This window comes from Hippoglossus stenolepis, chromosome 11, assembly GCF_022539355.2.
Source record: "Hippoglossus stenolepis isolate QCI-W04-F060 chromosome 11, HSTE1.2, whole genome shotgun sequence".
NCBI classification, from domain to species: Eukaryota; Metazoa; Chordata; class Actinopteri; order Pleuronectiformes; family Pleuronectidae; genus Hippoglossus; species Hippoglossus stenolepis.
In genome coordinates this window covers 2,185,292-2,257,380 of record NC_061493.1, presented here as the reverse complement: position 1 = coordinate 2,257,380, position 72,089 = coordinate 2,185,292, and the positions used below count along the sequence as shown (strand labels likewise).

The 72,089-nt window shown below is 39.5% G+C and overlaps 1 long non-coding RNA gene across 2 annotated transcripts; it reads left to right on the top strand.

The window, feature by feature from the left end:
• The first annotated feature begins 25,525 nt into the window (after positions 1 to 25,525).
• Positions 25,526 to 56,843, top strand: LOC118117785. 2 transcript variants are annotated; one of them, XR_004697834.2, is made up of 4 exons: positions 25,526 to 33,491; positions 50,494 to 50,615; positions 50,778 to 50,852; positions 54,828 to 56,843. It is a non-coding gene; the product is annotated as an uncharacterized LOC118117785 (long non-coding RNA). The 2 variants fall into 2 exon arrangements; XR_004697833.2 differs by lacking the exon at positions 54,828 to 56,843 and adding an exon at positions 51,499 to 52,690.
• Positions 56,844 to 72,089: the final 15,246 nt, after the last annotated feature.

Sequence of the window (72,089 nt, the reverse complement as noted above, 5' to 3'; positions counted from 1 at the left end):
GGAAAATGCTTTCTGTCATGGGCAGCTTTGTAGTTGGCACCAGGACAAATTGGCTGCATTGCTGAACAGTGGTGTCATATCCATCCAAAATCTTTAATGATGACCTGTCAAGAATTGAAAGAATTTACCGTCTTTGAGTCAAATTCAAAGGAAAGCTCATTTGACTTTTGTTTGGGAAAGTTTACTGTTTGTTGTGGGAACGGCACCAAAACCCACTCCAAATCTAGAGACGTCACAAACATCAGTGTGAGTGGAAACTCAAACGTTCAGGGTAACATACAAATGTGGAAACACATGTTCTGTAAAGCGCTTTGAGTGGTCATCAGGACAAGAGGAGCGCATTATGAATACAGACTATTTACCATGTACATGAAAATGAATTGCTACATCATAAAGATTTCAAATTTGAGATTGGTTAATCCAAATGTCTCTTTTGATATTCACTCAAACATTCAGAGATGCGAGGAGTCGCCTGCCCAGTTAGATCAGTGCTCCTCTCAGCAGCTGGCAGTCGATCATAGACAGTTTCATCTTCCATTTTGATTTATGTCATCGTTAAATCCTATCTGAAGATAAAAGTACATGTATATGGGACTTTGTCTGAAGCTAAAGATGAACACACTGCTAACATGGTAGCCAACTACCAGGCTCCCAGCTGGTCTCTGTGATTTCTCCCAATACAACTGAGAAGTTGCTCAACAGACCCGTGATGTTACAGTAAAACCCAGTTAACATGCTCAAACAATGTATCTTTACAAACGTGGACAAAAAAACTAAATCTTGGAGAGATACCACCAGGGGTTATTGGGGTTATAAGTCCCACATAATTCTCAAATTCCCAAATATATTGTATCGCCTGTGTTGTTAACAAAATCTTTTTTATTGGTGTAAGATTTTCTACACTTTGAATGTTACTGAATCTATGGAACTACACGTGGTACAATTCAATGTATGCACATTTTAATACATTATATTTAGATATTTATTTTTATAAGAGCAGTCGAAAACCGTCACTTATGCAGAAACTGAGACCCAATGTCTGCCCTGCGTGCACAAATGCTGTCCCTGTGACATGCACATTCTCGCCATACATTACAATCGCTCGCTGGGGACAGGCATCTCTTTCGATTGGTCACATGGAATACTGACCATGACCTGTGATTGGCTGTTTGGTTTTACTGACATGCATAATCTCTCATTCCACACTCCAGTTGGTGTTGGTTATGGCATTTCAACATTTAATTGAACCAGTCTCCTCTCTGTAATTACATTGTACACTTTTATCCTAACATTTCAACTTGACAAAAGTATAGTCTCCCTAATAAGAATGTTAATTAAAATATGCAAAGTAATTTTTATAATAGTAATGTGTATTTCAAGATATCTACAACTTTGATTAATTAATCGAAATCCTATAAGTACAAGTTGATGTTTAAAAATGTTATATTTAGACTAGATATACATAATATTGTATTATTGTATTGATATTGTATGATTGTTAGATTATTGTAGATATAATTAAACTCTTCAAAGGACAAAGGGCATCACGTTTGCCAGTCATGTGTATTTAATTTCACTTATTCAAAAATTGTATTTTTGTTACAAAGGATTAACATTCTTGATATCTAAATTCCTACAAGGAAACATTCCCATTTTAAATATCTGCAATCTAGCGGTTGTATAATTATCCAATAATGTGACAAAGAATATCCACAAATTTGTTGTGACTTGTAATAATTATGTTAAAAATATTATCTATAGCTGAACAATGATTGGAATATTGGCTTCTCTCCAGACCAAAGACTGTGGGTGTTGAAAGTGACCAATACGAAGAGGAGACTTCAGCCTCTGTCCACCTCCAGTGTCCCAACAGTCAACTCGATGAGCACGAAAGTGTTGAACAGTTGTGACGATCACAGCCGAGTGCTCGCAGGGCCAAATTTGTGCAAACAAATCAGAAATGCTCTCTCACATGGATGGTTGTCTGCTTACAGATCCTGGATTGTGTTTGTTCTTATGTGTGTGTGTGTGTGGGTTTTGAGACTGAAGAAACGCCAAATATTTGGATCAGTATATGGGTTCAGTATCTTGCCCATGGACACTTCGGCATGCAGATGGGGAAGATTGGGATAGCGTGCCAACCTTCTGGTTAGAGGACGGCGCTCTATCCCCTCAGCCACAGCCGCCCCATTGGTGAGGTTTTCAGAATAAAAGTTGGATTTTTGTAATGGACATTTTCTTTGCAATACGTCTGAATTGTAGAGTGCAGTGAATGAGGCAAAAGTCTGCATACTGTAAAGCTGCTTTGTGATTCTGAGGAGGTTTGTGTCTGTGCGACTCCATCAACCCCCCTGTCAGCACATAAGCCCGTGTCTTTCACACTCTCCTTGACCAGTATTGTGCCAAAATGTGGAAGTTTGATGAAGGTCTGATGTCTAGACTTTGTCCTGTATGCAAAAGCCAGTCTATTTATAACTGGGCTGAATTGGCTTTTAGGCTTCTTCTTATGTGCAGTTTAGGCACCATGCGAGCATGAGAAAGACAGACGACCACGTGCTCTTTTCTATTTTAAATATTTATTACATTTTACTATGATTATTTTTTACCATATGTATTAGGATCATTTTATATTATGAATTAAAGATATTCTCCTAACTATTTAACAGATTATACCTCAAACAGTCACGCACCCCCTAAATGAATGCTGGAGGAGATGTAAGCTACAGATTAATGTTGCATCACTAAAGTGTTAAGTAGAGCATCAATACGTTTTTCAAAGGTTTAAAAACAAATCTGATTAGTTACACACACATAATTGCATTTTAGAAAAGTAGGCAGGGAAAACAGTTGGCTAGTATCAACCAGTTAGTAGCCAGCTTTCAATCTGGTAGGTTTTCAATTTGGCCCCCTAGCTAATTTTTTATATTGATAAAAGGGAGCTACAGACATCTTTTATGGCCGTAAGTGGAGATATTTTATTAGTATGCCCAATATTTGCATTGTGGATTTAATCTTTTCATGTCAGTTTTTTTGCCGCTGAAAATGTTTGATTTAAGCAGAACAGATTTAGCTCTTTAGCAGCTTTGTCGGAGCTGGTGTTGAAGTGACAGACAGTATCAGAGTAAATATAAAAGTATCAAGTGGGGTGTTACTGAGCTACAGAAACTAATTTAGTTAAGTTTTTAAATTATCCAAAAAGTCATCTAATGTATAAATTGTTGAATGTATGAATTAGTAAATGTATGAATTGCACTTTTGTTTTCTTCTCTTTTTTTTTCAAGGGAAGGACCTCCATATAGCCCCTACTGTAATTGTCCCCGGCCCCGAATTTTGAATAATGCTGATTGGAAAATTGTTGTATCTTTTTTTGTTGGTGTCAAACTGACCTGCTGAGATGACTTGGCGGCCTAGTAATATCTCACTAAACTTTCAAAAAGCATTATTTGGACAAACTGACCACATAATTGAAATCTAAACAGATCTAAACATCTAATCTAAACTGCCTGAGAGCACTGTATGACCCTATGACTCTTTGTATTTGCTGTTAAACTTATATCAATTATCAGCTTCCTTATAAAATCCATCTATCACAGTAGCATTTAGTGTCTGTGCTTTTGCTCTTATATGTGCTTTGTCGTGAGGGGCACTGTACAGATCACCAGCCGAAACATTAAGCCTTTGGAACAATAAATATAGATTGAAGCTGAAATCAACCCTCAAACTGACTTTCTACTGCTGCCGCTGTTTGTGTGTGCAGCGCGTGCGATAGCTGCATCCCTGATCTGTTGCCCGAGCTGCAGAAGAACAGCTACATGGGTTTCTGGTATGACTACTGTCTTTCCTTGAACAGAAGTAGCCTATGTACTTAACTAAATGCCGGGACTCTGCAGTATGAAAACGTGCATCGTCTGATCCTGCAATAACAATAAAAAACTTGTTAAAACAAATGTAAGGATTGAGTCACCAGAAACACTAGAGTTCTTTTACTTTGAAACGGGTACAGGAATGCTTTCTAATAGTGATGTTTGATTTCAATATTAGACATTATCGGGGAACACGCTGGCTTTGTGAATGGCATTTTTCATTAGGTATACATATTTTAGATGATTTGGACTGAGTTTGATTTGATTTATGCACATCAGCTGTCTTCAGTCACTTTTAGATGGGCACAAAATGAGACATTAAGATATAATTGTTTACTGCTATCAGTGAAGATTAGTTCCCAAAGTGAGGGTATGTGACAGTTAATGGAGGATGTATTCATAGTGATTTCAGTTATACACAAAGCATCTGTATGCAGGTAGAGTCTGCAGCCACACAGATCTGAGCTGATTCATTATGTTTATGCTGCTCTGTTCTTGCTTTTTATACTTGCATAAAATGACTCACAGCTTATGATCCTCTTGACGGGGGATGTTACTGTGCTTCACGCATCATTTGACAGCTGTTTACTCCTGCGGTCTCAAAAGGCATCTTCTCAAATAGCTGCACATCCTCACAATTTTCCACTTGCCAGTCTGAACTGTGGCTCATGAAACGAAATCACACTCGCAGGGAAACAAGGGAGTATGTAAATCTGTTTAGCTTTTGATGGTCATGCCAATTCAGCTGAGGCTGCTTTCTCTCAGCCAGCAGTCGTGTGCAGCAGTGCGGAGATGTAAAAGCTGGTGATGCTGTGTGTCACTCTTAGTGTAGGGACAAATGTTAAATCTGAGTGGTACGTCTCCACACCTTCAGATGCCCATTCTTATACAAATAGTGTATGTACAGTGGCCATGATATTTCAGAAAATGAAACATTTCACATAACAACAACATATTTCAGTGACATTTATTTGCTGGCGTTTATTAATGCTGACTTTGGTATGTCACTGCTGTGTGTCAAATGGAACCATGTCACTACTGATTCATTGTTAAGGACCAGGGCAAGCATAAAAACGAGGAGAGCAGGGAGTAATGGAAGAAATGGGGTTTTATTCACTTTCATTCACATTCAATATATAGAAAACTTAAGATGGGTAACAACACCAAGCAAAAGTGACAGAAAAACATAACTCTAAATAAAAACCCTGCCCTATAGCTTAAACATAAGTCAACTAAACAGAACTTAACATAGTGACTGCTTCTCTGACCAAGAGACACCATCATTGGACCTAACTACAGGGTTATATAGTCTATGCTGACCAGTCCATAGATTATTGCAGGGGAGAAAAGACAGTCCTCTTCTTAGCAACTGATTGACAACTGCGAGAAGCCGACTTTTCAGTGACTCGTTTCTAACTTCTGATTATTATCTGCTCAGTCACGTTCAAAACAGCAAAAATGTCTCTGCAGGATTTAGGTGCGGGGTGTCGCAGAGGCAGGATGTGACGTATTAATTCCGCTGCAAATATCACATAAATACAATTTTCATGTGTCACAGGTGAAACAGCAGCCACATACCATAGGCCAAAGTGGAATATTTCACAGGATCAGGATATGTTATTAAACAGGAGTGGCACATCACTGGGATGCTGGACACAAGTGGAATCTGCCAATAAAAAGCCCAATATGCTGGTGGATGATGTTGAATGACAGTGGAGTCACATAAAGATTAATAGAGCCATATAACACCAAAACATAGCACTCAGAATTGGCAAAGACATTTTTCAGTCTTGGCATCACTCAGTGTGTTAGAGCAGGCATCGGTTAAGTTGTTAGTGTATTTCATTTGGCAAAATATCAGATTTTGTGTCTATATATTTTAACCTCTACTAAATATAAATGAATCAGAATGAATAAAAAATGGCAGATTTGGAGGACTGCAGGATATTGAATTCTCAAATACTTAATGCTTCTCTCACACAACTTGTGTTAACTGACTAGGCAAAGCACCATGTTCAGTCCCTCCATTGTCTAGTCTTCAATACACTAACAACATAGTAACACTAGCGCTGCTGTAAAAGCAGAATTTCCACTCAAATTTGTTGAAAAAGTCACTGAAAGAATAGAAAGCCTGCTATTATGCTTTTGTTGTGTGTAAAAATCCTGTGCTGCCTCCCTAATTGTCATGAGCTAACATAATGGCAGGGAGGATATGAAGTGACAAATGCTCATTGATGAGGGAGAGGCTCTGTGTGTGATATTTAAACCAGCAAAACAAGAGCACAACGCTGCTCATAAAGCATGAAAATCCCTTTTGCTTTCCTAAATAATATGTTGTTTAACATTAAATGGGTGTAAACATGTTGTGTTTACTGTTTACCAAATGTAGTATTGTAATGATAATAAAAGAAAGATGTTGAATCTTTTCCATTAGCACCATGATGGCACCTAGGTTTTCATTCGTGCAAAACCCAAATGTAGAAAAACATGAGCACAGAAATCTCATGTTTTCAGCTTATGGTCTCCACTGAGGCAGAAATGAATGATTCTTTTTATATTTAAGTGAATTTTTCAGAAAATTATGTAATATGGCCGCCTTGGCACCAGCTGGGAGCAGAATCTCACAAATACTCAGAACAAGGGAACACATTTGCAGATTTAAGTAAATCAAACCTTGACGTCCATTTAGCAGCTGTTAGCGACTTTCAATCATTTTAAAAGATTCTCATCAGCTGATGACTATTCCCGAGAGATTGTTTTCACATCTGCTGTTGCCAAGGTCAACAATGAACCTTGAAACCCCAAATCCGCCTTGTAAGGCTTACATGGGCGAGATGTTCTACAAGTGCTGAGAACAATTGTAAATGCTCTGTATTTATATAGCCCTTTTCTAGTCTTGATGACCACTCAAAGCTCTTCACAGTAAAGTCCTTGCCATTCACCCATTAACACACCCATTCATACAGGGCATCCATGTGTGTCTCTTTCTCCATGAGAAGGGGCAGTCTGGGGTTCAGTATCTTGTTTTTTGAAAACATGGCGGCTGAAGGCTACCACAGGTTCTCTTTCATGTTTGGAAGGGGGTGGCGAGGTGGGGGGGTATTCAGCTGCCACATGCAACTTCACCACTACACTCTACACACTGAACCCTTAAGCTTTTATGAGTGTCATGATGTAGAGACGTCCCAAACGTTCGACTCTACATAAACATTTACTCCAAGACACTAAAACAAGACACTACACTGAAACTAGGTGGCGTTTTCAGCCATGTTCAACTCATGAATGTAGATTTTAAATACATTTGGTGATAAATGTGTTATTAAAACAAGCATTAATGTATTTCATCAAAGAACAGTCATAATTTAGTTTACAGCTCAAAAACACTTAAGTGCAGTAAATACAATTTGTAGGAAATGTAATAACAACCCGATCATTAACTTGAAAAATGTTCCCGGAAAATACTTTACTTATAAGTTTGGTATTGATTTTTTATACTAAATATGTTAATCATCATTTCCTCATTATTTGTTTTCCCATCTGAATATCAGCAGCACTCTGTAAGGTTATAGGGGAACGTCAATACTAAAACAGTACATTTTGTTTTTCAGGTATGACTAAATGTGTCTTTGTTTAGTTTTTTGTCCTCTGCACCATACTGAGAATCACAGCAACATCATACTAGAGACACAGTCCAACAAATCTCTTTCACATTCACCTAATCCTGCCTTTACCACTGCGTGTAGTCCACTTTCTAAAGCACCACTGCCATTATGCCACACTAAACAATGGCTTTCTATCAGCCCTCGAGACCCACTGCACTCAAAATCCATTTTCTGTCACACACTGACATTACTTGACCACCTTTTTGTTCCAGCCAGTACAATACACTCACAATGCAGTCACTCTGCAACAAAGCCCGGCTCTTACTTGAACTTAAGTACAACACTATGCATTAAAAGGTACTGGCTGTAATGAGTCCAAATAGGTGCCATTATAAAACAGCACTCTTGAGAGGACTCTCAATGGGTGAGCTGTGTGAGTGTCTCTATTAAAACCTCTAAAGCCATTCATTCAAGAGCACTGAGGCAGAGTGTAGAGCGGCCCAGTGAGGGAAACTCAGCCCCTCAGCTAATGAGCTCACTTGCATTACTTATAGGACCCATAATTGGTCGAAGCACACCTCTCTTAATTTCTCATCTTGCTATGAGTAAATTGAGTCGGTCTTTGTTCCTCTTTTCAATTACTCACACTCTCTCCCTCCTCGTGTTCTCCCCTCCCTGTCAGTTCCCCTCCCCCTCCACTTCTAAATCCCTTATTTTTCACATTCTTCGGAAAATGAATGATTGAAAAGCCTTGGTTTGCCTCACGCAGTGTGAAGTGTCAATAAAAGTGAACCATCACAGCACCGTCTGAACTATTGAGGTTAAGACACGCTGTGTTTCAGTGTTCTCCTCTTTTACTGATGTGTGGTACTTCTGCAGTACTCCATCAAAAACTCGCACACACTAATGAGTTTTACTTTTGTGATATGGCTCCTTGTTTTGAGCTGTTCAATCGTGTTATCAACATATCTCTGAAATTAGTATGTGCAACATTTTTATAGCAGAAGGTAAAACCACCGGATCAAGAGTCAGTTTGATGTTTCTCATGTTGACCGGCATTAATAAACATGTTCACGCATCACCATGATTGAACATTACCTTTAATATATTATATATTATTAAATACTGCATTTTTTATTTTACCACGAGAGAGAGTCTTCCTTGAGAGACTCAAACAAAAATGTTGACGAAAGGCCCACGAGAGAAATAATTAGAGTCCCACCCCCCTGCAGATCTGCCTGTGTCTACAGTATTTTATAGGGATTGTCTAACTGAGCAGTGATGTAGTTGTGTAACACATGTACTGCCATGTATTTTGGACTCTTGCCTCTTTTAGCTTTGGGAGACTTGGAGAGACAAGGGCCGACAAATGAAGGGCGTTTTTCACTCCCCCATCGTACACATTAAGAGGAGCAAGAGGAGGACGGACAGCGATTGGCTGGTCCAGTGTGGGCCTGCTGACTGGAGGACGTCAGCGCTGCGGGGAATCTGCCGTTCGACTGCCTGCAGGGCTGTCAGCTGTCACTCTGACTTGTCTCTGCCTCTGTCTCTCTCACACACACACACACACACACACACACACACACACACACACACACACACACACACACACACACACACACACACACACACACACACACACATACCTCAAGGTCGGATGTCAAAGCACATCAGGGGGCTGTTGCAGACGTGTGGACTAACTAACATTTACTGCTGTGCACTGGGATGGCTGAATACACCAAGAGCTCTTCAGACATGTGCCAGTTTTTTATCTTAATTAGTGGGTCCTTTATCATGTGATATTTACTGGCTAAAGAATGGATTTAATGAACGAATAAGTGTAAGGGTATTTTAGTTAATTTCCTGCAAAGCTTTAAAGACATTTTATGGAACTGAATATCTGGCAAATGCATACAAAAAAATGTTAACAGTCTTGGTTTGCCTTAAGGGTTTGAAATACTACAGATGCACATTTCTAATGATATTTCAAGTCTAACTTAGTATTTTGAGAACTTTGCAGGAGTAGTTCCTAAGAGGTGAGCTTGTATTGAGCCCTTCTTGTACTGAGTCAATGCAAATTCAAGTCAAATCCTTACGTCTTCCTTTTCACATTTCTGTCTGCCACGTGTTAGCTGAGTTGGAAAAGCCATCTGTCCAGGCCTAGAGGAAAGGAACATAGCTTTTTCTTTGGCAGATCCTCGACACGATATTGACCCCAGTGATGTTTCCAATTAGACGCTAGTTTGCTTTAAAAAGGAACGTCTCTCTTGGGAGTCAGAGTGGTTTCTTTCAGCCTTCAGGCAGCAACTTCTCTCCACACAGCGACTATTGTCAAACACAGCTTTTTTCAAACCATGTCTTTCCCCCCTTTTTTTCTTTTTCAATTGCCAAACTGCGTCACCCTTCAAAATGAAAGAGTGGCCTGAGCGGGCCATTCATAGGAGTGGCCACACACTGTGTTTGCATGTGTGTGTGTGTGTGTGTGTGCGCGCGTGCACGCCTAGAACAGCTTATCTTGCTGACATCATAAAGTGCTGGCAGCTGTAAGAGTTACATTCTCTACCAAAGAGGCATATTGTTAACCTAAAGCACTCAACATCAGGATCTGTCGTTCTACATTAGTCTTTACCAGCTTACAGGCAATGTGACAGAATCCAAACTTTAGTATGAATAAAAGCACAAACACACAAACACACATGCATAATAATTGACTTTTGTTGTCAGAGCAAACAAGCCTGAAGATCACAACAGAGGTTTTGCAGTCACAACTCTCAAAGAAACAACAGTGGGTTAGGAGCACGATCAGACACATCAAATTTCATACCTAACGTCCAGAGTTAGAGGGATGACCCCACACAAATGTAAAAACAGGTAGTTATATCAAAATAAATATACTATACTTACTTTTATTCAGGTTCTCACAGTAGTTATGAGGATAACACATGTCAAATTTAAATAAAATTAAATATTAAAATTTGTTGGATATTTGATACCTTTTTATGGGATAGGTGACAAGAAAGATGACATAAAATTAGAGGAAAAACAGAAAAGGAATGTCACCACATTTATCATTTATTATATCTCAGAGTAAATAAGGTAGTCTATGTGCTAATAACGGTCTGTTTTAGTCCATTACTTATAAATGCAATACAATCTGTGTTTTTCCATTAATCCACACATAATTGCCCGTTGTCAACATGCCTGTTTGGAATGGTTTCTCTGTGAAACTGTAAAAGTGACAGTAGTAATTGAGCTGCAGCAAGTAAAGACCTACTGCAGCACTGAAGCCACCACTGCTGCAGAAAGAGCCATTCATCTGTTTATTTAATGTTCGGTGATGGCACTGTTGTGTATGCAGCTGCCACTGCCACTGTGCTCTGGTTACCTGTTTATGCAAAGTTTATGAATATTTAACGTATCGTGTGTCCAAATCGCACCAAATTCAACACTGCACTTCCTTGGGCCCTTGAAAAAACCATTGCCAAGTGTGAGACCAATTAGATTAAAGATTCTTGACATATTCATTACAAGAGATTCCTGGAATTATTTTAGATAGACATGTAAATGTTACAGAAGTATTTGTTTCGAGTATTAATCTGTGTGGATGAGTGAGCTGTGGGAGAAATCACAAAGTGATCGTCTTGCTTGTAATTTATCAATAAAATCATCTGTGATTTTGTTAGTTTACAGAAAGCAAGCTAGTCTGTTGTAAGTAAACAGCCTAGGTGCAGAAGTTATTATTCCTGTGGTTTTCTGGCAGTGAGACGGCTCTATGAGGGATGAGAAGAAAGTTATCTCTTACAATCACATCTGGATCCAAGACAACAGAAGGACAAATATAAATGGAACCACTCTCATGGCTCAGTGAGATACTTAAATCGAAATGAGCCACTGTATCTTACACTGGGTGCAAAGTGGAACCAAGAATAATGCAGCTGTCTTCGCTTATTTTAGCAAAGAAGCATGGACGCTGGACAATGTTAGCAATCAAATAACATACTGCAGGAAATGCAAAGGCACTGAAATGGTTTTCATAATTTCTGAAAACGTCAGACAATATATTACAACTCATTGACTCTGAGCTTCCAGAAAATTCTGAGGTCCAATCTTGCCCCTTAAAATGGAGTCTTAAATAAACCAATGCTATTGTTTGCAGTTGCTAAAGTGACAAACCTATAATATCCAATAACATCTATGCTAATGTAGGTTAATCAATGACAATTGAAATTGAAAAGCTTGGCTGCTCTGCATTATTTCACGTATGTATCAAAAGCACACAGGCTGCTAGCAGTGGTCTGTGTGCAACCCTGCCAGGATGCTTTGTAATAAGAGGAGAAGCTAAGTTCAGTAACATCGCTGCTATACGCGGGTTCAATCAAGTGAATTGTGTGTCTTCAAAGAGGGGGTGGGTACGACATGAAATTATGTGAAAATACGGGATTATCATGCAAAAAAAAGATTAACATCATCTTTTTTTAAGGTTGTTGTGAAAAAAGTGGCATTGAATAATACAATGAACTGATATTAAACTAAGATATTTCAATCAATATCGTAATTTTTAAATCATTACTAATGGAGAAAGTACTACATTTGTGGATCTCTCTCCCAGCTTGCCGGTGATTTGCAAGGCATTCTGGGTACCCCTAGGTTTGAAGTGAGGGTCCGAAAAATCTCAGTTTCCCCGGTTAGCCCGACCCCTCCGTCCCAACAGGTATTGGGACAGCCTACCAAGGGGTGAAAGGGGATTGGGCCCAAATGTCTCCTGTTAAATAAGGCCTTTTGTTTCAGCAAGTCTTTGCACAAACATGTTAAACCCACACATGTAATCTTAGTTGTTGTATCTGTTCTCAGGACTGCATGGGTGTGCAATATTTATCATTCTTGTTACATGGACTTTGGGCCTCTAGATTTTCCCATTGTTTCTTCAGAATATGCTTTTATTTCTGTGGTTATAAGAATTATTGTGTTGTTGGTTCAAATGAGCCAGTGCAAGAAACAATCGTCTTCTTTGTTAAGGTCTGATCTTTTGGTTGATTAAACCATCACCTTGAGCTACTCCCCAACACTTTATAGTAACTGCCTAGAAACAGAAAGGAAAACAGTCCCTAGCTGTTACTCATCACTAACAGCACAGAAATAACAGAAATCAAGCTGGAGATTTAAGAGCACAGAGGAACACTCTCAGCCACTGTTCGCCATGAGCTGAATGAGCTGAGGACTTTGATTATGGCTGTGTGAGTATTCACACATGAATAATGCAGACATGCTTGTTGACATCTCATTAATTGATAGGATCCGCCTGGCTTGCCACCTTCAACCGTCTTGGCATAGATAAATGGGAGAATGAAGTGCTGTGTGTTGAAGATGAAACTGCATTCACAGACATACACATGCACCACGGCTTCAGGGGGCATTTCATTGATTCTATTATAGCCTTAACCAATTCTACGACTTGCATAACCCTAACCGTAGCTTTAGCAAAATGTAATAAATTGCTATATTGGGACTTGCATTTTGTCCTCAAAAAGTCTCAGATTCCCTTCAAAATGACCAATACCTGGACCGTACAAACACACACCTACACACACACACACACGCACACACAGTTGTAATCTCCTTCTGATGGATTGTTCCTAATGCAGTGCTACTTTCTGGTTATGGCACAGATGTACCAAATGTATTAATCGTGTTATGGTGGGCTGGCAGGTAGATCAGTTTGCTGAATGATTTACTGCTCCAGTGGTAAAATAAACCATTTACTCTGTCTGGCTTTTACCAGTTGGATAATGTGAGTGCCTGATATGGGGGGAAATATCTACTTCATATAATAAATTAATTTTTGTATCAGATGATGGAGTTCATCGTCATGGCTAAAACACACAATGCTCATTCACCCAGAGGTTCCCGCATACATTGGGAAGGCAGATGATTTCAGATGCCAAAAATGCAAATCAATCAATTCACCCACCCCTCCATCGGCATAGGGGTGAGTAGATAATGAGTGAATTTTCATTTCTGGGTGAACTTTCCCTTTAAGAATGGATTTTGGCTTTGTGAAACCAGTTTTCCACCGAGAGAGTCAGTCAAGCATTAACGAATAGTGAAACGTTTGTGTTAAAGTTCAAATCCTTATGTATTGGTTAAAGAAATTTATAAAAGACATTCTCAATCTCAGCCAAATGTATTGTAGACACTACAGGATCTGTTCAAACTACAGAGGTCTAGAAAAAAAATATATAACAGTGTTATTGAGAACCATGTGCACAATGTGAACACAGTAATTCATCACCTCACATTTTGCCAGATGAGTCCGCACAAAGTAAATCGAAAGAACTATTTGATTAAGAAGTTGCACCATAAGCGTCAGTTTCTGCGACTGAATTCTACAACATGGCAGGAGACACTTTACACAAGGATTTGGAAACAAACTGTTGTGATCTCCTAAGCTCTCAATGTGCAGTGGGTAGATGTGTCTCATTATGGGATCCAAGACTACGGCCTGATAGGACGCCTGAGGGCAAGGATTAGTTTTGGCCTGTTGTGTAATTTGGTCATTTGGGATCCAGTTTTTTTTCATTTCAAGAATGTCATTGATGGATAAAATGTTATGTCATGTTAGTGCATTTCCATGTAAGCAGTGGTGTAGTGGTGCCTCAAGTAGTGTGTGTGTGTGTGTATACATATATATATATATATACACAGGATGACATGTAAAACTACTCTTGCATATTTAGTTCACCCAAAAATGTGCAAATTGTAACTTTTCTGATGCAGATTTTGCATCAATACTGGCCCACAGACTTCAGGGTGATGCAACTACCTGATGATATATTCTGAGTATATTCACTTTAAATTGTTGTACAAGAGGTAGAATCTCTGTCATCATCAGCATCCTCTCTGACGGGGGTGGGGGACGTGGGGGACGGAGCATGTGTAGGTGCGAATGCTGAACTACCATCTCTACCTGAGCTGCTGGCAAACAGCATGCGGCCATTTCTGCTGACAGTTTTGTTTGGGTAGTTCACTTCATGTTTGAATTTCATTATAGAGCCCAATTTAGTTGCGTTTTTAATGAGTTTGGTTAATCAGGAGTTCAGGTAAAGGGTCAGGAGATATTTGTTTACCCCTACTCTCCCTCTGATTGGCTTACTCTGCTATTCTTATCCTAACCAACCAATGAGTAGCAGAGTGTGCTACACTCACTCTTGCAGGTTTAAAAAAAACACACATTTAGTAACCAAAGCTTCTCACAACGAGGCTCAGACATTGACAAGCAAACCAGGGGCAACTTTCACTGATCTTTGTAACACCCATAAACTGTATTGGCAACAACCTACCTTCCACAAGGAGGAAGTGTGGCTGATGAAGCGTAGGTTTGGTCTGATATTCTGGTGCTAGCGTGACATCTAGTTGAGTATTTTATGTATGACATTTAAGTAAATCAGATAAATAAAATGTTTACACAGACTGCTCAGTGACGTACGTACAAAATTATACATGTATGTTAAAGGAAATATGCATTCACATTTACATCATCTAGCTGAATCCTGTCTCTAACCCCCTTGGACGTGGTTAGAACAAAGAGATTCCAGTCCTCCTTGAATGCTTCTTGGATACATTTGCAATGTGCATTTTGAGATCTGATACTTATCCAGTCAGCCTTAGATGCATGGAGTGGCAATGTGATGGGTGATGAAATTGCAATCAGATAGAGCTTGACCACATGAAGACATGCGTAGCAGTCGTCTCCTCAATCCTTACACTCATGGATGTAATGAAGACTTGAGCCATCCAAAAACAAGCAAACACAGTGACGCAGCTTCATGGATCGCTACTTTCTTCTTTTATTCCTCTGCTTATGTCTTTTTCTTTTCATGCATGTAACTGAGTGGATTGCAATTGGATCATCACTCAACATGTGTGCCTAGAGGCTTAGGTATAATTTTAATCATGTAGAAATCATATACAACATAGATATGAAAAGCACATTCAAACCAGGTTTAAAATGTCCCATCTAATATTAGTTGATATCTGCCTTTAGTGGTGCAAATTCCAACAACAAAGTGGCAATTAATCAATGTACCACAAACCAACAAATGGGGCCCCACTGCAGTTGTCTGGTTAGTAACACATGCCTGTTCAGGACCATTGTTTTGAAGATTGAAGATTTTACAAAGTCTGTTTTTAACGCCATGATAATACAATTTCCACCGCTGTTTCACATATGTTAATAATTCATCCTTCTCTCCAAACAAGATGGAGGAAAACTCTTCCCAGTGTGTTCACACTGTAAAACATGCTGGTAAAAATCCCCCAAGACTGTAATACTGATTCTGTTTTCATGCTTCAGTTCAGAAAGAGACTGAATTTTCATCAGTCTGAAATCACCAAATCAAGTACATATCTCCATCCTGGCAGTCATGTGTACTAATCTGATTGTATTAAGTCTAAAGACGCAGATGAGGTACACACAGTCATCATGACATCAACAATCTGAGACTTAATTTACAGGCATAGGAACCTCGCCACCTTCTCAGCCAAGCAGGTTCACATAGAATAAGTTGATGGAAATGAATGTGGGAGTCGACAAAAAGCTCCAGCAGTGCGGTGTGTTAATACACAGAAGAGGAGAAGGCTGAAGGAGTGAGGCAACTCAACATCTCATCCCATCACAGCAAGCAGCTGACAGCTGTCAGTGTGCGGGAGGTGGCACTCATCTCCGTCTCTCAGATAAAAGCTCTCCCAACATCTTCTTTGAATATTTAATCCCGTATATAACAGCCAGGCCAGGCTTACTGCACAGTCTTAAATTGAAGTCAATGTTTTTTTTTCTTCTTTCTAGCATGTAACTTGTTACTTCAGCTGTTTCTCACAGAGATCAAGATGGCAAATCATGCAAAGGGAAAGCAGCTGGAAAGAGGCCAGTGGTACATTTAAAACAAATCTTATTACTTATATTCATAGTAGATATTATGTGCATAGAAAATACAAAAACTATCAGTTGTTATGCATACATTTTAATGCATTTAAATGAGATATATGGTTGTTTTTATTATTTTTATTGTAGAAAAAGTGTCAGTGGCATGTGCATATGCTTAAAGAATCTGTTGTACAGAAAAAGGAGCTATTTCTAATAAGAACATTTAAAGCAGTTAATAAAGGTAGTGGGGTTACCAATGGCCTTTTTTTATCATTATTTTCTGTCATGCAGGCATATACAATATATGAGGATGGAGACTCACCTACTCTTTCTCCCATATTATATTATATTATATTCCCCTTCTGACTAATAATACCCAATGATAAGTACACTGGCTTTAGAAAGTATTCTGACCCCTCTACTTTTTGTGCACTTGACTTTAATATGTATAACATTACAATTTTTACACATTAATCTACACCATGGGTAACCAAACCCGTTTTCACTTTGTCATTATTGGTTTATTCATTAAAAACGAAAACAAATTATTTAATTTACAAAAAGTCAACAATCCAGTGCGTTGTAGAAGTCTTGTTGGCAGCAGTTGCAGAGTCTTCGTGGGTAAGTCTCTACAAGCTTTGCACCTTTGAAGTTTATCCCATTCTTCCTGGCAGATCCTCTCGAGCTCATATAAGATGGGAAGTATCTAAACTCTTATCATAAGGTATTTCGACAGATGTTTTATCAGATTAGAGTCAGGGATTTGTCTGGGTCTCTTAAGGACAGTCACAGACTTCCTGAAGCCAACACATCATTGACTGTTTACTTTGAGTCATTGTTGTGCTGAAAGGTGATTAATTGGCCCAGTTTCAGAATGTTCACTGTGGTGCACAACATGATGCTGACATCACCATGCGTCGCTGTAGGGATGGTATTAGATGGTTGACGACGAGAGTCTGGTGACATAGCATTTGGAGTTCTGCTGAAAGTGTTGTTGTGTTTGTTTCTGATCCATCAGAACAGAGACATGTTCCCCTCTGCCAGCTTCTCGGAAGCTTTCCTAAAGTGACCATTGGGTATTTGATCACTTCACCAGACCTCAGGCCTGCTTGACCTCAACTCGAGGAAGAGTCCCGGTGGTTTCTAAATATCTTCCATGCCTCAGTTATTGAGGCCACTGAGCGCTTCGGAACACCCTGAGATTTGAAAAAATTAAAAAATGCCACAATGTTATCACAACTTTATTGCGTTATTTTTGTCTTGACAGATCTGAACACTTTTGTGAATTAGGGATCTCTGCTAAGACATTAAAAACTTTGTCGGAGTGGGATATTGAGTTTAGAGTTAAAAAAACTCAATTAACTGTACTTAATATACAACTACATCAAGCATCATCATGTGTCTTAGGTGATCCGATCACAGGTTGACTCTGTAAGTAAAGGTGTGAATGCACCCGAGACACATTGAGGATGTGTTTCTGATCCGGTCACTTAGACCAAAACAACAATATCAACATTGATCACCACATATTGGTTTTCAGTTTGTCATTACAATTTCGAATGAGTGAAATGAAGAGCAGTGCAAAGAGATACAAACACTCAGCCTGCTCTCTCTCACTCTCTCCCTCTTTCTCCGGGTCGTCCGCTAATTGGCAGGTCAGTGGTTCAATTCCCGTCTACATCAAAGTGTCTTTGGAAAGAAACTTAGTCTAAGACTAGAGAAGCTTTACAAATTTGGAATAATTACATTTGATCCCTATCTCTTAATTGAACAATTTTGAAAAAACAGCCTTGTCTTTATATAGTTATTTCTACTTTATTGGATATAGTTTTTACTTTATTTTTCCCCTTGCTGTGCTAGTACCTTGTGCTGCTGGAAAGTGAGATCCGGCCACTGTCTCAACAAGATGCTAAACCAGAGAAGACATCAACCCGACTGACGCCACTCTGCTCACTTGCTCAATAATTTGGTACATTTTGGACTGTAAGGCTGTGCAAAATAATTGCTAACAGTAGAAATAAAGCCCGTTCTTCCTCTCTTACAACTTCCCAGACTGCTGGAGCTCCATGTTTCAAACCACTTGTGTTCAGTACTGCTGCAGGCCGCTGCTCCTGTTGACTCTAAGACTTTATCAGCTCGACCTAAACTGCACAGAACTCTGCTGCCTTTATCCTGGTCACACTATAAAGAGCTCAGTCACACCAGCTAATACAACATTGAAATGTCATGTCAGTGACCATGAGGCCTGCCAGAGGGAAACTTTGTTTTCTGCCCTTCTTCATGAGGTTGTAAGTGTGACGACCCTGAGATCTCAACTGAAGAAAACATACGCAAATAAACCAAACCCAAGCAAATTCACACATCTTTTTCAATCATGCACTGCAAATATACACAACACAACTGGACGAGTGCAAAGAAACACAACACAAACAAGTAGACAAACCCTCTGCAGATACACACAGTGGAACCAAATGGACAAACACTCTGCAAATACACCCAACACAACCAAATAGAGGCGCAATATGCGAGTACACACAACACAGCCAAATAGACAACTGCACTGCAAATACACAACCAGACGAGTGCAAATAAATAGAACATAAAAAAGTAGACAAAAACTTATCACACATACACACAATGCAACCAAAGGGAGAAACGCACTGCAAATACACACAACACAACCAATAAGACAGCAGCACTGGAAATAAACACAATACAACCAAATTTACATATGCACTGCAAACACTACCAAATAAAGGAACCCACTGCACATACACCCACTATAACCGAATAGACAGATGCATTGCAAATAGTCAGAATACAACTAAATGGACAAATTAACTGAAAATACGCACAATGCAACCAAATAGATGAGCACATTGCAAATACACGAAATGCAAGCAAAAAGACAAAAAAAACTGCCAACATGGTATGTTTGTCTATTGTGTTGTGTGTATTAGCAGCATGATGTCTCTAGCTATATGTGTTGTCTTTAGTTGCATTGTGTTGAGATCTCAGGGCCGCTGTAACTTAGCTACCCGACTGAACAGAAATGTATGTCTGGTTATTGGATTGTATCCAACCCTTTATTGCTAAAGTGCATTGCAAGGAAAGGAAGCTTTGATCTGATACAGTAGCGCTGGAGTGTAAGGGGGCATAAAAGAGGAACATGATAAATGACGTGATTATGATGGGCCAGTGTTTCGAAGAGAGCAAAAATGCCAGCTACAAGTACAGAAAGAAGAAAATTTGCCTTATTTTATCCAGACAATTTTCCTTAATAACTGCTCAGCTGATTCTCCTCCTTGCTTGGAGCTTTTACAGGGAGTATTTTCAGAATGTGCGAGATTGTCACTCATGTTTTGCTTGTGTGATGGGGTTAGACACCTTTTGGCACATGTGGCCTGTCTTCAGGGCACAACAGTCTGGTTTTAGGCTAATTCACCCTGTGATAGCTGGGGGCTGAGGAAAAAAGCAGCTGCCACGGTGTCAGAATGGGAGTCCAGAAGATTCCACTCAAGTAGCTGTATTTTGTGCCATCTGCTCAGCCTGCTCCTGCCTTAGCTTGTAAATGACCATCTCTCTTTCTCTTTCTCATGATTGTTTCCTCTGAAACACAGAATACAGTGAGGCAGTCTACTAGTAGCAGAGCAAAAACAACCATCTACTCAAACTTATTTAGCATTTAGTATTTTGTAGACAGACCTTTTCCAAATGACCCTTGAAGGAATAGTTATTTGGTTTCCTGCCAAGAGTTAGTTGTGAAGCTCGGTACCCCTCTCTTGTTTTTATGCTAAATCGTATGAGCCAGTGGGTGATTGTCTTAGCCAAGCATGACGACTGGAAAAAGGGATAAAACTGGTCAAACAGACACTCTTTAAATTCCACTCAGTAATATGTCATACTCCATTTGTGTGTTGACAAAAAAAATATATCTATATCTATATCTATATATAGATAGATATAGATATAGATCTTGAATGTTGAATATATTTTTCAGATATAAAGTCGCTTTAGGAAACAGTCTTGTTTTTTGGTTTTGTTAATACAGGGGTGGAGAACATCCTGCCTTCAGGCCGTATACTTAATACCACCCAGCCAGACATTGCTGTGCTTGGATCACCATTAAGGAGGGATTTTCTGTCTTTACTTGAAAGGGGTAACATGCTCTGCAAGAACAAAAGTCTGCTATGACATCTTGATATGCTGGTGAATTTGCAAAAGTACCTCCTCTCGCCCCCATTTCTCTCTCATCAGTTTTTTTCTCTACTGTCACCAAGTGTTTGCTCATTGTGGAAACTCTTGGGTTTGTCTATAATATTGTACGGTCTCGACCCTACTATGTAAAGGGCCTTGGGATAATGTATGTTGTGATTTGGCGCGATACAAATAAAATTGAATTGAGCTGAACTTTGTGAAAGATAAGGTGTTAGTGCAAAGTGTGCCGTGATCTGTCATTGTCCACATCAGACACCCAGAGAAAGAGCTGAATACAAATTACTCTTTGTTATCATCAGCATTTGTACCAGTGTGTCCAAAATATTGTCTTTACATCTTAAAGAGCTGTTATATCATTCATGATATTCATGTGTATGCTCTCAGCTGACCATGATGGTGACTGACTCCAGTGATCATCTTCAACAGGCCCAAAAGCATGCGGCTTCAGAAACCTGAAAAACCTTGTTGACATATGTGCCCAGTGAGCAACTTTCACAGGAATAACACAGTGTCCAGTTCTCTTAATGCATCCATGTTTAAGCCACTGCTGATGTGCTGGCTCACAACAGAACAATTGTGCATTTGTTTTTACATGTTTCCTGTTCACAAACACAAATGAACCAATACATAATAGCATTAATTAGAGAGTGAGAAGAAGAAATAATGGCGCAGTCATCACAACAGTTCACACCCGTTCAGGGACAAGCTCACCATTCAGACTTTTATTTTTGCTACTATTATAACTGCTAGTATTACCATGCATTACTAACAACAGGTGAGAACACGTTGTCCAGAGTGTGAATACTGCAAATATGTCCATGTGTCCATATGTAAAAGATGCAAAATAGATATAAAATTGCATCAGTGATAGTCAGTCAGTCAGCTAAGTGTGGCTATCCTGCAGGAACTGTGGCCTTAGGAGCACAGAGTCCCTCCTTACATGACATAACCAGAATTATTTAAGGGAAGACACATTTTGCATATATTACAAGCAGGCAACACAATAGTGTGTAGAATAGAATTGCCACGGTTAGAAGCCACCAAAGGTTTTGACCTACATGAAACCCACATTCACCCCTTTAGTGATGATGATGATGTGTCTCCTGCGAATGTGTTCTAAATGCATTGATTTTCGCCTTTTCAAAACACAAAATTTATGCAAACATTATATACATGAGATTACTGATATATTCTGTCTTTTCAATGTGTAATGCTCTTTGAAATAAACATCCAGGACTATAAGAGGATCAAGTTAAAGCCTGTGGCAAAGGTGACAAAAGGGCTAACCCCACAAAGCATGTCTGGTTTGTGGTCTTTGTGCATGTGAGAGCGAGATCTGAATCTAAATCCACAGACATGGTGTGTGACTCCCCACCATGTCATTATACCCTGTACATCACAAATAAACATCTTGGAATCTCCTTGGAAAGTATTATCTCTAACCACGATGATGATACTTTAGTGAGAATTTGAAATGAAAAGTGAGACTGAGGATGGAGGAGACAGAGTTCACAGCAGACTGAGGAAGTGGAGAAACCATTGGTTATGCTGTGAAAATAAAAGCAGTCGGACAATGATGAGGGCTTTGCAGTGCAAGTCGATTTAAATGATGATGGTTCTTCTGACACACCTGTAGATTTTCTCTAAAATGTTCAGACAGCAATTGACAAAGATAATTATAATCTGTAGGTGGTCCTGCTTGCACTGTGATTTGATCTCAGCTCGGCGCAAACAACATTTTTGGCACTTTGGCTGAAGTCTTGAGACGTCTGTGAAGATTTTCAGTCATTAAGGTGAAGGTTATCCAAGAAGAGGTTAGTCGAGGGCAAATGGACTTGGTTGTAGATACCTCAAGGCTGTCTAACCTGATTTCTTTTGACCCGCTTATTTCATAATTCATATAGTGCATCTATGTGCTGCACACACTCACACACTGCACATACTCACAAGCTGCCAGGCAGCAGCAATGGATTTTAAAAGTAAAATAATAGTAGTGTGGATGTAGCCTTAGAGCTGTCCACTTGTGATCGGATCCCTCGAGACACATGTAAGGTTCAGGAGGCTTCCTCAGGTTGGCATTGCAGGTGGAAGGACAATTGGTGTCGTAGACCTTCTCCTCTGTTGAGGAAGTCTCTACTGTCTCTACTCTAACCTCATTCCCTCTTCTCTCTTTCAAAAAGCCTATCTTCCAACAGTACGTCCGTGTTGTCCTTGAACGAGTCTAACTTATCATTCAGGTGTGAACGGCTGAGTCTTGACCTGAGGAGTTGGCCCTCCTGTGTTGAGCTCTGCCTTTGTGCAAAGGGTTTTTAATTTCACTGATATATACGTCCTCACTGCATTGGTGATGGATGAAGACCTACATCATTTATTTTCAAATAAACCGACACATGATAGTAGTGAAATAATCTTGAATATTGCAATAAATATTGCTTTTGATAAGGTGTTAATCCAGCTCTTTGTGCACATATTTTGCCCAATTGCTCACTTTAAAGAGATTTTGCCACCTTTAATGAGATGCAGCATGAATTTTACTGAGAGCTGCAACTCAGCTCTTGAGCGCCAAGTCTGGGGCAGAGTGCTCGGCCGGAGGGAGTGTGAGCCTGACCAAGCACAGAGTCATGAGTAATCTGTGGGAAGTAGGAGCTGAGGTAGTGTTGGTGTTTGTAGTAGGGGCCTATGAGACGAGCAACAAAGAGAATGAGAGAACAGGTTGTTTTATGAATGGGAAGAGAAGTGAAAGTGGGCCAGGAACTCAGGCAGTGATTGGGTGGCTGAGATGAAGTGGGGGATGAGAGGCAAAATTCGGGGATCACAGACTGTGTAACACCTCTATGATCTCTAATGACCTCTGTCTGTCGATCTAGATGGGGAACACATATTTCGTGAACTGTTCATCTTATTGGCTTCTCGTGTGTATTGTAAATTGCCCGAGAATGTTTTGGCGTGAATGTGATACGTTAAATATAAAAAAATTGAACAAACAGGCAACCAGCGGGACACTGTGCCTTCAGTCTGTGGAGGGATCACATGATACAATTGCTACACAGCAGTTGGTCAGAGCAGGATGTTACAATGTTGTTTTCACACGTTGGCAAATATTGAAGAAAGAGCTTGACCCCTGTGACGGCTTTAATGTGCAACTATTTTATATTTATTTGTTTTGTTCTGGGTCGCCAGCCAGGAGTTTATCTGACAAAGTTATGGTCATAGTCACACAAAAAAGAAAACAGCCAACACAGAAGATGGATGCCTAAATGTAAGCAAAATGGCTCATACAACCTTAAAATCAAATGTTGGACAAACCAAACATCAGCACTCTCTTTCTAAATTGTGCAAAGACACCACCCCCGACTTTAATCCAAGATGTCTGCTCCTTGTATCAAAAGTAGTGAATGCTTGAGTTTTTTCAATTTATTAGCACTTCTGTCATTAAATGTGTCATACACATAGTACTGCCAAATTACTGTCTGTGGAAGTTTTACTATGGTGTTAATATGCGTGACATGTTGCGTGATGCGTTATTATGAACTGTTTTTGCTAACAATGGCTAGCTGGCTGACGTAAACATTGTGCCTGTGCAAATGGAACGCTATCAACTGGAGTTATTTGGGTGTGACGTCATCCCAGGGGCCGAGCTGCGAGGTGTAATGGAACGTGGCATAAGTCACAGCAACTGCAAATCACTCACGTCCAGCTCAATCCTTCCGGTTATCGTCCATCGCTTGTGGAGAATTGAGTTGAACGAGGGACTAGGCTAACTACATTTTTTCTCTCCCTCTACTCTCTCACTGTTTTGCCGGCACAACTCATGTCCTCCCACTCCGGTGACTCTTTGCAAGAAGGCGTCATGTGACGCTGTGATGTCTTTTACACAGACCGCTGTACGTTGCTATGGCGACGCTTCACAGGTGCGGTCGGTATGAAGAGCTGGAGTGAACGACATGGCTTGATGGCAGCGTAAAGACCAAGTGACATCTGACATGACAACACATGTTCTCTTAATGTGAAAGCAGGCTTTGTTAAAGGGAGGCCACTTTATCTATTAATGTTTCCTTTGTTTGCTCTTTACACCACTGAGACACGTGGCCGCATTCTTTGATCAGTGTGAACATGCACGTGTGTTGTGCCACAGTGAAGGACCACCTACCCAGCAGTGTTACACATACATTGATGTATTTCAGTACCAACATTGGTTGCCACATGTTTTTTTTATTTGTAAGGTATATGTTCCTGATACTTTGCCTTGTATCCGATAGAGACAGATAAGGAGAGACATAAAACAGGGTGAGAGACACTCAGCAAATGTCTCAACAAATGCCAAACAGGTGACCAGCTGCCCAAGGCGTACTGTATGTGCCCATGTGGTGCCCTCACCCTTTAACTATCAGGCAGCTCTATTGTTTATTTATTCCCTCGCTTTCTTTCTCACACACACACACACACACACACATACACACACACGTTGGCAGGATGCGTCTGCCACAGTCAGACTGGCTAAAAACCACATTGTTTGGCCTTTGTGAACAGAAATGTTTCTTTTACATGGAGAGCGGGGAAGTGAGATCTGATCACAGTGGTCTCTGGAGACACAAGTTGAAACACATTCTAATGGCAACTGAAAGTTAAGCAATCAGCTGTGGAGTGGAGACTGCAGCAGAGAGAAGTAGTAAAGAGAAAGAAAGAAAGAAAGAGACTGAGCAGTGACAGCAAGCACATGAATCCAGCCCAAAAGACAGAAAAAATGATGTGGTGAATCAATGTCTTCTCAGAGTGGTGTTATGTCGTTTGACCTTTTGCAACAGCAACTTTGATTTAAGTCTACAGCCAGTTAGCAGCTATGATATAAGAGGACTGTTACCTGATGCCAGCCATAATGTTCTGATTTAAAAATACACTCAGTAACAGCCGGAGCTGCAACTGCCGACTGCAGCACGGCTCTGCTCGGCTGCCAGCGAGGCATGATGATGGGCTGATAAAGCTCTCAGCTGCACAGACAAATAGAAAAGGAGACGCTAAGACGAAAAGGTAGATAATTTATCCCAGAGTGAGGGACCTGTGTGATGGGCGCTGGGACAGAAGAAGAGCGGCAGAGACTGTCTCCACTCAGATATACTCAGCCATGTTCAGCACTGTGCACCTTTACCTGCTTGTGAAATGCTGTCATCAACAACAACCCACATGCTCTACAAACCATGTGCTACAGTCCAGACACCACCTGCTGTATCCCTCTCCTGGAGATATGAGGAATAAAAATATACCTGCTCCCCGTCACAGCTGCACCTCCGAGATAAGTGGCACACACAACCCTGAGTGGAGGGAAGGGGGGAAAAAAGCCATATATTTAAATTTGAAATGTGGAGTTTCACAGGTGAGGAGACGCGACACGGTTTGAAGATGAGCGACGCAGCACATTTCACATTTCACTGAGCAGATAATTAAGCTTTCAGCATGAATGTTCAGAGTTAATTTAAGGGGACAAAACAAGAGCTCTCCACGTTTACATGAGTGAAGGGTTGGAAGTGTGGGGTTTTACAACTCTGAACTGTGATTAACCAGGAAAGCTTCTAAAATTAAAGGCGTCCTTCTTTGTTTTTCAATCATCATGTCATCCTGGGTCTAAGTCAGACTTTTTTAACATGCAAATCTGAATGATCCTCTGCTGTCAACTGTCATGTTATTAACCTGATTTGAGACATTTCGTCTCTTCAGAGGACTGTGTCACACTTAACTCGAGAACACTGTCATCTTTTATTTCTGAAGAAGCAATTACAGTATACTGTATATATTTGAATCACGCAGCATACTGAATATATCAGACACCACTTTAAGAGTGTGATGTCCGTATCCATAGACTGAAATAGGCCAAAAGGTTTCCTTTCTCATCACACTCCATATACAAATCCAAAAGACAGGTTTACGGATTTCTACACTCTCACATTAATATCACAGGTTCTGTTCTGTTCATTGTCTTTGCAGTCTGTTAAATTAAACAGTTTTTTTTTGTTTAGAATTGTGTGTGTTGCTACATTTTGACACAACACTGTTCTAAATGAGGCGTGGCCAATTGATTTACACTGCTGTCAGTTATTTTAATAACATTTTCTTTCCCTTCGAGTTACACTGCATGCTGGGTGGAGCGTGCTTAAATACAGAGGCTAAGTAAATGGACCAGATCAGCCACTGCATCCGGAGAGGGGAAATAATGTGTTGTACAGAGATTTCGTTTTCAAATTTAATTGGATAAAGCTGGTATATATATATATATATATATATATATCCTCTTGTCTCAGTTTGACAGGTCAGTTATTTGAGGTAATGTCCAGTTTGGTTTACAATATTGTTTTAATAGTATATGTACCAGTTAAAGAGTAACTTGCTGTACAATCAACAGTTTTTTTATTCAATCTAGTGTCTGACATTTGTCCATGTTTGTTTATTCTTGACTTTCCACTTTTCTTATTTGAGGATTAGAATTATGGATGTAAAGTTTGTGTAATCTTTATTAACCAAAAACACCAGAAGGAACTGTGATGATTTAGAATATAATGTTGACACAGACACATCACCTCAAATAATCACGTATATGCTTTTACATGGAACAGCAAGTACAGGAAACTCAGTGTAACAAAGTCAAAGGGTAAGACTGGTTTACATTGTTTTCATATACATTGTGTCCACAGTAGGCATAATGTAATGTAATGTATTCCATAGGCCAAGGATGCTTTAAGACGCCAGGGTGTCTACATTATCATGATCACATTTTCTCTAATAAATCTACATATTCTGTGTTGTTAAGGAAGATGTTGAAAAATGAGACACAGATTAGCTCTGATTTATTTAGCTTGGTATTGTTAGGATCAGATCAAATGTGATGTATTAGATTGGAAATTTTATCTTAGGCTGTTTTGATGTTGTTTTTCTCTCTCTCTTCCCAGCCCACCCACTGTCATAAATAACTGTATAATAAATCAATCCCTACCTATTCTTCTGGGCCACTCAATATGTATGTGGTGTGACAGGCTCGGCTGAGACTCGGATCATATATCTACTGAGATGATGGGAGAATAAATCACAGCTTTTACAGTAGCAGGCTGGCCAAGGCTAGAGAGGCCGTCACTCTTCAGTCCCCCCTCCCTCTCCCTCAGCAAGGATTTCTCCCCCTATCATTCTCTTTTTCAGGCTCTCTCCCCCAGGGTGGCCCATTTGTAACTCAGAAATGATGTCCTTTCAGGTGCATAGCCCCTATTTCTTCTTTGTCCTGCACCCAACTGGTTTAACTGTGCTCTTCAGAGCATTTTAACATCAATGTATGACTGTCACAGTCATTTTACAAATTAGCATAATTGCCATGGTGAACTCAGCCATTGTCCTTTCCATACGGAAGCACCAGGTCTAACTTGGCAGGAGCTCTGCTGGTTGGTTTTACTTCACAAAGATACAGAAGACTGTTTACACTTTACAGGGAATCCACAACTTTATTTGACCTCCATCTTGCCATCTCTATATTAGTCTCTACATCTGCACCAACCACAGGGCCAGTGCTTTTGTTAAGGAACCCGGAGAATTTGATGAGTTTATTCCTATTTTTTAAGTCTATCCTAAAACAATATCAATCAATATGTGTTCATATTGTAACGGACTGGTAGTTAGGATTATGTTCTGTTTGACTGCTATGTGGTCGTTATGACTTATGTTCAGCTAAGTACACTGTTAAATAAGTTCTGAGATGTCCTGAGGGTCAGTGAACAGGTCGGGGTGGGGCATGTGACAGTTCTAGACCAATGGCTGTGGGGTTGTGTGGGATGACAGGCTCTCATTGGCTGGGTTGTTGGCAGGTCAGGGGTGAAGGAGGAAGGGGAGTGAAGAAGACGAAGTTGTTGTTAAGAGTGTCGGGGTTAAGAACAAGAAGTGTGACATGTTCGGGTTGACTTTAATAAATTTACAAATAAGAGAAGAAGTTCTGTGTCGTCTGTGAGGCGGGGACGTTACAATATTATCAGCCAAACTCTTTATTGTCAGTGTAACAATTATCCCTGGCCATCAACAGATCCTCCCAAAAATAAGTTTAACCGTAAAAATAATTTTAGGCCGTTCGGACCATTTTCCTTCCCAAGCCCATGTACTTGCGTGAAACTGAATTAACAATACTAATATAGCTATCAATAACTTATCACAATTTATTTTTGTAGCCTATTAAAAAACAAACAAAAAAGTTGTTATGTCCAATTTTTGAGTGTGAAAGCAGTCTTTCCTGGAGTTCTAGTCCAAGAGCTTAAGTCCAAGTTGAATCGCGGGTTCTGAAAATTAGGACTCAAGTCAGACTCAAGACAATGTCCTGGACTCAAGTACTACAATACTAGAGACAGGTATATCATCCTGGCTGTAGTTACTCTTCAACCTGAATTAACCTGTAAGTCAGGTGGTATCAAACGTGGTTGTACCTCCTCAGGTGGTGGGGCAGTAGGGATGGCAAAGAATCAAGCGCAGGCTAATATTTTTTCAACCACTGAATGGACTTCCATTTTGAAGACATCCGTGGTCCTTTGAGGCAGAGAATGGAGCCATAGACATTTGAGTGACCTTTGGCACTTCATCTGGGGCCACCGGCAGGTCAAATCCTCCCATAGTTCACTTTAACATGAACTTGTGGACTGGTCAGACAAATTCATGGTTCCTATGCAATGAATCCTGATGACTTGGGCTAAACCTTGTTGCATCAGCTTCAGATGTTCACTGGCTTTAGCACTAATTGGTGAATGTTATATGGTGGAAATGTAAAGATTATACCTGCTGCATATCAACACATTGACACTGTCCCTGTAAGCATGTCATCCTAAAGCACAGTGTCGGTGTAGCTGCAACAACCCCCTACCTTCTACAGATGGAGACTTTCTACATGGCTTACAACTGTCTGTTGTTTGTGCTGTCATTTTGGTTCTCTAAACAAGAATGACTCAAAGAGTGTCTCTACACAGGGGAGTTTTCTCACGTTTGCCTCTGTTTGGTTCCAATGGAGTTTATTCAGTTAAAACACTGTGGTTGGGTGATCTTTGCCATGTCCACCTCTGTCTTTGTAATACCAGACCACAGGCACAGCAACATGCAATGCCCTTAGTTTAACATTTTGACGTTAATCATTTTGAAGTTCAGATGCCTGTGGGCACGGCTCATCCGATGGACTAACCCAAGGTTCTCTCCAATTCCTTCCCTCCCTGTCTCCTCTGTCCTTTGTCCTACAGTTGATAGCCTGCCAACTGTGAACTGCAAGAAGCACACAGCTCCCCTTTATATGTCTCAAATTTGATTAATGGACTTTGTTTCTGCTGAACAGAGTATTGGTCTATGTACACTTACGTATATATTGTAAGTGTATATTATCAGACAAAATTGTGTGCTTTGAATGCCTCAAAGTTGTGTAAGCTTGGTGCAGTTTTACTTATGATAATACAAATATAGTGCAGCCCTCTCCCTAATGTTCTCCTTGCTTGTGATATATGGTCCTGTGGAATCAGTCCAGCTGTGAGACAGCGTCTAACAGATACTTTGACATGTCACATCTGTATGTATAATGAAATGAATGATGGCTGGATTCCATTTAGCTGCTTCAGTTTCAGGCTCCTGGTGCTGCTCATGATGACTCCCTGTAAAACTCTTTTGTCTTGACTTGAGCAGAGCCATCGTTAATGTTATCACTAACAGTCCTCAGTGGGGGTTGATTACATATACTTACTGCTATGCACTACCTTTGCATTAATTCCAATCCATTTGTTTCTATTTCCTTCCTGTATACCTGAGGTCAGGTCATGGTGGCAGTGGGCAGGGTGTTCCAGACCCTGCTTTGCACATTTCTCACCACAGCAATGCTTTACCAGCTCCACTTGGGGGATCCCAAGGGGTTCCCATGCCAGATTAGATATATAATCACTCCAGCAAGTTCTGGGTCTATACCCCGGGGTCTTCTTACAGTTGGATGTGCCAGGAAAGCTTCCAATGGAAGGAACCCCAGAGGCATATTGATAAGATGCTCAAACCACCTCATCTGGCTCAGCGAACCAGATCTAGTCCTTCTCTTTACTGTGGCTCGAAGACGAGTTTACAATCTGGACTTTGGCATTAATCTAGATTGTAAAAACGTATTAGGGGGTCAGTAAAGAGCCAGTCCTGCCTTCCCTTGGGCTCGGTACAAAATTCTGCTGAGGGCACCTCCAACCTGACCTGCGAGCCATGTAAACCATTTGGACACACGGTCACAACTGACACCCCAGAACTCCCCCTACAGCCTGCCTCCTTTTAAACACTAGATCTGTCAGTCTAAGAATAAACTGACCCGTACAGAACAGCATGAGGCATAAACAAAAAATATATAAATTGCATAGTTTCCACAGAGTCATCACATTAACATAAATAAAACGTTTTAGAAAACATAACACATAGATATTACGCTGATCTTTGGCTCTGCTGACAGATATGGCTAATGATCCAGCATCTCCTCTGCTGACAAACATTTTTAAATATCTAAGGCTATAATGATTGTTTAATTAACTGTGTCCATATTGTCTAGAATGTTGTACCAATCAACCTTTTAAATTCAGTATTCAGTATTTAAATATTTGGCATCGATATGTTACTTCCATTAGTCCAGGGTTTGCCTGATTATGTGGAGTTTATTAAACATTAAAAACTGCTGTAATTCAATCTCACTTTTGTCTGGAACAAAGTCACAGAACACAGACCTGAAGAGGAAAACCGACAGATCAAGCTCAGCTGCTGCTCAGCTTGGTCAATGAGACAGACTAGAGACAGACACACATCAACCTACTGTTTGTTGACCTCAGACCTGAAGAGAACTAGTTTACCTGAATGTTGTTCCAAAAAGTTACTCTCTCTGTATTTGTTTTCTCTATTCATGACCAAAAGAATAATTTTGTTTCAAAGTCTCTTTGAAATCATTCAATGGCCAGTAACATCTGTGTATTTATACACTGTCTGTTCAAATAATAAAAAAAAGCTTTTTCCTTTTCAGCAAACGCATCATATGTAGGTACACCTTTTCACCATTAACTAGTTCTTTATCAGCACTTGTATTCAGCACATATTAACCCTGTTGAGGAGGTTCTGTGTTCTTGTGCCATCTGTCTCTCAGTAGGATTACTCAAAGGCTACTCAACAGATATCCATGACATTTTGTGGAGGGGTGGGGCGTGACCCAAGGGAGAACCAATTGCATTTTGGAGCAGATCTAGATAAACAGGCAGATCCAGGATTTGTTTTACTATTTTTGAGAGGATTAGCCTTGGTGGAGGTATGCACTCTCTGAGCACCCTTCTAGTTAATGTTGTGTACTGCATATTCCAGATTCGCTAGGACTTTTGTGAGTTTTCCTTTAATAATTCCTTTATTACTTCTTGATGGTCAGTAAAAGGGTGTTTATGAATAACAGTCTTTAACTAAGGTGTTTTGAGTGCGGTCTTGCTCGTTAATAATTCTCTTATTAACCTACACAGGTTTACTGTTCTAATGTTGCCTCCTCTTCATACTTAGAGAATCAAACATTATTGCACTGAACTACAGCAATTAATAGACCCTGTTTTTAAGTGATGGGTTACACCTTTTAATGAACAGAGATCTACTTCAGAGATGTTCAAACATATCATACTTTATCATTTTTGTTCAAGGTTAAGAACGAACCCTAAACCCGGAAAAAGTTTTTTTACCTGACACAAGTTTTTGATGTGCAAAGAATGACAACGATTTTAAATCATATCCCAATGTATTTGCTCTAATACAGTGTGACATGCTTGTATGAATACTGACACCAGTCAATATTCCATTTCTCAGAGAGAGGCTTCATTTAGTACCTTAAATCTCACATCTGATGACAGGCTTGGCAGCAGCACCAGAGACCACAACATCAATTTTCAGCCCAGCCTGTGTTGTCAGATGTAGGATTTGGGATAGTAGACAGTTTTTTGCTGAAAGTTCCCGAAGGTGTATGTAAACATGCCATATATAAATACAACTGCAAATGAGCAATAAAACAATATTTGCCATTGTATTTATTTGTAAGATATTTTAATTTCCATGCTGTTACTCTTGAATATATTCCTGCTAACCCTGTGTAATAAGCTCTACTAGCCTGTCTTAACAGTTAGCCGGTTAGCAGTTTATCACAGCCACAGTGAATAAATCCTCATGTTTAATGGAGCTACTGACCAGTAAGGGTTTAACTTTCCTCTAACTGCGAACAGCTAACTGTCAGCTTCAAGTTCACGACAAGTCTAGATTTAAGTAGGCTGAGCGTGCTTTTATGATTTATGTATTATTGTCCTGTTTTTAAACACTATGTGTTCTTAGGAAGTGTGTATGTATATTTGTGGTAGGCCTACTAATACAGTACCTTATAAGGCCCATGTTAAGAAAAGCATTGTGGGCATGGAGGTGGCTCAGAGAGAACCTTCACCTGTACCAGAGGAGTAATCAGTGCAGCAGAGGGCTGATGGCTCATTACTCCTCCGATTCAAAAGGCAGCAGCAGAGCTGCCACAGAGGAGGAGCATGGAGAAGAAACACAAAGGGCTCATGGGAGACACTGAGGGAGACCGAGCTGAGCTGAGCTGCGAAGCCGAGGTGCCAGCAGAAATTGCTGCCTAGTATAAGTTGAGTTTTGAATTTATGTTTGGGGCAGATTGAAGAATATTTCTCCAGAAAAACCATGTGAAAACCGAGCTTTGCCAAACTATGGAACCTTACCCTTCTCTTACTCATGCCGACACTAAATATCTTTGTTTGCTCTGTGTCTCTCCCCCACACACAGTTCTGACTGATGAGATGGACGAGGATTCCTCTCTAGAGAAAAACAGATTTCTTATCAGCTGAAGATTGTCAGGTGAGCACAATATATGGAGAAGATGGATAGACCGACTGGACAGTGTGGGGAGGATAATGATTTGTGTACTGTGAATGTGTGTGTGTGTAAGAGAGTCTAATAAATTTTTCAACCAAGTTACAAGTTATTCCCTCCTTTGCACAGAAATAGATTTAGTCACACGCCACATATGGCTGTAGTTTGTGTGTGTGTGTGTATGTGATGTGTTTCTCATGGACAAACTAATAAATGGTAAAACAGACAATGGAAATGAGTAAAACAGACTTTAATACATTGAAACTGATTATTAAAATGCTTGGAATGCAGTCTGAGAGAGAAGACAACATAACCCATGAAGTGGCAGCCAAGCCATTGTTATAAGCTTATATTGTGTATCCTGACCAGGGAAATAGTTTTTATTTAGTTGTAGACATGATAACAAAGAAATGAATCATTGCTGAGTGTAAGGCTAAAGCAGAAGATAAACATGGATATAGTGGCAGTGCTCTCTGACGTCATTCAGCTGGAAATGGAAAAATATCCTCAACACAATGACAAATCTGAGAAGGTCAAAGTGGATGAGCTGAAACCTGGAAGAGAATGCGGCATGTGTTGAAAAACACAAAGAGTGGAGTTCACTGACACTTAACAGCCAATCTGAAGGACAGAGCGCTGCTGGAATTCAGGTGTTGGTACCAGTGGGTCAGCAGGCTTCAGATTTTCTGTTTCATACCAGTTGTTTATAGTATGGCTCATATGTTCTCTTCTGCCCTCTTCACCCAGCTCTCCTCATCACGTAATTCCTCCTCTGCATCCTCCTCCTGATTTCTGCAGGAGTGACTTCAGGTCGACATACTGGCCAGTTTCCGCATGTTCAGCTGGTCCAACCTGGTTCAATTCTATAAACTTTAATTTGTGTGGCATCAGATCACAACATACATGATCTCAAGTCACTTTACTCAGTGAGGTTGAGACCTTTTAATACTATAGAGAGAAACCCTTTGAAACTGAAAAAGATCGTGGGGGCATCTCTCTTGGAAACACTTACTATTTTGGGATAGCACAGAAATATGATCACTTTCAGATACGATGGAGCTTATCACTATGGGCTATGTAGGTAAGAAGAATGATTTAGAATTCTGCTCTGGATTTTATTGAGAGAAAAATGTGACGGTTGAGTTGCTGTGGAACGGTGTCATAGCTCAATGATAGCATTCAAAACATGCTCCATTAAAGAAGTTCCTCCACTGTGGAGAAAAAAAGAACTCTGTTTAAAACTCTCAGGGTGTAGTTTAGGTCATTTCAAAATTAAAAAGATCTAAAAACTATGGAGCAGGAGCAACTGCAACAGGCTGCCTACACGTTGAGCACATGGACAATAAGCCAACAGAAAAGTTAGTTTGACTGTTTACACAAAAAAAACCCCAGAATAAGGTCAACAGACTGAACAGCAGCTTCTCCTCCTCCATCACCCAGGAAAGACCAGCATGTGAGTCATTAACCTGCTGACTAAATGGACAGTTTAGCACCAGACAAGCTGCTCAGCTCGGAGTTTACTTTTAGCTTCGATAAACCTCGGAGTGCGGCGATAATCCAGATGTTGATTTTATATGTTCCTGTTTTTCCAATAATTATACCGGGACATGTTCTCATCTGTGGTAATACCCACGTGTTTTTTGCTCATACCCTCCTCCAGCAGTACCCTGATTTTTGAAATTCTATTTATATTGAGACATATCTTCTGAATAGGTTTTCTCTGAAGGATACCTGGGTATCCGCATGCTTCATGCAAAGTGAGGTGGGCTGGGCTTGACAATTTTCTGTTTTTTAATCTCCACAACATGTTCCAAAAACAACAATCCCACCCCTTTGACACAGAAACTGGAAAGCAGACTTCTCTCTCAAACTATATTTTAACTCTTTACAAAGCATCTTCTATGAAGCATTAAGGTGTGTGTGTGTTTTAACTCCATTTGTTCAATATATAGTGTCTTGCTATTGTATAATTATTGTAATATTATAATTATTATAATTTGGTTACAAGGAGATCTTCTACAAAACATGTTTGCTGTTGAGGTTAAGTTGTATACAAACATGTTTTTTAGGAGGCAGTTTGTTTCAGATTTTGATAACAGATGGATATGGAAACACTGGATGAACAAAGTCCACATATAGAACAGTCTCTTATGTGCTTACACAGAAATCCAGACAGTAAATCCAGTCATGTTAAGGGATGATATACAACTGCTATTCTCCAAACCATCAGGGAAACGATCACACAGGTTTGCACAAGCACATTGTAATGGAACACACAGCTGAGTTTGATCCCAGGGTATTTCACTTGCCTGCATTTTCTCCCCATGTTTTCTTGTCGCAGTTATTGTATGTGTGTGGGTGTGTGCATCCATGCGTGACCCTAGCTTATATGTCACACTGGCCTTTAGTGATAAGAGAGAATGGCTTCACCTCAGCCCATAGATCAGAGAGCAGGATAGAGGAGGAGGAGGCAGACGGAAATAGAGTAAATATCTGGGATTTGGGAGAGAAGCGAGAGGAATTTTCATTAAAGTCTCGAGAACAGAACATACCAGAACTGTTTAATTATGTCACGTACTATGTAGCAATACACTCTTTGTGAGGTTCAATTTCAGAAACTGCAGAAACAAAATCTTGGGGGACACTTAAATGTTGATCTCAAAAGTTAGTATCATTAATGTGAATGTTTTACATTGGACCAGGCATATTGTAAAGGTGGATATACAGTGTCCAAAATGTATGAATACCTCATTGCAAGTCGAGATGCAGCAACACTTTTCCATTTGCAGCACAATGTTTGAGAGTGTAAAAAAATGTGTGTGTGTGTCGTTTTTCCCCAAATCTACACTTGGAAAGTGATAGATATATTTAATTTCCATTTCCAGTCCTGCAAATGTCCAGAGTCAATTACCAGGGCCTCACTGACAAAAAGAAGAGAAGAGAATTGTGCTTTTATCACCCACTACCACCTAGATGTGGAGCATGTATTTCCTCAGGCAGCAGATATGATGAACAAATGTTATGCTAGAAAATAGGAAAAAAGAAAAATATGACCTGAAAAACACAGTAAGCTAGCGAGTGTCTTCCAAGTGTGCTAAGAGACTTCAGTTATGTGGTACATGTACATGTAGTAACACATACCACTTCATGGTCATGTGTGAAAATGATCCTGTCTTGGTTTTGGCAAGATATTAAACACAGATTTCTTCAGTCTTTAGCTTCATTGCTGTGATTTTTTTTTAAGCCTGTGACTATTGGTACAGCATCCTAAAAGCATATTGTTTGTTTTTTAAGCCCACCTGAGTTCAGTGTGGAATTTTCACATGGCTCTTTACCAAAATGCAATGGTATCTATAACCTAAGATCACAACCTTAGAAATGCTCAGAACACAGGCTCTGGGTCGACAATAATAGATTTTCATTTTAAAACACTTAAAACTATCTCTGTCCAGATGAGTGTTTGATCTGAAAACATATCACATAACCATTCAAGTGAACTGGTCATGTGCGTAACAATATAAACAGGAGGCAGATTGCCATCTCCAGAAAATCAACAATCAAAACAAGAAACAGCAATGGTGAAAAGTAAGGGCAAGGATTTTTTTTCTTGGACCCATGACAAGGTGGAACTGTTATCGACAGTAAGTGTTTGTGTTAACAGTTTGCATTCCATGCTGGTAGTCAATTGAGGCTGACAACAACTAACCAGGATGTAAATGAGGGTGTCTGCAACATAGTTTCATAAAGTTTCAAATTTAAGAGCTGGCAAACTCCAGAGTACTCGCCTGTGCTTTAAACATAGCAAAAGTCATGTGTTTTAAAGCTGACATTTAGTGTTTAGAGTGATTGTAGCCTGTATCAAAAACACAACTTTAGACGTTTGTTTCTCGGTCCTGTGGGTTGTGAATATGGATTTTAAAATCTCCAACAATTACTATGCAGACAAAGTCATTGCAGTTCAGAGAAAGGTTCAGTAAAAAGGTCGACATGAGGGAACTGAACTGAAAGCAGCATATTCAAAAATGCCAAATTTCTATCTGATGTATTGGATGGAATTATTAAACAAAATGGCAACTTTGCCTCCTTTCTCCACTTTACCTTCACCTAAAAAGCTGAAGATGGCAGGTGATGAAAAATAACTCCTGCATTGTAATCTTGGTCAAACCAGGTTTCAGCTATAAACATAATATCAAGATTCTGTCTTATGGTTTCATTGGGGTTTTTTTTGTAATTAAAGTTTTTATTCACTTAAACATATACAAACAGACAGCACATACAGACAGTATTATTACACTGAGTTACAAAATACCCAAAGACCTGTGAGAAATACACCATTGAGAACAATCAGAATAAACATTTAGCAGTCCAGCAATGCTTTGAGCAATAAAGCGTTCCCATGTTCTCTTAAAGTTCCTCTTGAAGACCTTCATTATTGATTCTAGCTATCATGTGTTCGTATGATACTATTTCCAACATAGATTCCCTCCATTTCTTAATATCTGGAGAGGATGTACTTTTCCATAATCTGAGGATCGTTCAGGCAGCCGTGACAGCCCCGACCTTTATCACTGCAAAGGCAGTCGGCAAAGTCTTGGTGATACAGGTACACCATCGAACCTATACACTTTCCTGTGTATTCTAGTACTTTTTCCCTGGAATGGGTAGACACATTTAAACTCCGCATTTGTAAAAACGTTCCTGTCTCTGTCTGACATTTCCAACATAAATTATTGGGCAACACACGCATCCTGTGGAGCTTAGACGGAATAAAATAAAACCTTTGTATTCATTTATATTGAGTAAATTTTCCCCTAGCCTTCTTTATATATTTCCTGGTATTTGACAGTATTTTTAACCATTCCTCATCGCTCAACCCTATGATGATTTCATTGGTAATTTTAAATACCTGCCTGCCAAACACCTTATATTTAACAGGGCTTTCTTGGATTACAAGCTTTTTCTGTCATTCTATTGCTAATTGATGTAGGGTTGTGGAAGGTACAAGGGGTAAGCTTGGACCCAGCAGTGTCCAGCTCTTTCATCTGGTTGGTGAACTCCAGGAGGGGAGAGGAGGAGGAGAGGAGGAGGAGAGGGGGACCTGGATGAGGGTGGTGAGCGGATTGGACACTCGGGTGGCAGTTGGCGTGTTTCGAGCTCTTTCCAGTGTGGTCTCTGTTGCAAGGAAGTGAAATACGTTAGAGGCGACCAACTTTAATCCTGCCTTGTTTTAGGTGAATCTGGTGTTGATGTGTACTGTACTGTATATGGTCATAGAACAATCGGAAATTGCTATCAGACCATTGGCTACTGTGTTCCTCACACAGTAGCCAATGGTCTGATAGAGGATATCCAGGTCATCTGATGGAAATCATGGTCCTGCAGCAGCGGTGAAAATATCCTCACGTTATAGACCTTGTTATTTGGGGAGTTTGTGGTTAACCTTGCTACTGTCCACTGCGGTGTCCTACTAAATGCATGGGTTGATGAGGTGCTCCGTCTAAATAGATTTGCAGTCCACCCAGTAGCATCACAAATCTCAAGGCGCTGGGTTCCGGCTAACATGCATCCTCCCATAGAAGTGATTTATTTATTCTTAGGCTTACAGAGAGGACTTTTGCTTGCAGATTTATTACAAGTCTTGTTGGTGCTAATTGGTACAGACTAACACACATTACTTTCACATGAACTTGTAATTGATGAATCTTACGGTCAAGCGAGTGCATCTTGCTGCTAATTGGTTTCAGCTAATCCCAGGGTTGTAGTCACACAGCATAAAGGCTTGAGCCACACAAATAAAGTTATTATTATAATTATAATATTATAATATTATCTGTGAGATACAAAGTAATCATCAATCATAAAAGTGTTGAAAAATCTAAATACAGTCATGACAAGTCCAATCTGTTTGCCTACAGATTGACGTTTGGGTCTATAGTATACCATCTACTTAAACTCAGTCATTCTTCTTCTGCTATGACAAGTCCATCACAGTCCAGACTGTTCTTGTTAATGAATAATAAGTCCATGATCATATCAAATGTGTTCCCATCTATCTTTAAGAACATCAAGAGGACTCTCTATCTTCTGAGAGCACCTTACATGTCTTACTAGCTCTTACTGTGACTTCTGTGTCTTTGCCTGATCTCCTACACTCTGTCTCACTTTGCCCCCATGTTTGGGGAGTGGTTTAAGAAGATTGGCTGGAGGTATTGTAAAATTTCTACATGTTTTGTGCTGTGACCTTATGTCAACATTGGAATCCATAGAAACGGTTGGTAATCCCAAATTACTACTTCCGCTGTTCTTCAATTGCTGCATTTCCACCAAACATTCCAAGAAGATCGTGAACTTTTTAAGGAACTCAAATAGTAAATATGTTTTTGACCAGAGGAGCCAAGGACTACATTTAATTATTCTAATAATAGATAATACAATAATAGTCTCACATCATTAAAAACAAATCCCTCTGCTCAGGTGTTTGTACTTTCTGATGGATTGGGAATGTTAGGGGTGGGTTTAGAAGCACTGCACCTCAATGATTCGTCAAACACAGACATCACTGCTCACTCAACTTGTGTTTTACTTCATTTACAAAATATGTATGTTAAGGTGTGAGAAGCTCTCGAGTATTAATATTAGGAGGGGACATTTTCTTTTGGTTCAAGGCTTTTTTTAGGGTCTTAACGATGACTCCTGGCTGCATATTGTTCCCCTGCTCTCTCCCTCTGTATTTCCTATCTATCTCCTCTGTCACTATCGAACAAAGGCCCACAAGACATGGAAATATCATGCAGCAAAAATCCCTGGGCAGTAACAGTATGGATCCTAACCACTGCACGACCAAGACACCTCTTCAAAGCTGCGCTTTAAGGAAGTTCTGCCTGCTTACCTGTGCGTTAAATATACTCAACATGTAACTATCTACAGCATTGGGAAAAGCAAGATTGTGCACTTTCCCATGGGGATGGGAAAGGTGGAAGATGTGGTTGTTATAAGAATTCTATAGAAAATGGAAAAAATACTTGTAGTCTGACACTGTGACGACCTATGAAGGCTCATCTCTGTTTTGTGCTAGGAGAAAGCACTTATCATGTTTTTGCATCCTTTTGAGTTGAGTAAGTGTAGCACATCAAGTATGAGCTACAGTATTCCGTAGTTTTTACTCAAAAGAAAATTTGTTGAGAGGCTATGCGCCTCTGCAGTGGCCTGAGTTCGATTCCAGGCTGCGGCCTTTGCTGCGTGTCATCCCCCATTATCTCTGCCACCTTTTACCACTACACTCAAAATAACAACAAAAGGCCATACAAAATTAAATATGACAGAGTTCAACTGAAACAGACTTAGGGGGATAAATAATGTTTTTGAAGCATATGACTTAGAAGGTTTATGGTTTAGTGGCATCAGATTGTACATTAGAAACAACTAAAGTACCCCCCCCCCCTTTCTTTTCCCTTTCAAGTGAGAGGAGGAGAACTTACAGTGACCTACACTAAAAGCCCCTACTAAGGCCATCGTTTGATTTGCCTGCTCTGAGTAACTGTAGAAATATGGTGGACTCTAACGACGAGCGGATCCCTAAGTAGATATTAGGGTTCATTCAGATGATTATGCACTTTATGATTATTATATCTAATTTATGTTCAGATTTCGCCCTAAATTTTACACACTAGACTTTTAAACATCCACCAAAGTTTCGATTACACAAGAGAAATGAAAATGATGATGAGAAGAGAGGTTCTGGGGTTGTCCGTATGTTCAATTCTCGTGAACGCGATATCTCAAGAATGCCCGGAAGGAATTTCTTTCAATTTGGTACAAATATTCACTTGGATTCAAGGATGATCTGATTAGAATTTAGTTGTCACAGGTCAAAGTCACCGTCACCTCACAAAGCACATTGCCTTGAGAATGGGATATTTCGAAACGTATCGAGGGAATCCTTTTACATTGAACTTCATTTTCAGATCAGAGGGCACTGTGGCCTTAACAAGGTATGTTAAAATCAATTTGAGGGAATGTCTGATTAACTGCTCTTTTTGTGCACTGCCAACAGAATCGAGCCAAACTGAGTGTGCAGTTTGGCTCGATTCTGAACTGAGTTCTGAACTGAGTTCCTAAATTTAATATAACCCTTTACCCGGCCATTTACATGTTTACGATGTGTGTGTGTGTCAGCGCGAGAGACAACTGTGCACAGCTATAAAAAAAGATTTGACTAATTTAAGAAAAGTATCGATCATTATGTGGCGATCAGTGTTGATATAGTAGTGGCAATTTCAAACAGAGAGAGAGAGAGAGAGAGAGAGAGAGAGAGAGAGAGAGAGAGAGAGAGAGAGAGATAATAATGTTCAAAAACTAATACAAAACCTACAAAACTCAAAATATGACCAAAAACCAACTCATCCTTCTTCACAGAACACAATACTTGTTTACGGCACCAGACCTTCTTCAAATTTTCCACATTATTTGTTAAAACAAAGAAACTGAAATTAGTTTTCTGTCTTACCTTTAACACACGGCTAAAAATACACAATTATGTCAAAATCAAACGAGTTTTCAAGCTTGTTTTTCATGCTAGGATAAATTGCCATTTTTGCTTGACCCAAAGGAAAATGAATAAGTTGACATTTCATTTTCTTTTTCCTGTTATACTTGAATGAATGAACAAATGACGTGAGAAAACCTCATCAAACAAAGCAAACATCTGAGTCAAAAACTGAAACAGTGAAGAGAGCCGACCACACTCTAGGAAACAAAGACAAACTGTCTCTCTCTGTGGACAGAAGGGACAGATATCAGCAACATCTGAATTGATCACAGAAACAAACGCATGGACAGCAACAACACCATGTAGAACCCTTCACTGTAAATCACCCCCCCTCTTTGTTAACAGTGATTTACAGAGCGCTCTCCACTCAGGCCTCTGAGCCTCAGTCAGGGCCAGATGGGCTCTCCATGGAGTGTCAACTCGGTCTGTTAGTTTGTTCTGATTCAATAATTTGACTAATAAATAATACATTGTTTTACCTACCATGGTGCTCAGTTTGTAATCAGAATTATTAATTAACTTAACACAAAAAACCATCTCATCTAAAGACAGGAACAATTTGAACATCAGGCTGAATCAGTACATCACAATAAGCAGTAGGGATGCACCGATATGGAAATTCTTGGCCGATACCGATACCGATATTTAAAACAACAATCTAGCGGATAGCCGATACCGATATTTGTTTATTACTTGAATAATATGAAAAACAGAAAAAGTGACAAGTGTAACTTTAGATGCCATGGATGGACATAGACACCTATTCAGCCAAACATTTAACAGCATCACCAGGCCTACTCAAGACATCAACTCAACTGTAAACAGATGCTTGCAATGCAGCCTTACAAAACACTAGCATAAACCCTTAGGGAATGCCATATAAATTCAAGTCAAGATGCAGTGCTACTACTAGCCTGCTGTGCAACACAACACAATAGGAGGCTCTGATTACAACAAATAAAATAAAAATATTTTCGATGAAAACTGCCTGCCATACAACTACCTACTCAATGACAAAAATGTTACTTTCTGTACTTACAGTAACATAGAGTAGACCAATACAAATATTATATTTGTTAAATTAAATAACAGCCCAATAAAAATATTTTGTTAAACAAATTAAATTAAATAACTTAAAAGTGACTAGACTGTTTGTATGTAGTACCTGTTGCGCATGTGCACTTCCTTGTTGCATTGGCATGTGGCCTTCTTGGTGTGTAACGCCGGGTTTACACCGGGCGCTGAAGCGCCGCCCCGCGCCGCGCAGCATTACGCCGGGTTCACACAGGACGCGGAAGCGCAGCGCCATGGCGCGCGGCGCCAAGGAAAGCCAGGCGCCTCCTTTCCGCCCCCCTGTTACTCAATTGTGCCGTTCACATAGGCTCCGATGCGCCCTGCACCGATGGTTTCGGCGTCGAGTCTATTTTTTCCGCTTGCCGCGAGCGTATAGTGCCAGGATACACACTGAAAAATGATTTTAAACGATATAAATTACATATTTGATATGTATATATTATCAAATATGCATCCCATACTTTGTATTCCCCTTCTGTTGTCCTGGTTTTAATTTTCCCAATTTTCCCAATCACATAATTAAATTTCCCCCTCTGCCCATCCACTACAAGCACACAAGCAGACAGACAGAGAGAGAAAGAGAGGGGTGGGGTGGGGGGGCTATGAAGACCATCATTTACCCCCGAACCCCGACATTCAACGGGTACAACAACAAGCGGAGAAAGCAGAATCGCGGGCTGACCTTATATATACAGTCTATGGGGCTGACCGGCGCGGAGAAATGCGCGTCCCGTGTGAACAGCCAGGCGGCTGCGCGCTTGAGAATGGCGCGGCGCGCCGTGCCGCTGCGCTTCCGCGTCCTGTGTGAACCCGGCGTCATTCTCAAGCGGCAATCAGTAATAGTTCAGTCTGTGTTAGCTGCTGTTTCCAGCCTCTCAGCAGGAGGCTGACCACCTGACTGACCTGATCCCCAAACGAGAGAGAGAGAGACTGAGAGAGACTGTACGGAAACGTCTATAGTGTATACTAAACTACACTGTATGTTTTTTGTTTTGATTTTATAATTTTCATATAAATATTTTTTGCAATGTTCTCCTCTTTGTATTTCTGTGTGTTCCTGTCCAAACAGAATTACCTATGTCTCTGTGTAGAAAGTAGAAAAAAGTTAATCAAGTGGCGGTTCAGTATTAAAAGTACTTCAGTTGAGGTGTTACTCCTCATAACAAGCACACATAATTTATGGTGATAATAATTATAGTAATTAATAATTATAGTTGCTCCTTAAAATGGCTGATCATGGGATTGGACTTAAGATACAATATGTAGCACCTCATTAACAGGTTTCACTGGCGTGCCCCAGGGTGATATTAACACAATGATGACAGTAAAGCTGCAGCACTAATCACTGCCACACTAACTTCATGATTCATTAAACTGCTGTCCAGTACTTTTAATTGGAATAAAATAAACTTTGAATCACTAGTTATCATTTATTAAAAGTGACCTTAACACACTGAATATATATATATATATTTTTTTGCTACAGTGATACACAACCACACATTTGGACAGACGCACCCACACCAGATATACCTTTACCACAGTTTCTTCTTTATTTCTTTCTTTTACTTAGTCATACCCTCAGCTTATCGCACTACACACACACACACACCAGCACACGGTAACTCATCTGCAACTGTCATCCTCCCAGGGATTTATATCTTAAGAGAAGAGGAGATTGAAAAGGTGAGATCAGTCGAGCATGATGAGGGAGACAGCTCGAATGGGAGCAATGCACGAGGATGATGCACGATCTGTGTCATTCCTCCCACTATTTTCCTCATCTTACATCAGAAACCATGACATCCTGCCCATATGACTTTCAAATTCAAGTTGTGCTTCACTGAGTAGTTTGAATTAACACGACTCCTCCATTCTGTTGTGGTTAATGGCCTCTTGTGAGGCATGCATGCACGCCTGCACAATAAAAGGCACTCCTCTGTTATGTGACGTTCCAATAATCCTTTGCGCCGGTGATAATTTAAGACAAGGTGAATGTGACACACAGGTGTTGGCTTTTAATTTATGACTGTCTACCTGCTGCCTTCTTACACTGGAATAATGTGATCTGCCCTTTTTCATCCTAGTTTTAGTTTTATTTACAATCACAAAGCTGCAGTTAACATCCATGTTTGTCCATGGATGTCATTCTGTCATAATTAGCCTGAATTATGGCAAAAAAAACCTGATAACAGTGACCTTTGAACTTTACCAACAAAATGTAGTAAGATCTTCTTGACTCTAATTGGACGTAAAAACATTTCCTACAGGTGACCCTGCTGTCTCACAGTCACAAGAATGGGATATACATGAGGTAATAGTGACCTTTGATCACCAAAATCTAATCAGATCATCAATGAGTCCGTGCGGATGCTGAGACGTTCCATTCAAGAGATGGGACATGTGTCCATGCTACTGGACAAAAACATGTAGTAAAGACCATGAAATGTTTTCATCATTAAGTTAAATTCTTGAGTTATGAGTTCACAGTGACCTTAACCTTTGACCACACAATTCTTATCGCTACATCCTTGAGTCCCAGTGGTCATGAAATCCCCTCCAGGTGTTCCTGATATTTCACGTTCACAACACATTAGATCATAGTGACCTTTGCTAATATCTACTCAGTTCATCTTTGAGTCCAAGTAAAATGTTTGTGCCAAACGTCCTTCAAGGCATGTCCGAGACAAAGCGTTCATGAGAAACATTTAGGAGTCACATGTCTGCGGTGAGTACAGAGCTTGGGGCATGATTAGCCGAGCCAAGCAAACAAACATGGAAGTAGGGGAAACAGTTAGCCTGACTGTCTACAGTTCAAAAACACTATGCTAACACGGTGGAAGCTGACTGACCAGCTGACATCAGGTATCTGGTTGGTTTTACTCCAATATGAACAAAAATGTAGTTTCAAAGACATATATGGGTTTAGGAAGATAGTTCTGACCCAGAGTCCCAACCAGTGTTCTGTTCTGTTGTGGGATACAGCACAGGCTGCCAAACTTCATTTCTGCAGAGCATGTATGTGAGACCAACATCCAGCCCATAGTTCAATCTTAAAGTCACATCCCCTCCGACAGAGACGGTTTCTGCCCAAATTTGACATTTAGCTGTATTTATCATGTTAGTTATGGTTAGGTTATTAAATTATCAAATTTCACTGTTTTCAGACTGACTTATGATCTGTATAAAGTAAATGTAGCCTCTCTTATTTCTTTTGAAAGGCTTTGAACCAGGAAGTGCTACAGTGTGTGTGACGCTGATGCTTTCACCAGCGTCTGTTCTGTGCAGCTCCTCTTTATTTGAATTGTTACAGATTAGTCAAATATATTGAATTCCCAGCAGTCTCTAAAACTGCATATCTGTGAAACCTCGAAACACTGAAAAAGCAAACTTACTGTTTACCCCAGAATCTTTGGCAGCAGTTTCCTGTGGCATATGGCACAAAGTTGGACACGACTACCACTTTATCAATAAACACTTTGCTGCGTTCACCTCATTGATGTTGGACCGTAAGTGCACTTGGCAAGATTTGAATGGGCCTGTCTGGAATCCTTCCATCTCCTTGTGCCTGTGGTGCAGCAGTGAACCACACTGATGAAGGGGATAATGCTTTTGACAGGCCAATGCATCATTCAGACTGTATGATCCGCTGGCAGCAACATAACCACATAATGCCTGTCTCCTAACACGCCAAACACCCAGTGGGATATACTGTGTGTAAAATGAAGTGCAGAGAGGATGACTAGCTGTTAATATGTGGCGTGGGTGTAGACTGAATCAATACCAGGATTAAATATGAACATCAATAGTTATTTGGTGTATATAGATGGATTTATCCAAAAGCTTTCTAGATATGTGGCTATTTCTGTCTCACTTGTGGAGCTGATAATAGACCAGCTGATTTCCCCATTGTTGTTGCCAAGCGCCCGAACACAGCACGACAACTCTAGCTCACCTCTAACATTTCGGTGAGGAAGTAAAAAAAAATCCAGCAGTAATCATTTTAGATTGTGACTGTTCTTCGATTCTTTGACTGTTAAAATTAAAAGGTTTTAACTCATCCTTTCCACATTTTCTTCATGAGCACAGCAAGTTCTTGAATTGGGTGTTCAAGGAGAGGGAATCCTTGTTGACATGTGACCATAGGCTATACGATACAGCAGTTAAGGGGGGGATGGGCATCGTTGGAGGTTGTGGAGCAGCACAATGTCAACACACAACACATAACGTGCTGCTGTTCTTTCTAGAAAATAACAATCTATTAACAATGAAAACAGTACGATTATATGAGCACATTAACCTAATTATCGTTCAGTGTTGATTCTGCTTAACTTTCCTAATTGTCACGTTACATCTCAAAATGCAACGTGACATTGTGAGGCCTTTCAAAAATAAAACTGAGTAAATATCAGAAAGAAATAGAGCTGCAAACAAAGTTGGAAAGAAGCTTGATGATGTAAAGGATTACAGAGCTGAAGGGAAGACTGCCGATTAATTAACACGTGTGTCCTGCTGCTTTCGTACAGCTGCATGGATTTAATGAGCTGTAGGAGAAGCTTGTCACACTGTATAAAGCAGCTGTAGAAAACAGATACTGTCAGAATTGATCACATTTCTCTGTAAATCAATGCAGACTTCTGTACTGATTCAAACACATGTTAACACTTGATAATTGCTATGCAAGTTTAAACAAATCTTGGGTGTTCAATAAGTCACCACTTACATATATTTATTTGTCACGTACACAATTGTACATTGTACCATGTATAATTGTGTACGTGACAAATAAAGCTTATCTGACCTTATCTTATTTTGAGCATCATTCTTTGAGGCTATTTCAGTGAATTTGCTAGAGGAATGTAGTTTGCGCTTGCGGGTCGACACCTTAACCCACAGGTGTGTGTGTGTGTGTGTGTGTGTGTGTGTGTATGTGTGTGTGTATGTGTGTCTCTCAAAGATGACACAATATTCACCCACAATGCCAGGGATGTTTTATATATATACCTTTTCAGACTGTATGCACATGATGTTTTTAATCTAATAATTTATGTTTTTCTTTTGTTAACATTTGTTTGCGTGAAAGATCTCTATAAATATCTTTAAGACAATAACATATTAAGACCCATATCCAAATATATACCATATTGTATGTGATAGCTTAAAGAACACATGTGTGATATGATGAAGAAGATGGAGGTCAGCTCCAACAGGCTCCAGCCCAATTTAACCCCTGAAAGTGTAACATTTCTTACACTGTTCAGACGTCACCCATACATTATTCCATAGTGACCTGTAAGCATGTGTTCTCCATGTCTTCAAACTAACTTTCACTGTGGTGAATTTAGTTGGTTTTGTTGTTCCGTTGAATGTGTAGAAATTATATAACAGGTGAAAGAGTGCATCTTAGTGCATTTTCTGCACTTTCTGCCTGCTGGTCTTGTTGCTGTCATTTGGCAACTTAAAAGTCAAAGCTTAGTCTCATGATGCAATAAGTCCTGGAAAATACAGTGATGCAAACATCAGGCAAGAATGATGAACAGAAATAAACACAAATATCCCACATGTTAATATCAGAGTCCAAACTTTCTCCATACTCATAGGATGACAGTTTATTAGTATCATTTGCATGGTCGCTACTTAAGCTGATGTCCTTAAATAAAGATATAAGCCCTAACTGTATGGTATATCATTCGAGAACACGCCTGCATAGGATTTTCTTTCTGTTGCCATGTGTCTTTCATTATCACAAGTTGTGTGACTGTCTCCCTCACAGACACTTAACAAGAGCAAATGTGTGTCCTGTAAGTCAGGCCAGCTGTCTAAATAACGGGGTGAGGTTGTGAGTGGTTATGTGCAATCTCAGCCGCTAAAGCAAAAATCATTTAAAAGCTTTTTTGATTAAAACCCAAACTATCAACTTGTCACCTGGTGAAAGACGTCTGGGACGCACCGACTATGACTTCAGCCTTCCGGTATGAAGCTATCCACAGACCAGGTTTCAATTTTCACCTCATTTACAGCCATAAGTGGGCCAGCTCTACTGATGTGGCCCAGATGGGGCTGCAGAGCTACGATCTGATAGGTAACATGTTATCAGATTCTGGGGGTACCCCACATGTACAGTAAGATGTCAAAATATTGCATCTGTTGGCTCTTAAGTTGTCATAACTGCTCAGTGTTTCATTGACATGTTATTCTGTATTCCAACGATTATGATCTTAAGCTGACTGCCATGGTTCAGCGAGCAGAGTTTCAGTTACACCAGTTCAAAAGACTGCTTCATTGTACATAAATGTTCAGTAAGGATGTATTTGTGGGTCAGATCTATGAAGATATCACCTAGACTGTGGCAATGTAAACCACATGCTCATTGGACTGATTTGTCTTCCTAAAGAGACATTGGACATATCAGATATGAGCACAAAGGGTTTGGGTCAGACTTTATGTTGCCGTTTAAATTCACATATTTCCTCTTCTTTCTATATCAAAGAGATCAAATGTTCTGCCCGCAGCCCAATCATCAGATTTACACAGTAAGCTCATTTAACACAGCATAGGGAGGTGGACTGGAGTAGATCAAGATGGTGACGGTAGTCATGTTTCCACCTTGAAATCCTTCTAAGTTTGGCATGAATTGAATTGAATTTGTTTTATAGCACCATACACTCTTTGGGGATGGGATGGGTTTATGGTTCTTTGGGAAACTGAATTCAAAGGAAGAGTTCTTCAAAACACACCTTACAGCATTTTTGGTGCTTTAAAGAACCTTTTCATGTTAAATCATCTTTTTTGGTTGACAGCGCTTTAGACTATTGAATTCATTGTCATTAAGTCAGCCTAAGAGAAATTAGTGTGATTTTAATTTATGTAAAGGAGCTGGAGATCTAAAGTCACAGTAAGTTCAGTCAAACAATGTGATGAAATCATTTATCTGTGGTGGAGTCTTACTTAACCATGATTACATTTCACACAGAATCACACTTTTACCTCATTGTAATGTTTTTTGTCTCACATCGTTTGTTTAAAGAGCGAACTAAGCATTAGCTTGTTAGTTAGCGTTAGCCATGTTATCATTAATCGTGTTAGCATTAGCCACGTGTGAAGGTCATGGCAAACACACAATTCAACAGAAAATAAAGTACAGGCTGAATTAGTTGCTTTCTCCATGTTTAATTCTAAACAGGCTAAGTGTAATAAGTATACGATTAATTACATTTACTATTTATTTAGATTTTGGGCAGATGTTAAAAGTTAGGCATATGTTTGGAGATCAGCAAATGCATATTCTATAATAAATATATTATTTTTATGTTATATTTTACAATTATATTATTTATAATAATTATCAGTGTGATTTCTTGCCAGATTTGCTCAAAGTGTTCAATGAACTAGACCGGAAGTTGAAACTACCACTGCAGATCCCGGAGGAGCGTGAAGCTCTGCGCTGCTGTCGGACCTGCAGTCTGCACAGCTGCATCAGTTAGCATGTAAGTAATTCTTTTAAAAGCTAAATTATATATATATATATATATATATATTTCCTTATACGCACCAATGACGACAACACAAAAAAAATTACCATGTTTCATGGCATGTGTTTTTGAGAATATCATCTTTGTCTTCACAATGTCTTTGCTTTTTTCGGCCAGATTGTCAATCCTGCAGTACTCCTCCTCACATCAGTCTTCAAAGGGGACGCACAACAGCGGTTTATCATTGATAAGGTGAAGTATTTTGTCCCAAGTCTGTAATTATTTTGAGTTTTGTGTTTGTTGTTCGAAATAGTCAAACATAACATTTATTCTACTTTAAGGTTTCAAATTCATGTTTTAAAAGTGATAGATGATGTGCTTCACAATACTTGTGTTTTCTAATCCATCAGAGTCCGATCAATCCTCTGAGAATTGCCCTTTGGTCTTTTGATCTGTTTATGCATTTTCCCCCAGCCTCCTTGCCTTAACTGTTGGGAAAGGTTTATTTTGCTTCCTTAAAAACATCTTGCTTATTGCCAAATATATAAGACAGGTGAAATTGAAAAAAATTGACTGGGACCCTTAAAGTGAATACTATTTTATACTACATATCATAAAGAGTCAGGGCCTGAGCACCGATGGTGCTGGGGCTGGAACGGTCCATAGCACTCAAGGTGCAGGGGACATATTGTTTTTGTGGAGATTACTTTGCTGTGGAAAAGCATTTTTGAGGACCTTAGGATGCTTAAAAAACTTAATTTAGAGAGAGTCAACTTGTTTCCTCTAGGATCTATTTAGCAGTGGGGGCAGGCCGACTAGCTTAAACTTTGTTTTAACAACCTGCTTAATTTTCAGACAATGCAGTGTGTCAGACTTTTCTTATTATTGTATTTTACAGGATCCAGTATATCTGGCACCAACACGTGTTCTGAGTGACTGCATGAACCAATTCCCTCCTACAGAGCAGGCCATCACTGTGAAGATAGATGGTGACAGCCTGGACATCTCCCTTGCCTTGGCTGCTGCCTTTGTATTCGGTCACATCGTCCATTTTATGTATCCCATAAACTTAAGAAAGACAATGGCCTTTCTGGATGCCTTGTGGTGTCCTGGATGGTTACTTACTGTATGTTCCACCATACATTTTTTATTTGATGTTACTTATACATATGTTGTAATGAAAAGCTGAAACTGTTATTCTGATCACCAACACAATGGGAAAAATGCTGTTCTCAAGGTAAGGTCTCTGTTTTCATTGTGAGGTTGAACTACTAATTCAAATGTAACACTGGACTAAATTGCTTTTTCAATTTAATTTCTTCGAATAATTTTCATTTCATCACTTATGTGCTGTTGTATTTCTGAGGGAAGGGTTTTCCTGAGGATCAAGGATTTGTTTTAAGAAGGTAGATTTCAAAATAATCAGTTTTAGTTTTGTAAAAATACAATGGTAGATTTTCAACAAACTCTTTATGAAAGGTTACTGATTAAGTATGTCTGTATAGATAGATAGATAGATAGATAGATAGATAGATAGATAGATAGATAGAAGAATGGTTCTTTGAAGAACCAATAAGTAAAAGGTTCTTTGCAGAACCTAAAAAGGTTCCCCTATGTCATCGCAGTGGAACCTTTTTTTAAAGGTGTATTAAAAGTGTTTTCATGTCATTAGGTTATCATTTAGTCTATCTCTCTCTATCTGGTTATCCGTTCATCTTAATTCACTCATTGTCAACATTGATTATATTTTCTCATGCAGTTTTAGGATATGTATCTGTCTAGATGTATCTGTTATCTTTTGAGTTATGAGTCACACACGTGCATGTCAGTCCTCTATAGCAATGTGGTATGTCTCAGAATTTTAGTTTTTGCTTCTTTGTTCACAAAGCACGTTATAGTATATAACTTTGTTTTATTGTATAGGACGTGTCTGACAAGCTGAAATCAAATTAGTTTGTATATTTACATTTTGCTTTTCAAAGAATTGAAGCACCTGCATTTCCCAGGAAGGTAATTTTCTTCAGTGAAGCATTTCCATATTTTCAAACAGCTTGTTTCAGGGCCACTTCTAATAAAGGCATACATTCTCAGATATTGATTCTGGTTTTCAAGGCATTGCTCCATATCTGCAATTTCCAATTTCTTCTTTTAACTTGGGCTTCTGTAGCTCCTCTATTAGACCACACAGTTGAACTTGTTGGTTAGCCACGTTGCCTTGTGTTACGGTGACATAAAGTTGAGAGACTTTCTGATCTCTTCCAATGTGGGTTTTTCTTTGTCGGCATTGTTCTGATCCACTGCACCAGTCATGTCTGAAAACTTTTTCCACTGATGCTTGACTCGAACACAGAAACACAGCGACCACGGTCTTGCTTCTCTTGCATCTCTTTGGAGTGTGGGAGGACCCAGGGGCAATCCATGCCAGAAATGGGTAGGCTATACAAATGCCATGCAGAGAGAAGGCCCCTGGCCAGGTTGGAAGCCAGGACCTCCTCTTTGTGAGGTCACAGTACTGATCACTAAGCCACCATGCTACCTCATGAGAAAGAGTGTGTGGGAGTTGAAGGAGAGCAGTCTAAGCACCAGCCTACTGAAATGAACTGTCGCAATTTATCTTTCTGTCACTGGAGGCCAGAAGCCCCCCTCCTCTTCCTCCTCTTCCTGTCTGAGTTGAGCTTCTTAAAATAAATGATAAAAACAATCCCCTAAATGTAAATGAACTGAAGTAGCAATACCATATTTTGCTGGGAAATTAAAAGTGTCTGAAACTACAGATATTTTACTGCACTTTTTCAGTATAATGTAGAGCTCACTACAGGCCTGAAGAGTGGGATGGAAAGAGGTGGAAACAGGGCCTGGAACACACTGAAAACTCTAAACCATAACTAAACTGTCATCTCATGCAGAACATTATTTATTTCCATTTAATAATTTAGAGCATTCACAGAGCTGTTTACGGCTTACCGCTCTCTTTCTCTCTTTGAACCCATTCGGACCTGGTATTAACATCCTAAGTGATCAGATCGGCCACATGCTTTCAGCTTTGTGAACAAAAAGCGTCGCCAGCATATGAAGGACCATACGGAAGCGTATTGCATTCACTTGGGAAAAAAAATTGGAAATTCTGAGATAAATTTTCTTCAAAAAGAAAAAGTAAAAACAAAGGCTCTGTTTTTCTGATATAATTGTAATCTAGTATTTTGATGAAGTTACATTTTGCATGGACGTTTCGCACAGAGCCCTTGTTCAGCGTGCTACATGTAACTGTTGCACTCTGAGACAGTCTTTTGTTTGGCAACGTTTCTTGTATTAGCGCCATGACGTATAGCGTCACTTAAAACTGTCAGACTCTCCTTCTGTATAAATAACAGTGAATTACAAAAGACTAACAAACGAAATATTGAAATTATGGACAAAAATGAAAACTATATTTCCTTTATCTATCATATCCCCATAAAATTCATAATATGTACTATACATAATCATGTCGTGCAGTATTTATAAAACGTTATTATATTGTTATGGTCGGAATTTCCGAGATAATTATCTCAGAAAAACAGAGCTTTTTTTTTTTCAAGTGAATGCAGTCCACTTCCGTAGGACCAGCTTATGTCCGTTGACTTGCTACAGTTTCACAAGGAATAAAAAGTTTTTGTTTTTTTTTATGTATATTCATCTGTGGCCACAATATCAACACTGGTCACCACATTATGAGTATTTTTTTGTATATGAGATCAAATTAATATTATTCTCTCTCTCGCAGCTCTACAGTCACAGTCACCATTTGTCGGAGAGCAATGCTGACGTAGGTTGAACATCTCCCTCAGCTTTTCTCCTTTCAGCTCCACTACGAGTTCTCCATTACATCCAACTCCTCATCATAGCACTCTCCCGGAGTGTCACATTAGGTTTTCACCATGAACCCGCTCTTTATTCCTTTCACTCAACAGGGTCAGGGTCTACAGATGTCCTTTTGTGCAGCTTTCCTCTCTTTGGTGACCCTGCTGATCTCATTCTCTCTTTCTTTTACTGCCTCCTCAAGCTGGCTCACCTCCTTTATATACTATTTAACCACTTGTAAAGCCTGGTCTAGATTCAAACTAATTATTTTCCTTGTTCCAGGCAGCCCTTATGAAGAGAGATGACCATTATTTCTTCTTTTCATATGGTGAGGTCATTCCAAATGTTGTACATGTCCTCTCACTTGGTGCATATGTGTTTTCTCAGGCCCTCTCCATGAACAACTGACCCCATGACCAAACGGGCACCTACTTGCATTGAGGTGACAGTACTAACCCCCTGCACCCCAATGCTGCCTACAGATGGACCCAGGGCACCTGAAAGAAATGAAATAATACATTTTGTGAATGTTGTTGCCAAGATGGAGATCAGCACCCATCCCAGGTCAGTCCATCTGTGTCAGTCCAATATGGTAAAATAAAAAAAAATTATTATCAAAATGATCTGGCAGTGATTTAGACCTGGAGTTGGACCCAGTGGCCTGAAGAGGAAGAAGACCTGTTAAGCTCAGTCAGCGGACTGACTCTTAGCTTGCTGCCCCGCCTCCATTGACTGCTACAGAGCGCACTTATTTATAAAAAATGTCATTAATATTGAAGGTACCACATGCCCAAATCTCACTAAACTCGACACTGCTCTTCCTTGGGTTATTACAAATACCAATTGCAAGAGTGAGGCAGATTAAAGGAATGGTTTGTGAGATATGCATTTCACTTACACACAGACAAACAGACATTTGTGGAATCAGTAGGTAGATACTAACAGTATTATGCCTTTACAGTACACGACAGGGGTGGGGGACATAAGCTTATGCTGTTGCAAAGCTGCTAGAAACGAAGTAAAAAGTTCCAAAGTGTCAATTTGTCTTGAAGAACTGACAAATTATGTAGGATCAGCGTAGAGTTGGATATGAGTGAGGAACTACTGTCTTTGAAAGCCATGTATGTGTCTACCAACAGTGAGTGGGGAGGTTGTTTTGTCTAAAACGAGCTGTGAGTAGCATCATCATCATTATCATCATCATCGCTATCATCTCACATCAGATACCTCGGCATGGAGAGGGGATCCAGGCATCGCATTAGAGAGATTTATATGTGTTCAATTTTTTAGTATGGCCCTCAAAGGATGTTGTAAACAATTGGAATGGCCCTTCATAGGAGAAAGGTTTTCTCAAGCTGGTAAACAATGCATTGAATTTGAGTGCTGATGCAGGGGTAGTTTATTGTTCCCACGTTTTATGAACATGCAATATCAGTATCCATGTTCCGCTTGTCTTTAGTAGTTACTGAGTTGGGGAAAACAGTTTTTCTATATTCAGTTTTTAGCCTCACATTTTATATACACATTTTCTTCTGTGAGTTCTTTCATAAAACCAGCTTCCAATCCCAAAAGAACAGTTGATGAACAAAAAGCTACATCTTGACAAAAGGCTTTAAGAGACTGCAGTTGTGATCCTTTTGCGTTTGTTTCAGATTCAAACTAGAGATGTTTGGTCTCAAGTATGCAACCCTCCAGGCCCCTGCCACACCACTGTGTAGCTTTATCAGACATGAGATGTTTCTATAGGTTCAAACAGACGAGCGGTTTTGACAGAATGGCTGCTTTTGTTTGTTCTCTCCACCCACCGTCTGCACCACATAAACCATCTGCTGCAGGCTTACTGAGGAAATCCAGAGGTTATTGGATTGAAGACGACTTTATGAGTCATATTGTGCGCATTTTATACAATTCTGGATTTCTTTTTATAGTTCTACATGCGCCATCTGAAGAATATGATGTGATCGTCTGTCACTGACAGTCATGTTGTGTAGCTTCTTACTTTGACACTTTTTTTTAAGTTAAGCACAGGTGTGAAAATAAAGTTTCCACCATCCACACTAGTGGATTGTAAGTGTCTCTAACAAGCTGCTAAAGACACGTATGCAGGCATCAAACCTGAAATGGTGTAATTATCACATTGTAATGTTAGATTACACTTTTAAATTTGAGGATGCATGGTTTAATAACGTGTCATTTCTTTCACTTCAAACTAACAGTTACACTATTCTCTCTTCAAAAACAAGCAAACATAGAGGGTTAATTTTCCTGTGTGGCATAAAACTAGTTTGTGTTCTATTGTAGGGTGGCTGTGGCTGAGGGGTAGAGCGGTCGTCCTCCAACCTGAAGGTCGGCAGTTCGATCCCCAGCCGAAGTGTCCTTGGACAAGATGCTGAACCCCGAATTGCCCCTCATAGAAAAAAGAAAGTGCTGCTTAGAAATGGGTGAATGTAAAACTGTACTGTAAAGAGCTTTGAGTGGTCATCAAGACTAGAAAAGCGTTATATTTACCCTCGTTAGGGGACCTTGAGCAGCTGATATTAACAAAGAAGAAAAGTCAGGTGTAGTTCATAGTTCATAGAGAGACAGAGTCCACCTTGGAAGAGGTTGGGAGGATTGATAAGTTGACAAAACACATTTTTATGTCTACAACCTTAACTACATGTTTATCATTGTGACCATGTTCATGAGGTTCCTCTAACCCCAAGAAAGTACTAACCTTGATCTTTCCACAAGCTTAACCAAGTGAAACCTGGAGTCAGCATCACATGAAGAGACTGCAGACACTGAGTCGGACAAATTGGCCCTGCTGTTCTTTTTATTTATCCATTTGTATTAATCTCAGACTAAATCCAAACTATTCACTGCTTTTAATGCATTCTCATTTTCATTTAGTGTCCAAAACCTTTGCAGTTTTTACACGCTTGAAGAAAAATCTGTGCACAAGCTAATTTCCAAAATGGATGTAACACTGAATATAACATCATCCTCCACTTCAACAACACCTGTCCGGATGTGATAATGAACACTAGCTAAAAAAAAAATATTTAACACTTGCGTCAGTGATGCAACAATTTAAAGAGACCATGTTTTACATGTGTAGACATGTGACTGATCAACTTTTGTATCAGGGACCTCTATGTGGAGTATGGAGGATACAGAATTGAACAAGCCATGCACAGATGATCATTGTTGCACTCAGGTGCGGGGGAATGGGGTAACATGACCCTGTAACCGGTGGCAGTGCAATGTAAACCTACTCATTGTGTGTATGCACACCACCGTTTCCAGCATCACTTCCCTTGTATGCAAATAAAGTTACAACATACATCCATTTTTTTCCGCTTGTGCAAGGTTGCAGTGGCAGCAGGCTAAGTAGGATGTGCCAGACATCCCTCCTCCTAACGACATTTCACAGCTCGTCCACAGAGATTCCGAGACAGTCCCATACCAGATGGGAGAAATAATCCCTCCAGCTAGCCCTATGTCTACAGCTGGGCCGCTACCTGTTGGACATGCCCGGAAGAACCTTGGATGGAAGACAACCAGGAGGCATTCTAATCAGATGCACCATATTGTCTGTTTTCAAATTGAAGAAGCAGTGGCCCTGCTCCCAGCTCCCTCTGGGTGTCTGAGCTCAACCTATTTCTCAGGATGAGCCCAGATACCCTACAGAGGAAACTCACTTCAGCCACTTGACCTCTTTCAGTCACTACCCAGAAATCATGACCATAGAGTGATGGTTGAAATCACAAGTGAAATTAGAAGGCTGTGCCTTTTAACAGTCCTGCACCAATTCACGCCAAAACATTAAAGAATATCATACATTTTTATTTAATTTTTTTTTTTACAAAATACCATTTACATGATGAAAATAGTAAGATCGATTTTGAGCTGTGATTACTCATGCTCTTAGAAACACAATTGCCCTATTTTAATTCATACACTTATATGCGCTGAGGAGATTTCCGGACACCTACGAATATGTCCGAAATTTCACAAAATTCCAAGGCAGACGTCAGTTTTCAGTTTGTCCTTTTAAATTACAATAGACTGAACAGGCAAAGTAAAATGTACCTAGAGTGTCGCACAATTAATTGTATAAAAGGTTTCAGGACCATTGCCACTACAGTATTTAAATCAAACCCAGATCCTTTTTAGTCAGAGGCAGTGTCGCTAACATTGTATCTATCTATGTAAAGATACATATGAGTTGAGCGGTATTGTTACTTCCCTCAATATCAGCAAGATTTAAGTAATACCTGGGATTTATGTATCATATCATCTCAGAGATACAGGCTCTCTCTCCCGCGCACGCACCACACACACACACACACAGCACACCAAAATTATGCCATCTACAAACTTTCAAGAGGCAGGATTAGCCAATGTGCTTCTACACTACCAGTATATCTGCTGAGAGGAGATGATAAAAGATTTTCGAGAATATCTCCCTGCTCTGGCTCTAAACCTGAGTGGCAGCTGCGGGTCGAAAGGATTTAGGGGCTTCAAGGAGACAGGCAGGCAAAAGTGTGTGGTTATGGAATATAGATGTGGAAATTGATCCGTTTACATTTCATATTAGAAACATCTGGATGTCTCTGCGGATCAGCCACTTCTACTTCAACTGATGATGTCTGAGGACTGTGTGTGTGTGTGTGTGTGTGTGTCTGTGTGTGTCTTTCAAAGAAGACACACGAGTCACCCACAATTTCAGGGATGTCAGTTTTTTTGGACTACTTTTACCTGAGGTTATTTTGTAGAATAATTTAAAGAAGGTAAAGGGTCATGTTATTTCTGGGGCATTTTCTATATATATATATAAATGTTGAAAAATGAAATGAATGGAATCTGTCTTTTTTCCTATTTCTGTTGGCCATTATATATCCTGTATGTTTAGCTACTGAGAAGTGGCCAAAATGTGGCTCCCAGTTAAATATTTGGTGCTTTGTTTTATTGTTTATGGTAAAAAAAAAAAAACCCACAAAGCAACTCTGTAAATCTGCTACAGCTGGTGCTATATAGAAGCATGTATACAACCTGCTTAGGAGAATCCATTAATGGTAAAGGGATAGTTCACCCAGAAATGAAAATTCACTATACTCACCACTATGGCGATGGAAGTGTGGGTGAAGTGTTTGAGTCCACAAAACACTTTAGGAGTCTCAGGGGTAAACGGTGTGAGAGCATAATCCAAAACAACTGAAGTTACTGGTGACGAATGATTCAGATGTAATAAAACAACAGAAAAAACTAAAAGAAACGGTGTCATTTAAACAGTTTTTAACCTGAATGTCCTCTGATAGCTTCCAACGAGCTGCGTTTAGGGACTGTCGGACATGCTAACGTCCGCTAGCATAGCCACTTCTGGTGGACTTTTAGGCTTAAAACACGGTGAAAATTATTTTCGAGACGAATATAAATGTCGGGACACTTGGATGACACCACAGGAGCAGTATGGAGGTATGTTGTGTTTTTTCTGTTATTCTATTATGTCCAAAGAAGGAGTCACCATTGACTTCAATTGTATTGGATTCTGCTCTAACACCGTCTACCCCTGAAACTCAAACACTTCACCTACCTCTCCATCGGCATAGGGGTGAGTAGATAATGAGTGCATTTTCATTTCTGGGTGAACTATCCCTTTCAGGAACCACTGCTTCATGTTGCCCATCTGAAGCACTGCAATTCTTCCACAAGCAAATAGCTCGGAGATCTGGTGCGATGGATTTTGTCAGGTTTCTTGACAAAAACAGGGCAAATGTCAAAATTGGCCTTTTGGAGAGAAAAAAGGCATCTCTTTCTCTGGCCATAAAACCACTGTGTGCCTGTGTGTCGGTTATTACTGTACATCTGCTCATAATCATGGTGCCTCTTCCTCTATCTTAAAGCCCCTTTAGCCTGTCTATCACAGTATGGGACCCTATATCAAAGGGAATAAATACTTCACTCACCATTGCATCGTACATGAAAAACTACAGACAGAAAGAAATCATTTATAGAGTATCATTTTGTACTTCTTTGCTCTGGTCCCAAAACAGTACAAACAGTAATTGTACCATTGGCTCTTCCACATGTTCAAGTTGGCATTAGTAGAAGTGGTGTCAGGTATTATGATTCCTCCAAATGGACTAAGCAGCAGAAAACACTAATATACAGTGTATGTGTGAAAATATGGGATAACACTAAATGGCCTCACTAGTAAATGAGAAGACAGTGTAACCCCTAAACTCCAGAAGTGGGACACTGATGATACTTTTCATCGTTTCACTATGAAGGAATGAGGACAGCATTCATGTTCTCTCTCTGTCCTCTGCTTTTGCCTCTGTCTCTGTTCTGAGAGAATAGAAACACAGAATATATGCGCACAGTAAATGTAGAACACAGAAGTTGTTTGTGATTTGTTATGGAATTATTTTTCTTGAACTGTTCACAAGGAAGTTCAAAGCGTGGAGATAAACAAACACAGGAAATAAAAAGGCACAAATGCGGTACTTTCCAGACGATGCAGATGATTGTTAGCTTTATCAGCAGAACCCGCAGAGATTTGGGCCCACTCAGCTTGTGGTACACCAGCGTAAAACAGCATCTGGCAATTACTGACTTAACAAAGAGGAAAGTTTTGGACTGTGGGCAATGTGCATATTTGCTGTCTTGCCCATTTCATGTCTGTCTAACAGACTTAGGCTAACTTTGTCCTGGCTAACTTTAAATTTCACAGACAAACATGATTGTGAGACCTGTCAGAAAACAAATAATCCCATCTTTAAAGACAGTGAACTATGCCTTTGCTTCATGATACACAAGTCCCTGTAAAACGATGTCAGAGCAGTATTTGATTCCACATATTTATGTGTTTCATTAAAAACACAAAACTATGTGCCACAACACTGCAGCAGAGTTGACAGTAATTAGCAGCTCAACATGGGATGTCAGGACGACAGCCTGCTCTCCTTTGTCGAGGACTCGCCCCAACTTCGCCTACGCCTGCGGATTTAACTGGTGAATCGGACAGTGGATGAGTCATCAAACATATAAGGCTATTTTAAAGTTTAGGGAAAAGACAGAGATTTACAACACTATAATATTGTCTTTTTACACTTATTTGGCAAATTAAAAGCGATAAAGATGAATTAACTAAGGGTCACAGGATTAAATTACATAAGTGGATTCTTCATTTCATGGGACCTTAAAATTTGTGCTCAATGAAGCATCGCGTTAGTTCATGCAGGACACCGAGTCATGTGCTCAGCTGTCCTAAGCTGTCAGCTACTGATTGGTTTATGGGTGCTCGTCAGTCACCCACCAATCACAGCCCATTCTTTCACCAAAGCGGCCCCTTTAAATACGACCTCATCCTCCCTGATCCAACTTGCCTCCACCACCTCCACCTTTTAGCACTGAGTCCAAACATGGTTGTGGTAATCGTAAAAAAATCTAACAAATGTATCTTGCCTGCTACGCCCACCGGGGGGTTCTGCACATGTTCCCTGTTTTATCTTAGCATGCTGCTTGGCTAATCCAGGGAACACCCAAAGAATGGAGCCATCCGCGCCAAGCATAACTGTATTCCCATTGTGCAATAAATGGTTAAATCATGACAAAGTGTTCCTGACTGAAGTATAGTTCCCCCAAATCCTTGAATTTCCCTTTCATACTTAATTCAAGCCTCAGTAAACACTTATGCTGGGAAGAACTGTTGGATCCATAAACTAGTACAACTTCCCAAAGCAAAACTTGTAGACATTTTGACATCTGTATAATTTGCAGACATTTAACGTCATGGGAGGAAAAATAATGTCCCAGTAAAACATAACAGTGAGTCTGCATGAACAACACCAGAACCCTCAAACTGAAGCTTATTCTTCATTTTATTAGTTACATCTGTGCGTTTCCTACTGTGACTTGTAGAAGTGTTGTCAAAAAGACTTATTAAAGTGAAGTTTTGAGCAGCTTATATTGGTCTAAACAACACAATTATACATTTAATGAATATCTTAACGTTTTTGGTTTATTACATATAATTGTTTTTATGTAAACTTTTACAAACTTCAAAAGTTGCAAGTTTAAAAGAAAATTACTGGAAAATTAGAAGTTGTACTTGTTTGATGTCTTAGGTAAATAATAAACAACTTAAGGGGTCCTAAAATGTATCCTCTGGGCACCATGAACGTCTGTACTAAATGTCATGGCAATCCATTGAATATTTGATTAGTACATGCATTTCACTCTGGACCCAAAACATTAACAATAGTATGTCATGGGGATTTTGTGGAATAGATGTGGAATCAACAAAGTTGTAAGGATTCATCATTTGAGGGACGTAAATGTCTCTCATCACAATTTATTCAATTCTTATAAACTGGCTAACCAACATTGATATCCCCGAACAACATCAAGTAGTGGAATAAAAAAAATGTCTTTATTATGACGCATGGTAACTACTATTTACTGCATCTTTTCAATAGTATTCCTCTTCACAGACTTGTCTGGTTACTTGTTCTGTTAGCTGATTAAATGTTTGTGAGTGGGATGAGTGTGAGTCGGTTGCCTTGTCTCCTAGGGCGACTACAGGCTAAACTTTGGTCCAGTGAAAAGAGGAGAACAGCCCTCCTGAACCACTGGCCTTTTAAATACGTTCAGCTAAGTACTGCATCTTCCAGCTCACCACAAGGTCAACAGTGTCCGTGTGTTTAAGAGCCTGTGGGCTTTTCATTACATCTTTGCCGAACTGATGTGTCTGAAATGCCTTCAGTGGTAATATTCATACACCAGCCGTTGAACTTTAAGTCCACTACAGTATTGATTTTTCCATTTCACATTTGGCTTCATATTGCTTGCAGAAACATTTGTCTATCAAATTGGAAACTGGGTTTACATGTTTTCTCTTTTCAATGTAATATTTTGCAACTTTTGACTGCGGATTTAGCATTAAGTGACTCAATTCCTCTGACCTGTGATAAAGTAAACCAAGCCAAACAAGTTTTGCCCTAAGTCAAATGTCAATTTGACAAGTCCTTCCAAAATCTTCTTATGCTTATGTTGGAAAAGCTTAATATGGCTCTGTCCCTGTAGGCTTGAGTCCAAACAGTTAGTAATTTGCCTTTTTCCATGTAATATTACACAAAGAATAAAAACATCCAAAACGTTTCAAAATATTCCTGCAGCATGATCTACTGCTCTATTGTCCTGGTATTTTCCAGTGAATGTGCTTTTTAAATAATTTTTCTTATCAAGGAATTGATAGAAATTCAATTGAGGATTACTAACAATCAAAGTTGGCAGATAGTTTCTATGTTGATGCAATATGAAAAATATGTAAATATACTCTATGCATTCATAGAAAATGCATATAAGAACTTTTCACCACATTTCTACACTTTTATATATGAACTCACTAACTATGTTCAGACATTTTTTTTACATATATTTCTAAATTCCTATTAATGGATTTTCCAGCTCATTACCATAAGGTTATTCATTAACTCTTTTATATATCAAGATATGGCATAACTCCTTGGAACTGAAGTGAACAAATCTAATATCATCACTGGAATCTGGGAACATGCGCAATTATTTTTCAACCCAGATTATTTAAAAAGAAGTGAACATGAATGAAGAGAAAATAACTTTCAACATTTAAAATGCAGCGTGTCAAAAACAAGGTACTCAGCTTTGTACAAGACACAGTAATTGTTGGCGATTCCCACACATCGTATTTTAACAAAACCCTTCCAGAGCAGCGGTCACCAGCCTTTTCAAGCCCAGGATCACTTTATCATCATAAGCCGAGATCTACCACCCTGATATCTTTCAAAAAACCCACTTAGGAGGTTTATATTAAAAATGTTTAGCAATTTCTGTTAAAGGCTCAATGTACGAGCATAAATATACACAAAGAAAGGTAGTCATGCAACTTTATCTATTCAATGCACAATATTCACATTAATCTCATTAATCACATCTGTTCAATGCACCTCAGCTGGTGAGTCCGGAGCGGGGATCGACAGTGAAGACTGTCGAGATAGACCGGTGGATCGTGATCGACGGGTTTGGTGACCACTGTTCTATAAAGGACAAACATGTCTGATAGGAGTCCTGGCTTGAACACATCTACATGCCAATATTCAGTCATAGCGCAACCTAATGGCAACAAGACATTACATGTTTTATACTGCGATGTACTCCTCATAGCAGGTTGACCACATCCAGCTAAAATCTGGTCAGAAGACCCTTTAGACGTGGTCGATGATAGATTAGGAATCGTGTGTGTTTTCGTTGAACGCTGTGCCGAAAGTTGATGTTCAGTTTTAACAATTGATCACACTTTTTGAGGGCCAAAACACAAAACTCATCCCATATGTCGGAAATGACAAACATTTACTTCCTATATGGGTATGGTTATACCATTATCCAACACATCTGGATGGTTTATATGAATGTGACACAGTTTGTCTAATGTACAAATGAAATGAATGGGTAGTCCAGACCATGAACAGATAGACTGATCACAGAGGAGAAACACACTTATCTAACTTTGTGTTTCTGTGTGTGTGTGCGTGTGTGTGTGTGTGACCTACTTTACCACTTTTTTAATCAATAACTTTGTTTCTTCTGACTCGAACTACACCTCAGGTTGAAAACAGCTCTCACACTAAACTCGTGCCTCCCATGTTCCCTGGATGAGAACATGACAGAACAATCATCATAATGAAAGCACAGCGCAGAGCAGCTGAATGAAAGGAGAGATCATCACAGAGAATTATGTGTCCTTGTACTTGAATATGAGTCCAGTCTGTATAAAACTGTCACTGAAACAAGGTAACTGAACATTTGAGACACGTTCCCACTGTGAGGACGAGCTCTGCTCTGTCTGTCTGTCACTGTGCTGTCAGTCTGCTGTCATCGACCAGTGACTGAATTTGACTGAACCAACTCAGAGGTCCAAGATCATCAGATCTTTATTTAACTTGCTTTGTGAGTTTCTTATAATTGTAAAATGATCATTGATGTAGAATGCCCAAATATAATCGCTTGAGTGTGGGGAAGCTACCTAGATGAAACAGAGACAAGCGTGAGTATCAAAATAAAACAGGAAGTGACATAGAACATGCAGCAGGAAATGGTGAGTGTGTATGTGTGTGTGTAACCATGACAGGTACCTACAGCCTTGAAACTAGTTGGTTCCATAAATAAGAAGATAAGATGCCAAACGTTTATCCCCAGTAACTAGTAGCTTGTTTGATGTAAGGTAGGACTAGTAACATATGGATATTAGCTCAGGCCACAAGTCTTGTGACTGAAATCTAAATTTTCCGCCTTTAAATGTTTTACAGGTGGTTTATATAATTTTACCTCATATATACATCCAGTTTATGACAATTGCAAAAGTGAAAGTCCATAATTACAGCTTTGGTTCACAGCTTCAAAGCCTGACCACCCACTACCTTGTCCTTTGCCACTGAATAACTAGGTGAAATCACTCGCTTTCCCTTCCTGCTGCATGCTAATTGACTGCTGATTGTCAAAAGAACCTATTCACCACCACACATACATTGTTTGTGTGTGTGCGTGTGTGTGACAGAGAGAGTGTGTGAGAGTGTGAGTGTGGTGGGGATGTGAACATGGCTCCCTTGCATGTGCATGTGCACGTGACCAAGATCAAATAATATAGCCATGGAGACGCAGCTATTTGATCTCCATGCCTGGTGGGCTACACAACTAAACCAGGGATGTTTCATGTGAACACTGCTTCATTATTTCATTTTAACCCAATGCAGTCTTTGAACCCTTCAGCTAGACAATTAAAGAATTTTTTCTTTTTTTTTCTGAGGCCAAAGTCCGACTCAGGGGAGAGAAAAGTCTGATGTAGTAATGTCAGGTTTGATGTTTAGGTAGAGCAAATAAGAGCAAAGTCAGGCTAAATGCATTACTATCACTAATTGCTACTAAACAAAAATGTCAGCATACCAAACAAGGCTTATTAAAAATCACCCGACAGACAAAAATAACTAGCCAAATCAAAGAGAATGATTTACAACAAAACCCAAAGCTGGAAGACAGCAGAGCAGCAATTCATAAACAACGGGAATGAAATATGTAGAGACTGAAAATCCTGAGGGGTTGAGTTTGAGGTATCAAGCAGGAGGGTGTGAGTGTATATGTATTCAACGAGAAAAGGAAAACACTGGGAAGGTTTGAGTTTTGAAAAATTAAATCCAAGACAGTGTCTATGTGTGCCTTAACTCAACAACAACAGAACAGTGTTCAATGGTCACATGCTAAACAAGAAAGTAACAGCACAGCTAAGAACATCAGAGTAAAATGACCAGAACGATACGGACACTATCGATTCATTACTAAATCAATGTGATCGACACACACACACACACACACACACACACACACACACACACACACACACACACTCCTGCAGACAGCAGAGAAGTTCTTCTTTCAGATTTTACGATCTCAACCTTCTATATGAAGTGCCTCGAGATAATGTATATTATGATTTGGCGCTATATTAATAAAATTGAATTGAATTGAATAGATTATGACCCGGTGTTTTGACTTTATTGTTGCAGAAGAAACGATGCCCCTTTAAACCAGGAACATACTTATTAACTCAGCAGGCTTTAGTTCTACGTGTGAGTGATAAGAAAAGAGCAGAGGAGCAGATTCACTCGTTGACCGAGTAGTGCGCCTCAATGCAGTGGCGCTTTCAACAGGGGGCAGGCAGGTTCACCCTGATACAGTGAATGCTGTAATCTTTAAGGCTTATAGGTCTTCTAAGTGCTTCGATGAGGAGAGCATCAAAATAATCAATATAACTACATCACGCTTTATTTATTCTATTCTTTTGGAGGGGGGGCATATTAAAATGGCATTAAAATGGGTGAAATGTGGGACCTGGCATATACTGTCCTCATCATCAACAAATACCCTCTGTACCCCTTACACCTTACACCGTATACCCTTTGTGCTTACAAAAATGTGTGTCTATTTCTTTTCAATACAATGGGACCTGTTCCTGACCAGAACCAGTTGATTTAACAGTAACAGCCTAAATGCAGTCATCCAATCCAGTGCATAGTACAAAGACAATTAAGCTAATAAAAATCATACCCTGAGTAATATAACTTCATTCTTCTACAGGTATTAGCCAATGCAAATTAGACGAAGTACATGTACATGAACTTGTTGAGTCAATTTTATGTTTTTAGTACAAACATGAATATGTATCCTGTGTTTACAGCACAACAGTTGGTTAAAAAAAAAAATACAATGAGGAAAAAAGAAGTGCAAGAAGCTATGCCCAAATGTATAATGTATATATAACCACACATTGTAAAGAATGCATTATGGAACACAACCAAAAACACTTTTATCAACTCATTTATTGTTCTGTCAAATTTTATTATGCTTCTCTTTCAATTAATATATATTTTTCCTGGGTAGCCATGACACCGCACAGAGACTGAGAAAACCAGCAATCAAGACTGATTTGTATTCAAGAAGGGTGCCTGCCAACCCTTAGAGTTAGATCGCTGAGTGGAAAAAACAATCTCCCCTTCAATACTGCAACGTTTTAGCTGTCACTTACCTGTTGTGGTCACTGAATTCCAAGTAGTAGTATTTAAATTTACTTTTTCACCTTACTGAGTCTATTCCTAACTATGATTTTGCCGCAGTTACTTATTTCCTCTACTGTATTTGCATGTAGCCACTCAGAAAAATCAAAAAGAAGCTTGTGTTCTTGTAAACATTATTATCATATGCTGTTGCTGCCCTGTTTCTGTGGGTCTCTCTGTGTATTGTAGGAGTGAGAATCTTTCTGCAGGCTGCGATGAGTCAAAAAACATAATTTAAAAATCAATGTTCACACTATATTTGCCCTCTGGCATGTCAACACAAGAGCTTCAGTCCAGGTCTAAAAAGAATATCTAAAAAATATTTTTAATATAAAGCAATATTTAGAATTTTGAAGTTGAACAAATTAAACATGTCACATTTGGTTGAGGGAAATTATTAATGTTTTGGTAATTTCTGATTTCTGATGATTACTGTAATCTTTACTTTACCACAGTACACTGTACATCGTTGACAATGATGTCTTATGTATTTGATGTACTGTACCTATAAAAACAAAAGTATGGAAACATTTCTATACATCTATTTGATAAACATAATTTTCTACTTTAATGAATATCAATCTCCAGTCACATCACATTGTAATGCATGTGAAATGTTACATGAATGTCAATCAATTAGGTTTAAATGCACTAGTCAGTGTGAGTGTACATTAGGCCTTAACTAAAGTAATACATTAATATTTTGTGTCAGTACTAATACAGTTTGTACTGTAGGTATTTATTAATAATTGTACTTTAAGTGCACCTCTAGGAAAAAATGGTAATATGAAAATACAGACAGACAACCATAGGCCACAGAGCTTGAGGACGGTGAGATTTCCAATAGGAAACAAAACTTTGATGAGTACGATAAGGTACCCAATCTATTTTGTTTCCAGATTTTAAGATCCTGTGTTATGTAGATACTTCCTGGAATTAAATGTACAAAACCTGGCAGACATTCTTAGAGGATTAAAGCATAAGATGTTCTAAATAATAAAAACAAAGAGATGTCAAAACAATAGTTTGGAATAATTACGAGCAATATGACAGCAACTCTCTTCAGCATGCATCCATGCAGCCTCCTTCGTTTTCTGCTGTTCGACCTCAAGGGTGTACCATCTTCAGTGTATCCAAATGTTAAATGATTCCGATAAGGATGATGACAAGAAAGGATGCGAGGTGGTTGTTGAATCCAAGTGCTCTATTGAATACCTGTGCAGAATTTAATCTCAGTTTGTTCTTGGATGCCTATAACTATGACATGTCTGGTCATATAAAAGATTAGCTAACCTCCTTTGAAGTGCCTTCTGATCTTGATTCTCTGACCACTTGTTCAAGCTGACAGTCACAGTCACAATATGTCTCCACATCTCATCCATTTACAGGTCAACCTTCACCCATACCACCTTTGATAAACAGAATGAGAATGCCCCAGCTGAACCTATGCTGGGAGAATGAGGTTCATCATCAGAGGAACATCACAAGCAACCTGAGAAAAGTACTTAATTTTCTTAGGTTTCAAAAAGCACAGACATGATGTATCTTTTATTCAGACCTTGATAGTTACTATTTACATTAATTCTGGACCATCCCTAACCCAACTGTCAATGACTGACGATTTTTGTCCTGATGACTTATTCCACCAGCTTCACATCTTCATAAGGCAATGCTCCTGTCAAGGCCGCTTGCATTACATCACCATTTCTAGTCAGAGTGATGATTTATGATGCAAGCTACAGTGAGATGATCAAATATCACCTGCTTTTGGCCCCTCAACCCTCACTGGTGAAACACAATCCACACATAGATTAGACCAGATTTTGCCATGCCTATTTTAGATCTGCTGATTTCGACCCTACTGGTCTCATACTAGACACTTTACGTGTTGTTGAACAGCACTTCCACAGGTTTCATTCCACAATCCTTTAAATAAACAGACAAAACCAAGTGCAAATCAAGAAGCTGTATTTAGTTCCAACCAAACTGTGGCACAGTTAATGTGTCCCTCAGGAAGAGCAAACAATGACTTTAAAGTCCACCATGATGACACATTTTTCTACATTCTTCTTGTGTAGTTATGTAAAGGTGGTACCAACATTGCTTCTTGCCAAAAGTAGGAACATGTAATGCAAATGTAAAAAAGAAGGTTTGAACTAATAGTGAGAAGTTGTGAAAGCAGACTAAAGTTACTGAGATTACTGAAGTCACTGTGATGTAATTGACCTCAGATTCGGGTTCCAACAATTAAACCCAGTGCAAAAGCCAGAGTAACAAATTAGTCATTTGAATAGAAAGTGAATGTAAGAACAACATGCCTGAAAAGTAAATAGTTTGACAGCATCATGTATATATGCAGTAGAAAGGTGAAAAGAAATAGTGCAGCGTGACTGGGGAAAACAGAGTAAAGGGACGTTCCCCAAAAAGTAGAACAACTTCAACACCAAGAATGCACCAGCCTCCCAGGCCTCTCTCCCATTGGATGCTTAACCTGAGCTCCGGTATGTTCACACATACTAGCAACAGAACCGCATTCTGTACACCGTTGGTAAACCAAAGTTTTTGTAGCAATGGTTTTGATGTGCATTGTTCCCAAGGAGCAGATGAGGAAAAACGCTTAAGCGAATGCATTATGCCAATGAGTGTCCTCACTAAGGGAGAAGTACAAACGTGTGTGTGTGTGTGTGTGTGTGTGTGTGTGTGTGTGTGTGTGTGTGTGTGTGTGTGTGTGTAATGTTACTCATCTATCTAGATACCATCAGTATTCAATACTTAGGAGACAGAGGTGGGTTTTGCTTTCATGTTTGTCTATATATGGATTCGCCGCTCTAAAGAATGACTCAGCCAACATGCTCCTCTCAGCTTCCACTGTGTACAGGACACATGAGGTGAATAAGTGGATGAATTGCCATGTACTATTTCATATATTTTCACATTTGGTTTAACTTCTGTTTTCTCAATGGTGGGAAGAATTATTTTTCTTTTTTTTTATTCTCAGGGCATCCAACAGTCTTTGCAGTCAGCAACAATTTCAGCTGAAAACTAGAACCAGCTTGAGTGTTTACTGATCAAGGTGAATAAATGACATCTTGAATGTGCAAATTACATGTTTGTACCATGTCTTTTGTCCAAATAGCATCGCTTATTTTTTCAGTCAATTCTATTCACTAAATCGTTTATCTGAAGCTGCACAGAACTGAAGGGGGGAACAAGGAATGCCATCCTTTGTGTGGACACACTGAAATGATGTAAAAGGGGGAAATACACCTTTTCTTCACAACGCTGTAGTTTCTATTCAGTATTCAAAGGTTTAGAGCATGTGGCCAAATCTTTATCGTCTCTTTGATTATTACTATAAATACATACAGCCACTAATCAGTTGTCTCAGCAGCCATTGCTGCAAACACAAACAAATTGTAGAAGTGATTGAGGAAATTGACATAAATAATAGTAGGAAGTTGTGTTGACTCACTTAGATCTCTTCTGCCTAATTCTGTCCTGATTTTTGGCGTTTTCACACGTTATACAAAATTTTAATTCTACTACAGATTTCATGCGATCGACATTCGATCGACAAACCAAATTCACATTTGGTTTGTGTCATGTCAGAGACTTTCTGATTAAAAGTTACATTTTCTGTGAGCTCTCATCGCGGGCGTGGCCGTGGCATAGCGTCAATTACGATAATACGCCTGAAAACAATAAGTGCTTATAACTTCCATGTATATTGTTCAATCTGCCTCAAACTGCACATGTTCAACAAAAGTCTTGCCCTGAACAGATCCATATGATATTATTTGATAATAGTCATAGCGCCCCCTACCTTTAAAATGTAAGTGTCCTGCAGCTAGCCCGTTCAGCAGATTTGCGTACAATTTGGTCAGGAGAGCCTGAAGTTGTTGAGTTGTTGAAGCCATAGAATCAAACTTGTAATTTTTCATCAGGAGGCGTGTCCTTGGCATGGTGGCGAATCTCGATGTCTCGCCAAGAACATTCAAGTAGCTGTAACTTCCATGTT